The following is a 65,146-nucleotide window of genomic DNA, read 5'->3' on the forward strand; positions in this document are numbered from 1 at the left end:
CTTCCTACAAGTAAGACATTATATTGTGAAGAGCACCACCTTAATTGGTAACCCTGATATGTCTGTCATTGAGAGAATGCTTTTCTTTCCACAAAGGAAAATGTCTGTAAGTCTGTTTTATGATGCTTTAAGTTCCTTTCCTGCTGTCGATACACAGAGGGTGAAACAAGTGTGGGAGAAAGAATTGTCTGTGACTATTGACGAAGAGATGTGGGAGGACATTTGGAGATATGCAAAAACAATATCTATATGTAATCGTACTAGAGCAATCCAATTAAGAATAATACACCGATTGCATATACCCCCAAATCGCAGACATGCCTTTAGCCCCTCTTCCTCTTCTCCTCAGTGTCTTAAATGCAAAACTGATACAGGCACCCTAACACATTGTTTATGGTCATGTACCAAAATACAAAGATACTGGTCTGGTGTTCTGCAAGAAATTGAAAAGATCCTAGGGGTTGATCTAGAATTGGACCCAGTTTCTTTACTGTTGGGTCTCCCTAGTAGGCATGTTACTTCTGTGAGTAAGAGGAGGCTTTATAACATCCTTACCTTTGCTGCAAGGAAAAACATCCTTTTACGGTGGATTAGTGATAAGGTTCCTTCTATTAAAGATTGGCATAAGATACTTTTTGAATGGGTGCCTCTGGAATATCTGACATGTACATTGCATTCTAAAACAGATCAGTTCTACAAAGTGTGGGAACCCTATCTAAATTACCTAGAACCTGAGGTATCAGCTATTATGCTGCAAGGATTCTCTTAGAATGGTGGTGATCTATGTATTCAGAACTACACTGTATGTTCCATGTGTGGAACCTAACTTCTTAGTTTAAACCGAGCTTTTTTGTTTAATCTCTGTTTGTAAGTTTGTTTAAAATGTATGTATTGAGAGACGCAATGATGGGGATAGGGTGAGAGAAGCGGGGATAGGAAAGTGGTGTGCGTATGTGTGTATAGGTATATGTGTATATACAGTGATCCCTCGCCACTTCGCGGTTCACTTATCGCGGATTCGCTATTTCGCGGATTTTCATAATGCATTTTTTATTTTTTTTTGGTGCATTGTGCTCTGCATTCTGATTCGCTAAAAACTCACTCCCGCTTCTTGTATCAAAACATGCTACGAATTGTGCTATCATTTTGTCGTCTCGTGCAGTTATGTGTACGTACATAAAACAGCTTGGCAAATTTACATTAAGTTGGCCAGGAAGGAAGGAAGGACTAACGCTTGGTCGCTTAGCAACCATGGTGCGAATGGCCACTGAACTTAAGCGAGTAGCTGAGGAATGGGACCCTTTGATGAGCCGTTCATTACAGTTCTCCAACGTAATCGATGGTGGCATGTCGGTGTACAAGGATCTTTTTGCAAAGAAGAAAAAAGAGCGACAACAGCTGCCTATCACTATGCTCTTCTCCCGAACAAACACACCTGCACCGCGGGCTTCAGAAGAAGAGAACACTGCAGAGCGCAGTCAGGATGCAGCGGCCCAGTCTGAAGAGCAGTGAAACGGCCTACACGTGAGTCACTGTATTTGTATACATGTAATAGTTGCTAATTGTAAAAAAAAAAGAAGTTTTCTATTTCGCGGATTTCACTTATCGCGGGTCATTTTCGGAACGTAACCCCCGCGATAAACGAGGGATTACTGTATATATGTATGCGCAGATATGTGTAGGCGGGTGCCGTATTTTTTTTATTATTATTATTATTTTTTGCCTTGTCTCTGTTGTTGTATCTCTTTAATATGGGTGAAAATTGTGAAATTCCAATAAAAATACTGTAAAAAAAAAAAAATATCATTTTCTTTATGGGGACGTGTTTGTTAACAATACCACTGAAAAAATCTAAAAAGAAGTTCCAAGTGTCTTGGACAGAGGGGATCAAGCTGATTCTATACCATTTTACAGAGGCCAGTTCATGAAGGAAGGCTTGCTCATTAAAAAATTTTAGCAAGCGTCTATGACAAATCAGGACAGGTCATTTCATTGAGCAGCCATTACGAACACAGGCTGTAAAACAGTGATCACTGAGGTCATTACCGAAAACACCAGACTGATACCTATCAGGATTATTTGTGAGAATAACATCAAGAAGAGTAGCCTTTTCTGGGTGTTTGGAGTCATACCTTGTGGGATTGGTAATAATCTAGTCCCATTGCTTTAGAACTTGGTCAGGTGGTTTAAGCATGTCCCCATTTAGGTCACCTAGCAGGACCAATTTAGACTTGGTGGGAGGGGCCAGGAGAGAGCTTAGGACAGGTAGGGTACAGGCCGGTGGTGATGGAGAACGATAGCACCCAGCAACAGTCAACAAAGAGCTATTTGAAAGTTTAAAACCAGCAAATCAAATTGTTTGGGGACAGACTTGGTGGAGACAACCGAGCACTGAAAGTGATCATTGGTAAAGATTGCCACTCCCCCACCTTTGGAAGATCTGTCTTGTCTTAAAAAGGTTATAACCAGAAAGATTAACATCAGTATTCAAAACACTCTTCCTTTACCTCTTGACGCTAGGGGTCAGATTTAAAAAAAAAAATAACGTTCCCAAGGTAAACAGACTATTTCTCAGGTCCAGATCGTAGAATATGCATATAATTTACAGATCAGAATAGAAAACACTCCAAAGTTTCCAAAACTGTCAAAATATTGTCTGTGAGTATAACAAAACTGATTCTGCAGGCGAAAACCTGAGGAAATCTAACCCGGAAGTTTATTTTTAAATCTGTGTTTCCTTGCTCGTCTTTCTTCCATTTAAAGGGGTATCAACCAGATTATTTTTCCAATGGCTTCCTCAGGCTGTGACCAGGCTTTAGACATAGTTTCAGGCTTTTATTTTGAAAAATGAGCGAGATTTTTCAAAAGTAGTCAAGTGTCCTTTGATTAGTTCCTGCACGCGAGAGGGGTAGCTCTCCATTTTCTTTCTCTCTTTTATTGAATAGGTTATGGTCCGGTTGAAATATTATCGATTATGTTTGTTAAAAACATCCTGAGGATTGATTCTAAAAAAGATTTGACATGTTTCTACGAACATTACGGATACTTTTTGGAATTTTCATCGAACGGAACGAGGCTTTGGTTTTCTGAACAAAAAAACCCCCCAAATGGCGTTTTTTTTGTTATAAAAATAATATTTATAGAACAAAAATAACATTTATTGTGTAACTGGGAGTCTCGTAAGTGCAAACATCCGAAGATTATCAAAGGTAAGCGATTAATTGTATTGCTTTTCTGACTTTCGTGACCAAGCTAACCAAGCTAATATAAGGCTAACTGTTCTAGCATTGATTGATACACTCACAAAAGCTTGGATTGCTTTCGCTGCAAAGCATATTTTCAAAATCTGACACGATAGGTGGATTAACAACAAGCTAAGCTGTGTTTTGGTATATTTCACTTGTGATTGCATGATTATAAATATTTTTTGTAATATTTTTGAATCTGATATGTTTGGGAATTTTCTTCTGCCTTTCAGGACCGGAACGAGGCTGTAGTTTTCTGAACATAACGCGCAACCCAAATGGCATTTTTTTGTTATAAAAGTAATATTTATCGAACAAAAATAACATTTATTGTGTAACTGGGAGTCTCGTGAGTGCAAACATCCGAAGATTATCAAAGTGATTAATTTTATTGCTTTTCTGACTTTCGTGACCATGCTAATTTGGGGCTAACTGTTCTAGCATTGATTGATACATTTACATTTAAGTCATTTAGCAGACGCTCTTATCCAGAGCGACTTACAAATTGGTGCATTCACCTTATGACATCCAGTGGAACAGCCACTTTACAATAGTGCATCTAAATCTTTTAAGGGGGGGGGTGAGAAGGATTACTTTATCCTATCCTAGGTATTCCTTAAAGAGGTGGGGTTTCAGGTGTCTCCGGAAGGTGGTGATTGACTCCGCTGTCCTGGCGTCGTGAGGGAGTTTGTTCCACCATTGGGGGGCCAGAGCAGCGAACAGTTTTGACTGGGCTGAGCGGGAACTGTACTTCCTCAGTGGTAGGGAGGCGAGCAGGCCAGAGGTGGATGAACGCAGTGCCCTTGTTTGGGTGTAGGGCCTGATCAGAGCCTGGAGGTACTGAGGTGCCGTTCCCCTCACAGCTCCGTAGGCAAGCACCATGGTCTTGTAGCGGATGCGAGCTTCAACTGGAAGCCAGTGGAGAGAGCGGAGGAGCGGGGTGACGTGAGAGAACTTGGGAAGGTTGAACACCAGACGGGCTGCGGCGTTCTGGATGAGTTGTAGGGGTTTAATGGCACAGGCAGGGAGCCCAGCCAACAGCGAGTTGCAGTAATCCAGACGGGAGATGACAAGTGCCTGGATTAGGACCTGCGCCGCTTCCTGTGTGAGGCAGGGTCGTACTCTGCGGATGTTGTAGAGCATGAACCTACAGGAACGGGCCACCGCCTTGATGTTAGTTGAGAACGACAGGGTGTTGTCCAGGATCACGCCAAGGTTCTTAGCGCTCTGGGAGGAGGACACAATGGAGTTGTCAACCGTGATGGCGAGATCATGGAACGGGCAGTCCTTCCCCGGGAGGAAGAGCAGCTCCGTCTTGCCGAGGTTCAGCTTGAGGTGGTGATCCGTCATCCACACTGATATGTCTGCCAGACATGCAGAGATGCGATTCGCCACCTGGTCATCAGAAGGGGGAAAGGAGAAGATTAGTTGTGTGTCGTCTGCATAGCAATGATAGGAGAGACCATGTGAGGTTATGACAGAGCCAAGTGACTTGGTGTATAGCGAGAATAGGAGAGGGCCTAGAACAGAGCCCTGGGGGACACCAGTGGTGAGAGCACGTGGTGAGGAGACAGATTCTCGCCACGCCACCTGGTAGGAGCGACCTGTCAGGTAGGACGCAATCCAAGCGTGGGCCGCGCCGGAGATGCCCAACTCGGAGAGGGTGGAGAGGAGGATCTGATGGTTCACAGTATCGAAGGCAGCCGATAGGTCTAGAAGGATGAGAGCAGAGGAGAGAGAGTTAGCTTTAGCAGTGCGGAGCGCCTCCGTGATACAGAGAAGAGCAGTCTCAGTTGAATGACTAGTCTTGAAACCTGACTGATTTGGATCAAGAAGGTCATTCTGAGAGAGATAGCGGGAGAGCTGGCCAAGGACGGCACGTTCAAGAGATTTGGAGAGAAAAGAAAGAAGGGATACTGGTCTGTAGTTGTTGACATCGGAGGGATCGAGTGTAGGTTTTTTCAGAAGGGGTGCAACTCTCGCTCTCTTGAAGACGGAAGGGACGTAGCCAGCGGTCAGGGATGAGTTGATGAGCGAGGTGAGGTAAGGGAGAAGGTCTCCGGAAATGGTCTGGAGAAGAGAGGAGGGGATAGGGTCAAGCGGGCAGGTTGTTGGGCGGCCGGCCGTCACAAGACGCGAGATTTCATCTGGAGAGAGAGGGGAGAAAGAGGTCAGAGCACAGGGTAGGGCAGTGTGAGCAGAACCAGCGGTGTCGTTTGACTTAGCAAACGAGGATCGGATGTCGTCGACCTTCTTTTCAAAATGGTTGACGAAGTCATCTGCAGAGAGGGAGGAGGGGGGGGGGGGAGGAGGATTCAGGAGGGAGGAGAAGGTGGCAAAGAGCTTCCTAGGGTTAGAGGCAGATGCTTGGAATTTAGAGTGGTAGAAAGTGGCTTTAGCAGCAGAGACAGAAGAGGAAAATGTAGAGAGGAGGGAGTGAAAGGATGCCAGGTCCGCAGGGAGGCGAGTTTTCCTCCATTTCCGCTCGGCTGCCCGGAGCCCTGTTCTGTGAGCTCGCAATGAGTCGTCGAGCCACGGAGCGGGAGGGGAGGACCGAGCCGGCCTGGAGGATAGGGGACATAGAGAGTCAAAGGATGCAGAAAGGGAGGAGAGGAGGGTTGAGGAGGCAGAATCAGGAGATAGGTTGGAGAAGGTTTGAGCAGAGGGAAGAGATGATAGGATGGAAGAGGAGAGAGTAGCGGGGGAGAGAGAGCGAAGGTTGGGACGGCGCGATACCATCCGAGTAGGGGCAGTGTGGGAAGTGTTGGATGAGAGCGAGAGGGAAAAGGATACAAGGTAGTGGTCGGAGACTTGGAGGGGAGTTGCAATGAGGTTAGTGGAAGAACAGCATCTAGTAAAGATGAGGTCGAGCGTATTGCCTGCCTTGTGAGTAGGGGGGGAAGGTGAGAGGGTGAGGTCAAAAGAGGAGAGGAGTGGAAAGAAGGAGGCAGAGAGGAATGAGTCAAAGGTAGACGTGGGGAGGTTAAAGTCGCCCAGAACTGTGAGAGGTGAGCCGTCCTCAGGAAAGGAGCTTATCAAGGCATCAAGCTCATTGATGAACTCTCCGAGGGAACCTGGAGGGCGATAAATTATAAGGATGTTAAGCTTGAAAGGGCTGGTAACTGTGACAGCATGGAATTCAAAGGAGGCGATAGACAGATGGGTAAGGGGAGAAAGAGAGAATGACCACTTGGGCGAGATGAGGATCCCGGTGCCACCACCCCGCTGACCAGAAGCTCTCGGGGTGTGCGAGAACACGTGGGCGGACGAAGAGAGAGCAGTAGGAGTAGCAGTGTTATCTGTGGTGATCCATGTTTCCGTCAGTGCCAAGAAGTCGAGGGACTGGAGGGAGGCATAGGCTGAGATGAACTCTGCCTTGTTGGCCGCAGATCGGCAGTTCCAGAGGCTACCGGAGACCTGGAACTCCACGTGGGTCGTGCGCGCTGGGACCACCAGATTAGGGTGGCCGCGGCCACGCGGTGTGGAGCGTTTGTATGGTCTGTGCAGAGAGGAGAGAACAGGGATAGACAGACACATAGTTGACAGGCTACAGAAGCTTAACTTCAGAAAGTTAAGCTTACGTAGCAAGAATCTTATTGACTAAAATGATTAAGATGATACAGTACTGCTGAAATAGGCTAGCTGGCAGTGGCTGCGTTGTTGACTTTGTAGGCTAGCTGGCAGTGGCTGCGTTGTTGACACTACACTAATCAAGTCGTTCCGTTGAGTGTAATAGTTTCTACAGTGCTGCTATTCGGGGGCTAGCTGGCTAGCTAGCAGTGTTGATTACGTTACGTTGCGTTAAAAGAACGACAATAGCTGGCTAGCTAACCTAGAAAATCGCTCTAGACTACACAATTATCTTTGATACAAAGACGGCTATGTAGCTAGCTATGTAGCTAGCTACGATCAAACAAATCAAACCGTTGTACTGTAATGAAATGAAATGAAAATGTGATACTACCTGTGGAGCGAAGCGGAATGCGACCGGGTTGTTGAGTGCGGAAGTTCTATTCGGTAGACGTTGGCTAGCTGTTGGCTAGCTAGCAGTGTCTCCTACGTTAAGGACGACAAATAGCTGGCTAGCTACCCTCGGTAAATTAAGATAATCACTCTAAAACTACACACTCTAAACTACACAATTATCTTGGATACGAAGACAGCAAAGACAACTATGTAGCTAGCTAACACTACACTAATCAAGTCGTTCAGTTGAGTGTAATAGTTTCTACAGTGCTGCTATTCGGTAGACGGTGGAAGTTTGCTAGCTGGCTAGCTGCTGGGCAGATAGCAGTGTAGACTTCGTTAGGACGACGAAATACGATAATTACGCAATTATCTTTGATACAAAGACGGCTATGTAGCTAGCTAAGAAGAAATTGCTAAGATTAGACAAATCAAACCGTTGTACTATAATGAGATGTAATGAAATGTAATGAAAAGTTATACTACCTGCGGACCAAAGTGCGAATGCGACCGCTCGCTCCAACCCGGAAGTCACTGGGTACACTCACAAAAGCTTGGATTTCTTTCGCTGTAAAGCATATTTTCAAAATCTGACACGATAGGTGGATTAACAACAAGCTAAGCTGTGTTTTGGTATATTTCACTTGTGATTGCATGATTATAAATATTTTTTGTAATATTTTGCGCCATGCAATTCAGCGGTTGTTTAGGAAAATGATCCCGCTAAAGGGATCCGTAGCGCAGAGAAGTTAACCACATCTCAGTAACGACCAACACATCTGGATTGGAGCTCTGAAACCACATTTTCAATTGATCCATTTTAGGTAATAAGCTTCTAGTGTAACGTGCAGAAAACCCAGGCATTTACGGGAGCAGAAATCAGTGAGGAAGGTATCAGAGCACAAGTCAGAATTGGGGATAGCAACAGTAGATGGGCCAGGGTGTACGTGCACATTTCCAGATATCATCAACAGTAATACAATCAAGGCACGGCATAGGACAGGGAGAGCTCTGCAGTGCTGATTTATGACATCTGAATGTGCATCAGATGGCAACAAGATCATATTGTACAGCAATTTCCTCAGGTAACATGATCCGTGATCCACTCTGCTCTAGTGGATCCCGGATTCTGAAGTAACGAACACCACTGGCGCTTGTGCCCTCCCTAGCCACAGTACAGACAGAGCCCCAGCTGCATCCGTCTGCGTCTTTCCGCCGCGGGAAAGCATGTGACCCCTACCTCCATGGGTTCAGGCTCTGATCCCGAACACTCGCCGAAGGAGGGAGAGAAGCGATGTAGATGCCGACGCTCCTGGAGGAGGTTATCCGGCCATCGCAATGAGTGCGTCCAGGATGAGGTTGTCATCTCGGCAGGCCAGTTCCGTCTGGACCTCCTTGTGCAGACCTCTTCTAAATAATGTGCTGAGCGCCGGCTCATTCGATCCACTGGAAGCTGCTATTGTCCCGGAAGGTAAGAGCATACTCAGCAGCCGTCTGATTCCCCTGCTGGAGCTGAAGCAGACGTCGTATGCCGGAGGGGAGGACCAGGAGCAGACGTGACAGTTCACTACTTCAGGTTAGTTGTAATGGTGAACTCCTGAAGGAAGTTATTGGTTAAAGTGTCGTGAGTGTGTGTGTGTGCCTGTGTGAGTATGTGGATGATGTACAACTGAGAATATATCCAGTACCAGTCAAATGTTTTGACACACCTACTCATTCAAGGGTTTTTCTTTATTTTTACTGTTTTCTACATTGTAGAATAATAGTGAAGACATCAAAACTATGAAATAACACATTTGGAATAACGTAGTAACCAGATTTCCACCGGTCTTATGTCAATTGCTCGTGTTTCTTGGCCCAAGCAAGTCTCTTCTTCTTATTGGTGTCCTTTAATAGTGGTTTCTTTGAAGCAATTCAACCATGAAGGCCTGATTCAAGCAGTCTCCTCTGAACAGTTGATGTTGAGATGTGTTTATTACTTGAACTCTGTGAAGCATTTATTTGAGCTGCAATCTGAGGTGCAGTTAACTCTAATGATCTTATCCTCTGCAGCAGAGGTAACTCTGGCTCCTCATGAGAGCACTTGATGGTTTTTGCGACTGCACTACAAGAAACTTTCAAAGTTCTTGAAGTTTTCCGGATTGACTGACCTTCATGTACTAAAGTAATGATGGACTGTTGTTTCTCTTTGTTTATATGAGCTGTTCTTGCCATAATATGGACTTGGTCTTTTACCAAATAGGGCTGTCGTCTGTATACCCCCTACCTTGTCACAACACAACTGATTGGCTGAAACATATTAAGAAGGAACGAAATTCCACAAATGAACTTTTAACAAGGCACACCTGTTAATTGAAATGCATTCCAGGTGACTACCTCATGAAGCTGGTTGAGACAATGCCAAGAGTGTGCAAAGCTGTCATCAAGGCAAAGGGTGGCTACTTTGAAGAATCTCAAATATAAAATATATTCTGATTTGTTTATCCCTTTTTTGGTTACTACATGATTCCATATGTGTTATTTCATAGTTTTGATGTATTCACTATTATTCTACAATGTAGAAAATAGTTTAAGAAAATAAAAACCCTGGAATGAGTTGATGTGTCCAAACTTTTGACTGGTACTGTATGTGTCAAAATCTGGAAAGATTAATGGCACTGGAGAGATGTATTGCTTTTGAGTAACAACAAAAAGGACATTCCACACGCTCATATTCAAAAGCGCAGATGCTCACATGCATATCATCATTTGCCAGAGTATGAGGAAAACATGGAGTCAAAAGAAGAAATCCTACTAGCCTGAGTCAGGTTACTGTCTCCTTCACTATACCAAATAAATGTTCTCTTTTTTATTTCCTGCAATGGCAGGGCCCTGCCCATTACATTAGTGTTGTTTTGCTTCGCTGTGACGTGCTCCCATCTGGTTCCCAGTGAAAATGCATCACTCCATTAACATTGCCTGTGATCTAGGATGCTTTAATCTAAGACTATAAACTACACTTAATTACATCCTAATTAAGTGGAGCTATATTAGTATAATGTAATCAAATAGGGAATACATACATTCTGGCAAGTCAAACATGCTAAAGTTGCAGTTGAAAAGGGTTTACTTCTGTCTTACGATCAGATCTTAAAATCATATTTAATACCTATATTCAGACCTAAGCCTACTGTATACTGTATTGAATTAGCAAAGAAATAGATGCATTGTTAATTGTTATGAGATTCCCTTTCTGTTCAGTGAAAGAGCATAACAACTGAGACTTCAAACAAATCAACAGTCACTGCCATGGTCTCTGGTCTCTGTCGGTGTGGAAATCTGACATCTGACTTTACGTGAAACTGATGTCTGACCTTTCATACTTTCTACTCTATTGCTTCCAGTCATATCTGTAATCACAATATGCGTGAGTGACGCTTATTTCCAATATTTTGTTTGATTAAACATCAAAAGAAAAAAAAAAAGAAAAGTCTGGTTTTAATTTCAACACAGATGTTATTATGAAACGCAAGATGCAAAGCAATTACTTTTTTCATGGTGTCACAATAAAAGATTTGGCTCGCACAGAATGACACAATTTGCTATAGTGGTATTTGGTATTTTATTAGGGTTCCCCTTAGCTGTTGAGAAAGCAGCAGCTACTCTTCCTGGGGTCCACACAAAACCTGAAACATTACATAATACAGAACATTAATAGACAAGGACTGAACTCCATTCATTTTAAAAAGGCACACGTAGCCTACATATCAATACACACACAAACTATCTAGGTCAAATAGGGGAGAGGCGTTGGGCTGTGAGGTGTTGCTTTATCTGTTTTTTGAAACCAGTTTTGCTGTTCATTTGAGAAATATGAGATGAAAGGGAGTTCCATGCAATAATGGCTCTATATAATACTGTACGCTTTCTTGAATTTGTTCTGGATTTGGGAACTGTGAAAAGACCCTTGGTGGCATGTCTGGTGGGGTACGTGTGAGTGTCAGAGCTCTGTGTAAGTTAACTATGCAAACAGTTTGGAATTTTCAACACATTCATCTTTTTATAAAAATAAGAAGTGATGCAGTCAGTCTCTCCTCAGCTATTAGCCAAGCGAGACTGGCATGCATAGTATTTATATTAGTCCTCTGATTACAGTGAAGAGCAAGACCTGCCGCTCTGTTCTTTCCTTGCAGCACTCGGCCACACGACTAGACAATGATCAAGATAAGACAAAATTAGAGCCTGCGGGACTTGCTTTTTGGAGTGTGGTGTCATAAAAGCAGAGCATCTCTTAATTACGTACAGATCTCTCCCCATCTTTACAACCATTGAATCTATATGTTTTGACCCTGTTTACAATCTAAGGTAACACCAAGTAATTTAGTCTCCTCAACTTGTTCAACAGCCACACCATTCATTACCAGATTCAAATGAGGTCTAGAACTTACGGAATGATTTGTACCAAATACAATGTTCTTAGTTTTAGAGATGTAAAGAACTAGTTTATTATTGGCCACCCATTCCAAAACAGACTGCAACTCTATGGTAAGGGTGTCAATTACTTCATTAGTATATGGTTGAATCATCAGCATACATGGACATGCATGCTTTGTTTAATGCCAGTGGCAGGTCATTGGTAAAAATAGAAAAGAGTAGAGGGCCTACAGAGCTGCCCTGAGATACACCACACTTTACATGTTTGATATTAGAGAAGCTTCCATTAAAGAAAACCCTTCGATAGATAGTTCCAAATTCACGATATGACAGATGTTGAAGTCATAACACTTAAGTTCGCAACAACAGGTTATGGTCAATAATATCAAAGGCTGCACTGAAATCCAACAGTACAGCTCCCACAATCTTCTAATTATCATTTTATTTCAACCAATAATCAGACATTTGTGTCAGTGGAGTACATGTTGAGTGCCCTTCTCTATAAGCATGCTGAAAGTCTGTTGTTCATGTGTTTACAGATAAATAGCATTGTATTTGGTCAAACACAACTTTTTCCAACAGTTTACCACTCTTGGGTAGTAGAATGACTTTGACTTTCCTCTAGGCCTGAGGACAAAGACTTTCCTCTAGGCTCAGATTAATACTCAGATAGCTTTCTATCTGTTCATAATTTTACAGGTTTTTGTCATAGTTTGTGCAACTAATGGCTATGTCTCCCTTGAACCAGAATCTGGCCTTAAATTAGACTTTGATATGGGGAATCTCATTTGAGCCCAGGAAGCAGCCATTCAACTTGCCGTTCACCAGCGTTTCAAGCGTAATAATGTCAAAATATGTTCCTTACTCTCCAAATATGGAGTTTCGATTAGCATCTGTCGTCATTTACTGCCGTCACGGCTGGTATGTACTTACAAAAAAAGTCTAAATAAAAATGTACAAACTGAAAAAAAAAGCCTATTTGGCACTTTCAATCGCTCACGTTCCAATGATCCCGGATAGCACAGCACTAACCTTATTGCCATGCACAGGTCTTAATAGCTGAAAACATTGATAATGCCCGAAGAGGATTTTTTAAAAGTTGTATGTAACTATTTCATTTAGACCTTTTTTGGACCGTGACGGCAGGAAAGGACGATAGGTGCTAATCGAAACTCCATATTTTGTGAGTAACAAACTTATTTTGACATGATTAAACTTGACAAGCTGGTGAATACAAATGCTTAATGGGTTTAAAGGATATTCGCAATATCAAACGTCTCCTGTTAGGACGGATTCTGGTTCATGTCTCCCTGACATATCCAATGAGTCACTGTTCTTTGATCCTCAATACTTACAGAACATTTAAAAAAAAAGCTCAGGTTAGTTGTAGTATCTTACCGGAAATAATTCATTAGTAAACCTATCAAAAATATGTGCACATCTGTGGTTGAAGTGGGCTATTCAATTGGGGGAAAGGATCACTTGAAAACTTGTTGACATTTTTGTATCCACCTATCAATGAATTCCTGAATATGTTATTGACACCATGACAATATAGTAGCCCATTGACCCCCCCTTGCATCTAATTAAATCAAATCTAAATAAGCAAAATAATATGAGCTCTTTGATTTTACAATATTTATATGATGACGGTCCTGTTTTGTTCATTGCGTAACATCCGACATTCAGGGTGAAGACTTCCTGACTGCCAGCTCAACGATGGCGTCCTGCGCTGAGGTTGGTGTTTTGACGAATTATAACCTGAAATAATAAAAAGGGGGGGGGGGGTTCATTAGTTTTGACTAAGATATACAGTTACTGAAAATCAAACTGACATTTGAAATATATTAGTGTACCCAATGGAGAACCCATATCAGTACTTCTAATGTCTGTTTACAGTCTCATGGCTAGCGCTAACAGCCGTAGCTAGCTAACTTGCTAGCTTTTCAGACCTTTTCAGTCCCTTTATACCTCTTAGCTAGATGTTTTTCGATTTGCTTTTAACCACTGATGTGTTTGTGGTATGGATTAGCATGGAACTTAGCTAACGTTACCTTGCTGTGTCTTGCCATTGTACCGCGTGGATCCAACATTCGAGTTAGTACTTATGTTAGCTAGCTAATGTTTATGCGATTTATTAGGGATCTGCTTCGGTCAGTTATGAGCCGACCGAAAGTGCTGCATCTCAGAAGAGAGAGGAGAACCTCCGAAAATTCCGGGAACTGCATTTCAAAAGGGTGAGTTTGTTCAAAGGTTCTCCTATTTCAGACACCTTCTAGTAACGTCTTGGCCCATTTAATGGACTAAAGGAGCCTAACGTTTCTCCTTAATAGACCAATAATCTAGCCCAAAAGCCAGCAGATGGCTATATTGAGTTAATTAATCTTACTGTCCAAAGCAAAAGTCAAAGGGAATCTATGCAAATCAAATGTTATTGGTCACATACACGTGTTTAGCAGATGTTATTCCAGGTGTAGCGAAATACTTGTCTTTCTAGCTCCAACAGTGCAGTAATATCTAACAATTCCGCAACAATACACACACATCTAAAGTAAAGGAATGAATTAAGAATATATAAATGTTTGGTCAGCAGCATAGACTAAGATACAGTAGAATAGAAGATGATATATACATATTAGATAAGTCATACAAAATATGTAAACATTATTCAAGTGACTAGTGTTTTATTATTAGTGGCCAGTGATTTTAAAGTCTATGTATATAGGGCAGCAGCCTCTGATGTGCTAGTGATGGCTATTTAACAGTCTGATGGCCTTGAGATAGAAGCTGTTTTTCAGTCTCTCAGTCCCAGCTTTGATGTACCTGTACTGACCTCGCCTTCTGGATGATAGCGGGGTGAACAGGCAGTGGCTCGGGTGGTTGTTGACCTTGATGATCTTTTTGGTCTTCCTGTGACATTACATTTACATTTACATTTAAGTCATTTAGCTGACGCTCTTATCCAGAGCGACTTACAAATTGGAAAGTTCATACATATTCATCCTGGTCCCCCCGTGGGGAATGAACCCACAACCCTGGCGTTGCAAGCGCCATGCTCTACCAACTGAGCCACACGGGACCACAAGGAGACTGCGACATCTCAGTCCCAGCCACTGCCTATTTGCATAAAGTCCAGTGAAGTTCTTTGAGGGCCATCGTGGTATCAGCTTGAGGGTAGAGGTCGACCGATTTAATCGGCATGGCCAATTTTAATTCGGACGACTTTCAAGTTTTCATAACAATCAGTAATCGGCCTTTTTGGACGCCGATTATGGCTAATTACATTGCAATCCACAAGGAGACTGCGTGGCACCTGTTATGCGAGTGCAGCATCAAAAGGACCTTGTGGCTGCAAGGAGCCAAGGTAAGTTGCTAGCTAGCATTAAACTTATAAAAAAAACAATCAATCTTCACTAGTTAACTACACATAGTTGATGATATTACTAGGTTAACTAGCTTGTCCTGCGTTGCATATAATCAATGCGGTGCCTGTTAATTTATTGTTGAATCACAGCCTACTTCGCCAAACAGGTGATGATTTAACAAAAGCACATTCGCGAAAAAAGCACAATCGTTGCACAAATGTAGCTAACCATAAACATCAATGCCATTCTTAAAATCAATATGCAGAAGTATATTTTTTTCAACCTGCATATTTAGTTAAACGAAATTCATGTTAGCAGGCAATATTAACTAGGGAAATTGTCACTTCTTTTGCGTTCAGTGCAAGCAGAGTAGTTTCTGGATTTAAAAAAAATTATAGTTTCTGGATTTGACCATATTAATGACCAAAGCCTTGTATTTATGTGTGTTGATTATATTATCATTAAGTCTATGATTTGATAGAGCAGTCTGACTGAGCGGTGGTAGGCAGCAGCAGGCTCGTAAGCATTCATTCAAACAGCACTTTACTGCGTTTGCCAGCAGCTCTTAGCAATGCTTGAAGCACAGTGCTGTTTATGACTTCGAGCCTATCAACTCCCGAGATTAGGCTGGCAATACTAAAGTGCCTATAATAACATCCAATGGTCAAAGGTATATGAAATACAAATGGTATAGAGAGAAATAGTTGACGTGTCATAATGCCTATAATAACTTGCGGCTGAAGGGGTTCCTTCGTTATATTACTGTTCATGTCTTCCATAGGGAATGTCTTGATCTACTTCAAATAAGGTCTGTGTTTCGTGCAGGCTTAAACCGCCTCAGCGTTTTGATACTCGTGTAAATCTTGCTAGGGTAAGGTTTGTCAACATTTTCATAAATCCACTCTACAAAAAAAATATATCTTTGCTTATATTTAGCCGATATTGATCAGAGTTACCTTGTCCTATGGATATCTACACAGTTACCAAATTGGCAAGGTGGTGTAAGCCTACACGAAGTGAATCTAAAAATATCCTATGGAATTAATGATGGAACCACTTCTCAGATTTTACTGGAAGGTGTCATGGGAATTATGACTCACACTTTGGTAGTCAATTCTTATCGTGCCCGTTATTAAAATAGGATTTCCTGCATATAGAAATTCATTTTTTTTTTCAACATTCATCACAGGTAATCTTAAACTCTAGTTTTATTATTCAAACAGTTGAGAGTATTTGTGTCTCCTAAGCAGACTCGTCAGTATCATTATCACTTCAGAGAGCTGTCTGTGTGCAGTTACATTAACTTTACAGATGGCAGATTAAAGCAAAGCACCAGTGTGGGACTATTACATTGAATTGTCACCAGGGAAAGCAAGGTGTCTTATTTGTGATAAAGATGTAAGCATGGGGTCAGCAACGTCTAAATCAAAAAATATCACTAACCCGTGGAATCACCTTAAGAACACCCATCCAAAAGCCCATAAGGAAGCAATGATGAAAAAAGCAAACGCAAATTCTTCACAAGGAAAAAGTGATACAGACACGTCACAGACATCGCAGGCTGCATTCTTACAACTTGTTAATAAACAAAATGGCAGGACAAAGACCCAAGGGCCAAGAAGATGGATTAAGCAAATATTGAGATTGGCTGGTTGTCAGTGGCATTCACAGTGGTGTCAGATCTTTTTGACCATGTTGAAATACTGGGAAATCCACACAGAACGTGTAGTGCTTGTCCTCAGGGACAGTGGGGCCAACATGGTGAAAGTTATGAGACTGGCAGAGCTTCCAGACTTCATCTTCAGTGCACACACCCTACAGCTTATAATCAAGGATGGACTATCCAGTCAGAGAGCTGTGCTAGACATTATTGCCATGTTGAAGAGCTGTGCAACTCACTTAGCCTCTGTTTGGCCAGTACAGAGTGGTCAGAGGGCCATTCAGGAAGAGCTTGGCCTTCCCAAACACAGCATCATCCAAGCAGTTCAAACTCGCTGGAACTCAACACTACACATGTTGCAGAGGATGTTTGAACAGAGGTGTGCATGGAATGTGTATACAGGTGAATACGGACACATCAGCAGTTTGTCTGCTGCACAGTGGGACATTGTCTCTAACCTAATTGAGACTCTGGCACCTACAGTTGAAGTTGGAAGTTTACATGCACTTAGGTTGGAGTCATTAACTTGTTTTTCAACCACTTCACAAATTTATTGTTAACAAACTATAGTTTTGGCAAGTCGGTTAGGACATCTACTTTGTGCATGACACAAGTAATTTTTCCAACAATTGTTTACAGACAGATTATTTCACTTAATTCACTGTATCACAATTCCAGTGGGTCAGAAGATTACATACACTAAGTTGACTGTGCCTTTAAACAGCTTGGAATATTCCAGAAAATGATGTCATGGCTTTAGAAGCTTCTGATAGGCTAATTGACATCGTTTGAGTCAATTGGAGGTGTACCTGTGGATGTATTTCAAGGACTACCTTCAAACTCAGTGCCTCTTTGCTTGACAAAAGTATCTATATCCATAGTAAAATGAGTCCTATATCGACGTAACCTGAAAGGCCGCTCAGCAAGGAAGAAGCCACTGCTCTGAAACCGCCATTTAAAAAAAAGCCAGACTACGGTTTGCAACTGCACAAGTGGACAAAGATTGTACTTTTTGGAGAAATATCCTCTGGTCTGATGAAACAAAAATATAACTGTTTGGCCATAATGACCATCGTTATGTTTGGAGGAAAAAGGGGGATGCTTGCAAGCCGAAGAACACCATCCCAACCGTGAAGCACGGGGGTGGCAGCATCGTGTTGTGGGGGTGCTTTGCTGCAGGAGGGAATGGTGCACTTCACAAAATAGATGGCCTCATGAGGAAGGAAAATTATGTAGATATATTGAAACAACATCTCAAGACATCAGTCAGGAAGTTAAAGCTTGCTCGCAAATGGGTCTTCCAAATGGACAATGACCCCAAGCATACTTCCAATGTTGTGGCAAAATGGCTTAAGGACAACAAAGTCAAGGTATTGGAGTGGCAATCACAAAGCCCTGACCTCAATCCTGTAGAAAATGTGTGGGCTGAACTGAAAAAGCGTGTGCGAGCAAAGAGGCCTACAAACCTGACTCGGTTACACCAGCTCTGTCAGGAGGAATGGGCCAAAATTCACCCAACTTATTGTGGAAGGCTACCCGAAACATTTGACCCAAGTTAAACAATTTAAAGGCAATGCTACCAAATACTAATTGTGTATGTAAACTTCTGACCCACTGGGAATGTGATGAAAGAAATTAAAGCTGAAAGAAATAATTCTCTCTACTATTCTGACATTTCACACTCTTAAAATAATGTGGTGATCCTAACTGACCTAAGACAGGGAATTTTAACTAGGATTAAATGTCAGGAATTGTGAAAAACTGAGTTTAAATGTATTTGGCTAAGGTGTATGTAAACTTCTGACTTCAACTGTATGGAGGATGTGACACTGGAGATGAGCCACTCCAACTCTACAGCTGCATTGCATCATCCCCAGTGTGCTGATGCTGATACTGTAGCAAGAGGGTTCTTCTACTCAAGGCATCAACTTTACGGAAGACCATGTTGGATAGTCTGACAAGGCGGTTCTCCAAGGCAGAGGAGACAGTGCCTGGGGCTGGCAACTGTCCTGGATCCACGTTACAAGAGCTACGCCTTCACCTCAGGGACAGCACTAGAAAAAGTGCTGTCCCTGAGGAGGCTGAAGGAGGAGTCTGACCTACTAAGGAAACCAAATCCCAGAGCCACAGCAGTTGGGACGAGTGAAGAGGAGGACCCAGATCCAGGTGCAAAGATCGACAGCCTCTACGCTAGAATCCTTGGAAGCCAAGAGGGCAAGGCTGAAGTCCAGTGCAGTTTAGAAATTGAGCTGGAGCGTTACCTCACAGAGCCCGTCATTGACAGAAAGAGCGGCTTGCCTTTGGAGTTGTGGAAGCAGAATGAGGACGGACTTCAATCACTCGCTTCACTGGCAAAGAAGTTTCTCTGTCCTCCACCTTCTTCGGTCCCAGGTGAGAGAGTGTTCAGTGAGATGGGAATCATTTATGATAAGCGGAGGAGCAGACTGCTAGGGGAGCATGCAGACATTGTGAGGTATTGATTGTGAGGTATTCTAGGTCGGGTGAACAAAAGGACTTGAGTTTCTGTATGTTATCACAATCACACCATGAGTAGTTAATCATGAAACATACAACCCCGTCCTTCTTCCCGGAGAGACATTTATTCCTGTCTGCGCAATAAACTGAGAACCCAACTGGCTGTACGGACCCAAAGTATATCCCAAGAGAGCCATGCTTCCGTGAAACAGAGTATATTACAATCCCTGATGTCTCTGTGGAAGGAAATCCTCCCCCTGAGCTCGTCAACATTCCAAAACCATACCGCAAGCAATGAGTTTTAAGGTTCAGAATGAGCATCGGTGCTCATCACAATTTCCCCGGCCAGAACATACTATTGTCAATGGGTACTAAAGGTAGTTAGCGTTTTATGAATGGGTTAGTAACATCTTAGTAGCCTACCCTCATTTGAGCTCACAAGTAGCTTGAGTTTATATGGTATAGCTTGGATCTGTGTTCTTTGTATTCAAGTTCTGGAATTTATGTATTTTGTGGTATCTGTTGCAGAATGAAGCACGCAAGCTCAATCACAAGGAGGTTGTGGAGGAGGACAAGAGACTGAAGCTTCCAACTAACTGGGAGGCTAAGAAAGCCCGTCTGGAGTGGGAACTCATGACCGATGAAAAGAAAAAGGTCTTTATCAACGTACATAGTTAACTGCTATGCATGAAGGGAAATTTCACCGAGGGTGACTTTGGGTTTGTTTTGATCATGTCTGAGGCATTTCGAGGTCAGTGAGATGTTTCACACACAATTGGCCACAAAGAAGGCAGGTCGCCGAACGGTACACCAATGATTGATATGTAGTCCTGCTTTGTGGCATTTCGCGAAGCATCTGTTATACCGATCATACTATACGTTTGTCGGCATGTAGATATGGTTGTCCTTGTTCGATAGAGCCATTGGACGTCTTTCAGCGACGTTCTGATCGGCAGATTCATTGCTAGATATACAAGGTGACACATTTCTTTGCAGCTTTTAAAAGACTACAGCTCGAGGGGGGGTGGAGTGGGGTGGAGCTTACTGCTCTGGCACCATTGTGCATTCACTATGAATGCTGGACCTTCTGGTTCACAATGAGCAGACAAATACACGGGAAGTCGAAACTTGCTGATTCTAACGGTGAAATGAAGATGCGTGTTTTATCTTGCGGGGAGATTTTTGATGTTTATGACACAACGTAATATTGTTAATGTAGTAATGACTATATACAGTGGCAGAGCTAAGGTGAAATAATTATCACAGACACTGCTTGTTGGATGAACAGTAAAATGTTTTTTTGTTGGCTGGTCAAAAAGATGTCATAAGTCCTGCAAGTTATGTACCTTAGGATAATAGATTAGTCATGTTATAAGTTTATCTAGTAATTGTATGTATGTAGTATGTACTCTGTTGTTGTTTAGTGACTTGGTGTGTTTCTGTGTGATTTCAGGAGTGTGCGGCCAAAGGGGAGGACTATGACAGGGTGAAACTGCTAGAGATCAGTGCTGAGGATGCTGAGCGGTGGGAGAGAAAGAAGAAGAAGAAAAACCCTGACCCAGGATTCTCAGGTGAGAGATAGGACTCCTTTACTGAGCGAACAGGACTTCAATCCCTCAGCTGGTCACCTTTCCTGAACAAGAAAAACTCTGGTCCCTAGTTATAGGCTATTATTTATATATATACAGTGGGGAGAACAAGTATTTGATACACTGCCAATTTTGCAGGTTTTCCTACTTACAAAGCATGTAGAGGGCTGTAATTTTTATCATAGGTACACTTCAACTGTGAGAGACGGAATCTAAAACAAAAATCCAGAAAATCACATTGTATGATTTTTAAGTAATTAATTTGCATTTTATTGCATGACATAAGTATTTGATCACCTACCAACCAGTAAGAATTCCGGCTCTCACAGACCTCTTAGTTTTTCTTTAAGAAGCCCTCCTGTTCTCCACTCATTACCTGTATTAACTGCACCTGTTTGAACTCGTTACCTGTATAAAAGACACCTGTCCACACACTCAATCAAACAGACTCCAACCTCTCCACAATGGCCAAGACCAGAGAGCTGTGTAAGGACATCAGGGATAAAAATGTAGACCTGCACATGGCTGGGATGGGCTACAGGACAATAGGCAAGCAGCTTGGTGAGAAGGCAACAACTGTTGGCGCAATTATTAGAAAATGGAAGAAGTTCAAGATGACGGTCAATCATCCTCGGTCTGGGGCTCCATGCAAGATCTCACCTCGTGGGGCATCAATGATCATGAGGAAGGTGAGGGATCAGCCCAGAACTACACGGCAGGACCTGGTCAATGACCTGAAGAGAGCTGGGACCACAGTCTCAAAGAAAACCATTAGCAACACACTACGCCGTCATGGATTAAAATCCTGCAGCGCACGCAAGGTCCCCCTGCTCAAGCCAGCGCATGTCCAGGCCCGTCTGAAGTTTGCCAATGACCATCTGGATGATCCAGAGGAGGAATGGGAGAAGGTCATGTGGTCTGATGAGACAGAAATAGAGCTTTTTGGTCTAAACTGCACTCGCCGTGTTTGGAGGAAGAAGAAGGATGAGTACAACCCCAAGAACACCATCCCAACCGTGAAGCATGGAGGTGGAAACATCATTCTTTGGGGATGCTTTTCTGCAAAGGGGACAGGACGACTGCACCGTATTGAGGGGAGGATGGATGGGGCCATGTATCGCGAGATCTTGGCCAACAACCTCCTTCCCTTAGTAAGAGCATTGAAGATGGGTCGTGGCTGGGTCTTCCAGCATGACAACGACACAAAGCACACAGCCATGGCAACTAAGGAGTGGCTCCGTAAGAAGCATCTCAAGGTCCTGGAGTGGCCTAGCCAGTCTCCAGACCTGAACCCAATAGAAAATCTTTGGATGGAGCTGAAACTCCGTATTGCCCAGCGACAGCCCCGAAACCTGAAGGATCTGGAGAAGATCTGTAGGGAGGAGTGGGCCAAAATCCCTGCTGCAGTGTGTGCAAACCTAGTCAAGAACTACAGGAAACGTATGATCTCTGTAATTGCAAACAAAGGTTTCTGTACCAAATATTAAGTTCTGCTTTTCTGATGTATCAAATACTTATGTCATGCAATAAAATGCAAATTAATTACTTAAAAATCATACAATGTGATTTTCTGGATTTTTGTTTTAGATTCCGTCTCTCATAGTTGAAGTGTACCTATGATAAAAATTACAGACCTCTACATGCTTTGTAAGTAGGAAAACCTGCAAAATCGGCAGTGTATCAAATACTTGTTCTCCCCACTGTATATATATATATATATATATATATTATACTGAACAAAAATATAAACGCAACATGCAAAGTGTTGGTTTCATGAGCAAAAAAAAATTGCAGACATTTCCATACGCATAAAAAGCTTATTTCTCAAAAAAAGAATGGGCACATATTTGTTTACATCACTGTTAGTGAGTTTTTGTCCTTTGCCACGAAAATCCAACCACCTGACAGGTGTGGCATATCAAGATGCTGATTAAACAGCATGATCATTACACAGGTGCACCTTAAAAGGGGACAATAAAAGGCCGCTTTAAAATGTGCAGTTGTCACACAACACAATGACACAGATGTTTTGAGGGCCATTCAATCGTGGGCTTGGAGAACACCTATCAGTATGTCGTGCTGTACATCCTCAATCTTTTTTTATTTTTATCAAGCTATCGCCTAAAATAAGATTTACCTCTGGAGAAACAAGTGGGAAAGAGTGACTTTTTAATGTTGTTCTGTAGAGCCTGGTTGTTTGTAAAGACCTCAGCTCCACAAAGACCAGCCTTTAAGGCAGTACAGAAATTAGATTGCGGGATAGGGCTACTGGACGTGGTACAGTCACTCCACCGCAGTGCAGCCCTGTACAGAGCAATTCTGGGTGCGTGTAAAGACCCCTTGGGATAAATAATTTTTAACTGCCTCCAATTTAATTTGCCAAAAAGGATCGCTGCGTTCCCCAAATATGGCTGCCATCTGTTGCATCAAAACGTCTCTGAATTAAACCTCTGGGGAGAGAATTATCACCAGAGGGGCTTGAAAGGGCCTCATCTCCCTTAACCAGACGCAGGTTTTGTCGCAGGGCTTTGCGCCTGCTTGAAGTTAGTTCCGGTAATTATACCCCCTCTTGTTTGCTGCCATTGGCCCGCAGGTTACGCAGAGGCCCAGCTGCGACAGTACCAGCGCCTCACCAAGCAGATCAAACCAGACATGGATGGCTACGAGAGGCAGCGAGAGCAGTGGTGAGTTGGAGCCTCCTCATAAAACGCCTCTCTTCCTTTTCCATTACTGAGTGTTTCAGAGAAGACCGTATTTCCCCCATTAAAATGAGTAGCATGACATATTTTTTTTTCGTTGGCCTTAAGCTTTCAGTTATTTTAGATAATCGATGCTGCCATCCCAGTTTTCACAGATCAGCGTGCCCCTCTCCTGCTCCTGGGTTCGTTTTGACATAGCCACAGACTCAGTCATTTCATGTCTTGAAAGCGTCAATGTGAGGCAAACGCTCGAGAGGAACGGTATGGTTATAGTTATGGTGGGCTTTCTTGATCAGCCAAAGATGAGTTCAGTACCCACAGGTTTTTCCCCTTAATGGCTGCCACATGTGGAGCTGTGAAGGGTGAACTACACTACAGCATAATGTTCCCAGTCATAGAGATGACTGGTATTCAGTTTGGAGAGATGGATGGCGTAGAGGAGGATCATTATAATGCCTATTATGTTAACTGACTCTCCTGTTCTGTCTCACAGCGGTGAGGATTTCCACCCCACATCCAACAGTCTGATCCATGGGACCCACGTCCCTTCCAAGGAGGGCATCGACCGCATGGTGGAGGATGTGGAGAAACAGTAAGCGTAACACAGACTAAGATCCTATCCCCTTCTGACCTTGCATTCAACGCACTGGAGTCCAAAACAAGAATGAGAGCCCTTCGTGAATGGGGCAGGCAGACCTTTGCGTGCATGAAACCTGCGGCATATCTAATACCTACTGAATAAGCCCCAGTGTTAAGCCTGATGGGGCTGGCTGATAAGGCTGTTAAGGTATCTCCCGCTGGGAAGGTGCTGGAAAAGTCTTGTCTCTCTCACTTTCTATCTTCGTGGGGGACTGGGAGTGTCCTAGTTAATGAGCTCTCATCTCTGATTTTCAGTTGGCCGGATAGGCTGTCAGAAGAATGCATTTGCCCAATTCATTAATGCATGGCGTGCCTTTTGAAAGAATGGGCATGGAATAGACCAGTCAAGCTGCACACTGGACCTTCCATACCAGCTAAGGTCACAGGGGTTATAGTTCTCCATCAATGCGATGGATTTCTGTCATATGGGTCCTGGAGATATCATGGATTTGGAGATAGTTTGGAAATGACTAGTGCTGAGCGATTAACCAAAATGTTGGTTATTTTTTAAACAACTAATTGACCGATGTCGGTAAAATAATTTTGAATTCCATTTTGTTCGCGTTTTTTTCTGAGAGCTCAATGTGCAGTTTCTGTAGAGATGAATCAAGCCTGAACTGTGCAATGTAAGGGAAAGAGGGATACCTAGTCAGTTGTACAACTGATTGCAATCAACTGAAATGTAGTAGGGAGTTGTAGTTTCCAAAAGGCCAATATTCTACATAGTTTAGCGCAGTAAACGTGGTAGTTAACAACAATGACCATAATTCATTGCGCGCCCGCTTAAACTTGTCCGGGTCTGTGAGGCGTAGTCTGAGAGAATGAGAGAATACATGATCTAAGTGATTGATAGTTGGTATTCAGCAGTCATAAAAGTATGCCTTGTTTAATTTGAAGCACTACTAAAATAGTGATTTTTGTCAGACAGAATAGGCAGCAGCTCTATAGAGATGACTTGGAATGAAATAATAAAGCCATGTGAATAAATGATGGTTAATAAGTGACGAGCATTAATGGCCAGTCACTACCATCATGGGACTTTTATTGTTTTATCGAAAACTGTGATTCCTTTTTTTATTTTTTTTTATATCGAACCGACCTCAAAAAGCAATAACCGCTCGGCATTAGAAATGACCCAGCCTAATACAGAAGCATGTCTGTTCTACGAAATATGTCCTCTGAACTGACATGCGTGATTGTTGCAGACACTCCGATGTTCAGATGAAGGGAGTAGTCCCTAACAGTAGTCTATAAGACACAGAGCCCAACTCAAACGGCGGTGTCTAGCCTACTACTGATACTGCTGGCAAAGTCATGCAAAGCCTCTACTTTATCACTCAGGATGAAATCAAACAACCCCATAGTAGAATAGTTGACCTATTTACCTAGTCAGCTTGTTGCGTGTTCTATATGAGATAAATATTTATTTTGAGGCGCATTGAAGTTGCGAAGAGCCATCGGGAGGGAAATGTTTTCTGACAAGCAGTCAATGCACAACTATTCTTAATACAATTACAGGAAAACACTTTTGAAAGCAGTTTTGGCTTTTGTTAAAAAAGAGGGGGGTCCCAGTTTTATTTCTTTACTCTTTCGATAGACTGGTTGGTTGTTTAGCAACAAAACCGACGCGTGTGCAACTCTGGGGCAAAACAGATGGGGTTGGCTTGGATTGTTGACATGTTTATTGAAAACATAAATACATTTGCACAATGAGCACTTTTTGTCTCCCAACTACATTGTAACAATTGTTGTTTAGCTTGTGAATTTCAACCATATTAGCATAGACATGACATCAGTCAAAACACCTCAAAACAAGACATGGTATCAAGAACAATATAAAACTAGCTGAAACGAGTCACCTACGATTCCCCAGATGGCAGTGTCTTGTCATTGTTGCTAGCAATCTGGCCACACGGCCTTCTGCCCCATTTGAAGCTTGCGTTGTCATCTAATCCGTCTATTGCGCGAGAGGCATTGATTTACAAATGCAGTTACAACCGGAGTTTCAAGCATGGTTTAGGTGCAGCTGTGCAACAGAGCTCTTAAAGGGGCAATGGCATCTTATAAGGTCAATAAAATAATTATTCATAATAATAATAATCAGGATGTTATGTCCAATGTGGCAGCGGTGGGAAAATGTACACAATTGTCATACTTGAGTGACAGTATAGATACCTTAATAGAAAATGACTCGAGTGAAAGTCACCAAGTAAAATACTACTTGAGTAAAAGTATTTGGTTTGAAATATACTTAAGTATCAAAAGTAAATGTGATTGCTAAAATATACTAAAGTATTGAAAGTAAAAGTATAAATAATTTAAAATTCCCTATATTACGCACACTCCAACACTCAGACATAATTTGCAAACAAAGTTTGTTTAGTGAGTCTGCCAGATCCGAGGCAGTAGGGATGACCAGGGATGTTCTCTTGATAAGTGCAATAATTGGACCTCTTTCCTGTCCTGCTAAGCATTCAAAATGTACTTTTGGGTGTCAGAAAATGTATGATGTTAAAGTACATTTTCTTTTGGAATGTAGTGAAGTAAAAGTTGTCAAAAATATAAATAGTAAAGTACAGATACCCCCAAAAACTACTTATGTAGTACTTTAAAGTATTTTTACTTAAGTACTTTACACCACTGCACTGTGGTAACTGCAGATGGACAAACCCCATGCTTCAGCCTATGTACATTTTATAGCCACTATGCTGCATCAGTCAGGATACAGGTGATGATGCTTATTGGCTATATGCCTGTTCCAATATGTTAACATAATTTTTTTTACATGTTAACCAATATGTTATTGGGCTCTTTTCTGGGGGTGGAAATTGTATTTTAGATGGTGTCATTTTATTTCATTTTGGAGTAGAATTTCCTTTTAAAAAGTCACCAGAACTGAGCTTCTCAGTTCTCCTACATAAAAATGATATTGGGGAGGACCCCGGGCCACCTAAGCAAGGGGACTGGAACTGGTCGAAGTCATACTGTACAAAATGATCCTCTTTCCTTAAAAGCATGATGGTCATTACTTTCTGACATGAAATGGGGGGCTAACTTGGCCCCAGTCAATCTGAAATTGACGTAGGTTTCAGTCATTATTATATATTTTTTTGCTTTAACCCCTACACACCTGACCAGCATATTCCTTGCCCTAGTGTCCCTGGGTTACATTAGACCTCATTCTCTCCTCTCTCAGCACCCAGCTATATTTAGGGCGGCCTTGTGTTAGTGATGCTCCTGTGAGAGATGAGACTGGGCTGCCAGGGCATGACGCACATCTCTGCTTAGAAGACACTAACTAAAGGCTGTGAGTTAGCGAATTGACTCTGTGTGTGCCTGTGTGTTCGAGTAGAAGAGTAAGGTTGTTCATTGGTGCTTTGGCATATGAACGTGTACCGTCTTTGTTTAGGGATTGTTGCTTTTGTGTGATGGTGAGTCATTCTGGAGAGACTGGATTTTAAGTAACTGAATGAGGTTTTTCTACTATGATTGTTGTCCTTTTGGTTTGTAAGTTGTTTGTGTGTCCTTTTGGTTTCTTGACACTGATCCTTTGCTGTTCTTCACAGGATCGAGAAGCGGGCCAAATACAGCCGGCGTAGGGCCTACAACGATGACGCAGACATTGACTACATCAACGAGAGGAACGCCAAGTTCAACAAGAAGGCAGAGCGGTTCTATGGCAAATACACAGCTGAGATCAAGCAGAATCTGGAGAGAGGCACAGCAGTCTAACTGGACTGGTCATTGTAATGGACACTTCCATTTCCTCTGCTTTGTTGTAACTGAAGCCCATAATTATTCGCTGGTTACAGGACTGGTCATGTACGTAGAAACCCAAATTGTTGTCCCTATGCTTACGTCTCTAGGATCAAGTTTGTATTTTGACGCTGACATTTCTTTAGAGGCATTTTATATTTAAATATGTGTTTCTGTATTGTTACTATAATCCTTTTGCTCAGTGGGAATGGTTAAGTGCAACCTGAATGATCTTATAATGCTATTCCTGCCTTTCTGTCAGTGTTTGTATCGTATGTATGACCATGCATTTTCTTTAAATAAAACATCTTTGTTATCTAGCTATGTGTAAGTGTTGGCCTTGGTTTGTTGCGTGCGGTCTGGGCTGGATGGGGGGGCTTGTCATGAGCGTGAGAACAGAACACTTATTCTCTGTGTTTTATGCCAGCAGAAGAATGTGTTAGTAAGTGCACGAGGAGATAAATTAAATTGAATTGCTTAATTGTTTATCGACCACATCTCTGTTAAGCCGACTGCCCCCAAGCAGAATGATATGAGCTAGGAGAGACTTGTGACCTAAGATGAGATCAAAGACCGTAAACAGATTCCCATGCTATCCTCACCCATCCCCCCTGATTTAATTTTCTCTCATATTCTGAATCAATGTGTCCTCTATGGGTTAATAGAAAACACGATGTGGGGGTCCTACAAACACATTGAAAGGGATTTGATCCTCCTAATTTGAATCAGACATCTGAGTAATGTTTCTTCTGCATTAATGAATGTGTTCTGAATGAGCCTCATGGGGTATGTAAATAAGATGGGGAATGGGGGGTTTCAAAGGCTAGCATGCAAGAAAATAGTGACAAGTTGTTTATGATTTCCTGGTAGATGAGGACGGAGTGTGTGTGTGTGTGGGAGGGTATACAAATCACATCTTTGACATTTCTCTGCAGAGTTGTAGGGGTCTGGTTTGGTTCTAAGGTGAGGGTTGTTTCTATTGGATTGGCTGATCAGCCTGAGGATATTGGCTGAAGATGATGTAAAGGAAAGAAACACTACAAAACATTAACGATCAGCTTACAGTTTAGATTATATGACGATGATGGTGCTTTGACATTTTGCTTCATGGAGGGACAACTTTGGCAATTATCTTTAGTGTTCCTAAATTGGCAGCACCATTAATTTATAGATATTTCCTCTCCCTGTTCACTATTGGGCCTATCCACAATCATGTGCCTGATGGGTAGGCGTTGACCAACAGCGCTACGGTTTCATGTCTTTTCATCAGAGAGACCACATGAAATAACTTTTCCCTCAGTACAATGAGAAGAGAGTGACAGGTTAGCCAAACGGCTGTTGTTGGAAATTATTCTCTTTGGAGATTAATTAGATGAGAGCGTGTATAAATTGGAAACCTGTTACACAGTGATAGATAACTCAATTGTTAATGACAATCTAATTCATGTGATTCACCCAAATAGATGCTTGGTATCCCTGGTATTAGGATAAATTAAACATCAAATAAAGTTTGCCTGCGAGGGACGACTTGTAGCATTTTTCTCAGGCCAAACTGAAAAGGCATTCTGTGTTCCACACACAATGGAATCCTTTATGCCCTCTGTAAACACTAGGTTTTTTCTCTCCTAAAGATGTGTCAAGACTCTTTTGTGTTATTGCCAGAATGTTCCTGATTTAGAGACTGCAGCTCCCTTGTGGCCAGATCATACAAGCAGAGGAGAGAGGAAAATACTCTCATGTCATGTAAGAAGACAGGAGGGAAAAAATCTGTCCTGAGGTGTGACTGATTACATTACTCCTGTCTGAGCACTTGCTAGTGATGCAGAAATGAATGCTCATAAAAGTAATGATATAAGAAAATCATTGTGTGTGATGAAACTTCTAGACACACAAGGATGACAAAGCAGACCTGCCTTTCCTCCTCCCCATCTGTTTGCGACAATTCTCAATGCCATTGATATTGACATCAAAGGTGTGGTGAATGTGATCATACTTGCATTTCATAGAGACAGGAAGACTGTTGCTAAGGATGTACTCTATTCAAGTGTGGGATCTTTGATTGTGTGGCATGACATGGGAATATCAGATTTAAACCTCAAGCCATGTATTACTCCCCCATTGATTGATAAACATTGAAAATCACAGTTGATGGTAAATTAATGTTAATTTTACACATACACCAAGATCTTGTCATAATAATAGGCTTACTGAGTCTCAGGTAAGATGCATCTGAAGGAAAGTATCTGACTACGAGCCAGTTTCACAAGCCATAATGACACTTTGGGTTAGCTCAGGTAAGTTCTCTACTTGAACAAAGAGTTTTCAGCTCACTTGCCACTTGCCAAAACCACCTTCACAAACACTGCTCTATGAGTGTGGCTGTGACTTCTGGATGATGTAAGTTTTTTACACTATGAAATCTGAGCCTGAGTAAATCATTCATTAAAACCACTGAACACGAGGTGGCCATGTTGCTCAACTGCTGAGGGGATGCAGGTAGGTGATATGACAAGCTAAGCTATGCAGTTGTTTTTGTACAGGGGGTCTAATTCAGACCTCAAATCACTAACATAGCAATTGTCCCCCAATATCTTATTTAAACTAGCTTGGCTTTAAAGGGGCAATCAGCAGTTGCTATTTTTTTAATTTTTTTTTACTTATAAATTAATAATATGTACCCATTGATTATTGACAATAACATAACTTATAAATAACTTAGACATAACTTATAAATGCCTCATGAGCTTAGTTCAACTGTCATGCTCCATCAGAACCCAAAATATAAGCTTGTTTTACTCCAATGTTTGTAAACAAAGTAAATGTAAACAATTACTGTACAGCCTAAAAATATGGTTAAAACTATGATTTTGATGTCATGGATGGTCAAGTTCTTACAGCCACAGCTGTACGATGGCGGGGAAAACACTTCGTTATTGTTTCTACTGCTGATTGCAGCTTTAACCACCAAAAGCCATTCCATCGCTAAACTAGTTGTCAGTGTCACTCATCTTTAGAAAAACCATTCCATCACTAAACTAGTTGTCAGTGTCACTCATCTTTAGAAAAGCCATTCCATCACTAAACTAGTTGTCAGTGTCACTCATCTTTAGAAAAACCATTCCATCGCTAAACTAGTTGTCAGTGTCACTCATCTTTAGAAAAACCATTCCATCGCTAAACTAGCTTTGTCAGTGTCACTCATTTCTTAGTGTTAAGGATTCACAACAAGTTCTGCAGCACTCTTCAGTGGTGAAACTATGACACTATGTGGTCAACGTTTGCAGTACAGCTGACTAATATAACAGCAGGAGCACATCAAGACACTATTCATACTGGAGGAGAGCTTGATTCGATTCTGCTATACTTTAAAATGTCATATTGCAGTATGGACACAGCCAGTGCCGTTTCTAGGCATAAGGAAGTCAGACAGGGTCTCAACCAATGATTTATATAAACACCAAATGACTGACAGGGGGCACTGTTTTGAAGCCACAGCACCTCCTTGGCACTGCCCCACCATTGTAAAAACTATTTAGGAAGCTATAGAAAAGCATCTATTAAGGCCTACATTTCTTTTTGCCACGTTTATTCTATTAGACACCTTAATGCACGTGTCAAACTCATTCCACGGAGGGCCGAGTGTCTGCAGGTTTTCGCTCCTCCCTTGTACTTGATTAATTAAGGGCACTAATTAGTAAAACTCCCCTCACCTGGTTCTTAATTGAAAGGAAAAAACAAAAACCAGGCAGTCCATGGAATGACTTTGACCACCCTGCCTTAATGCATACTTTTAAATTATATTATGTTACCTAAACTTACAAATGAAAAGATATAAAAATCTATACAAGTAGAATTGATTTAATTTACTAATATTACCATCTCTACTACAACAAAAATACATGTACAGTAATTACATGAAACAATTAAATTAAATACTGTAGAATTTCATTCATTCCTGTGTGGAGGACTGCTTTTCTGAGTGCCAGTATGGCACACCGGTGGCTTCAAAGCCTCTCATTGGCCAATACATAGCATCAGCAATCCATGGTTTATATACATCATTGGTCTCACCTTACGGTTATAGTTAGGACAGTAGAATACACAACGTGCAATGTCAAATTTGGTAGTGCATCAGCAGTGTCCTCGCTATTTCAGTCACTGACACTCAATTACCCCATTCTATTGACTGCTAGGTTAGTCAAGCCAGCAATCTTAACCCTGCGGTAATCATGGCCGAATTACAGACTGGGCACGTGCCCAGGGGCCCTGATATCCAGGGTACCCCCCATTGTTTTTGTTATTCACTCAATACATGAACATAGCATGTGTAGAATTGCAGGAAATTCATTTTAAAGAGCAACTGAACACACCAAATCTATTTCCATGTTACTTGTTATGAAAAACAAGATTTCAGTCTTGAGGGTGTGGTTCGGTGGCAGTTACCGATGTTTTGTCCCCCATGATACACCATAGGAACAAAGCCAGTATCGCTTCCTTAAAAAGTCAGAATGAATCTAAGAACTCAAAATCTGTAATTAGTTGACATTTTGCTGAGGTTTTAGTCATGCAATTTTACTGGAAACTGTTCGCCATTACCATTGCAAAATGTGTACAGTCAAGGCCAAAAGTTGAGAATGACAAATATTAATTTCCACAAAGTTTGCTGCTTCAGTGTCTTTAGATATTTTTGTCAGATGTTACTATGGAATACTGAAGTATAATTACAAGCATTTCATAAGTGTCAAAGGCTTTTGACAATTACATGTAGTTGATGCAAAGAGTCAATATTTGCAGTGTTGACCCTTCTTTTTCAAGACCTCTGCAATCCGCCCTGGCATGCTGTCAATTAACTTCTGGGCCACATCCTGACTGATGGCAGCCCATTCTTGCATAATCAATGCTTGGAGTTTGTCAGAATTATAATTTTTTGTCCACCCGCCTCTTGAGGATTGACCACAAGTACTAAATGGGATTAAAGTCTGGTGAGTTTCCTGGCCATGGACCCAAAATATTTATGTTTTGTTCCCCGAGCCACTTAGTTATCACTTTTGCCTTATGGCAAGGTGCTCCATCATGCTGGAAAATGTATTGTTCGTCACCAAACTGTTCCTGGATGGTTGGGAGAAGTTGCTCTCGGAGGATGTGTTGGTACCATTCTTTACTCATGGCTGTGTTAGGAAAAATTGTGAGTGAGCCCACTCCCTTGTCCAAGAAGCAACCCCACACATGAACGGTCTCAGACTGCTTTACTGTTGGCATGACACAGGACTGATGGTAGTGCTCACCTTGTCTTCTCCGGACAAGCTTTTTTCCGGATGCCCCAAACAATCGGAAAGGGGATTCATCAGAGAAAATGACTTTACCCCAGGCCTCAGCAGTCCAATCCCTGTACCTTTGGCAGAACATCAGTCTGTCCCTGGTGTTTTTCCTGGAGAGAAGTGGCTTCTTTGCTGCCCTTCTGACAGCAGGCCATCCTCCAAGTCTTCACCTCACTGTGCGTGCAGATGCACTCACACCTGCCTGCTGCCATTCCTGAGCAAGCTCTGTACTGGTGGTGCCCCGATCCCGCAGCTGAATCAACTTTAGGAGACGGTTCTGGTGCTTGCTGGACTTTGGGCGCCCTGAAGTCTTCTTCACAACAATTGAACCGCTCTCCTTGAATTTCTTGATGATCCGATAAATGGTTGATTTAGGTGCAATCTTAATGGCTGCAATATCCTTGCCTGTGATGCCCTTTTTGTGCAAAGCAAAGATGACACATGTTTCCTTGCAGGTAACCATGGTTGACAGAGGAAGAACAATGAATCCAAGCACCACCCTCCTTTTGAAGGTTCCAGTCTGTTATTCAAACTCAATCAGCATGACAGAGTGATCTCCAGCCTTGTCCTCGTCAACACTCACACATGTGTTAACGAGAATCACTGACATGTCAGCTGGTCCTTCTGTAGCAGGGCTGAAATGCAGTGGAAATGTTTTTGGGGGATTCAGTTCATTTGCATGGCAAAGAGGGACTTTACAATTAATTGCAATTCATCTGATCACTCTTCATAACATTCTGGAATATATGCAAATTGCCATCATACAAACTGAGGCAGATTGTGAAAATGTATATTTGTGTCATTCAAAACTTTTGGCCACGACTGTAGAACTGCAGGGAAATATCTTTAAGAGTGCCAAGTTCTCCACCCCAGAGCAAAATTGGTTGAATCGCATGAAATGCATTTAAAAACTGCAAAATGCTCTCTACCCCATGGGAAAATGTGTAGAATTGCAGAAAATGTGCTTCAAAGCTGCAAATATCTCTCCACCGCCAAGAAGGGGACCACTACAATGTTTTGCCTGTGGGACCAATGTCAAACATTAAGTAATTCCCGTATTGGTAATGACTGAGAGGACACAGTAAAGTCAATGAACAAGGAATTTAATTTCAAGTGTCTTTATTGAATCACTAACCAGCATTAGACACCAAAAAAGTAACACCATCTGAAATATTCTGTTCTTCCCATTTAACTCAAATCTGAAATAAATCTACCATAAGATCAGATCGCCGAAACCTCCCCTGTAAAAATGATATACAGTATTTACATTGTCCATGTACTCTTAAAACATTAGCATGATGTGGCAAGTTAGTGTTTGCGCAAAGTGCGACAAAAGGAGGACTGGACCGTTTTTCTGACTGGGACCCAGTGACCAAAGGGGTTCCTGCTCGCTGTGTAGTTCTCCACTCTGTGTGCTACCTTTGATGTGGTGGAAGCAACAATGGCTGTGGGCTTGGCCACTGAATTCTGTGTGAACAAATGAAGGAGAAACACAGAATCCAAAAGAATTTAAGTGTGCCGCCCAAATACTTCAATGAAAATTCTAGGCATTGTCAAATACAGGTCTTCTGCTAAACTAAATACTAGAGGTCGACCGATTAATCTCAATGGCCGATTTCATAACAATGGGTATTTTTGGACATCTATTTGCCCTTTTTTAATTTTTATACACACCTTTATTTAACTAGGCAAATCAGTTAAGAACACATTCTTATTTTCAATGACAGCCTAGGAACAGTGGGTTAACTGCCTTGTTCAGGGGCAGAACGACAGATTTTTACCTCGTCAGCTCGGGGATTCGTTTCTGCAATCTTCCGGTTACTAGTCCAACGCTCTAACCACCTGCCTTACATTGCACTCCACGAGGAGCCTGCGTGGCAGGCTGACTACCTGTTACGCGAGGGCAGCAAGAAGCCAAGGTAAGTTGCTAGCTAGCATTAAACTTATCATATAAAAAACAATCAATCTTAACATAATCACTAGTTAACTACACATGGTTGATGATATTACTAGTTTATCTAGCGAGTCCTGCGTTGCATATAATCGATGCGCCTACTTCGACAAACAGTGATGATTTAACAAGCGCATTTGCGAAAAAAGCACTGTCGTTGCACCAATGTACCTAACCATAAACATCAATGCCTTTCTTTAAAAATCAATACACAAGTATATATTTTTTAAACCGGCATATTCAGTTAATAGTGCCTGCTAACATGAATTTCTTATAATTAGGGAAATTGTGTCACTTCTCTTGCATTCCGTGCAAGCAGTCAGGGTATATGCAGCAGTTTGGGCCGCCTGGCTCATTGCGAACTGTGTGAAGTCATTGCATATAATCGATTTATTCCTAACAAAGGCCGTAATTAATTTGCCAGAATTGTACATTATGACATAACATTGAAGGTTGTACAATGTAACAGCAATATTTAGACTTAGGGATGCCACCCGTTAGATAAAATACAGAACGGTTCCGTATTTCACTGAAAGAATAAACGTATTGTTTTCGAAATGATAGTTTACGGATTCGACCATTTTAATGACCAAAGGCTCGTATTTCTGTGTGTTACTATGTTATAATTAAGTCTATGATTTGATAGAGCAGTCTGACTGGGCGATGGTAGGCAGCAGCAGGCTCGTAAGCATTCATTCAAACAGCACTTTCGTGCGTTTGCCAGCAGCTATTGCGCTGTTTATGACTTCAAGCCTATCAACTCCCGAGATTAGGCTGGTGTAACCGATGTCAAATGGCTAGCGAGTTAGCGGGGTGCGCGCTAATAGCGTTTCAAACGTCACTCGCTCTGAGACTTGGAGTAGTTGTTCCCCTTGCTCTGCATGGGTAACGCTGCTTCGAGGGTGGCTGTTGTCGATGTGTTCCTGGTTCGAGCCCAGGTAGGATGGAGGAGAGGGACGGAAGCTATACTGTTACACTGGCAATACTAAAGTGCCTATAAGAACATCCAATAGTCAAAGGAATATGAAATGCAAATCTTAGAGAGAAATAGTCCAATAACTACAACCTAAAACTTCTTACCTGGGAATATTGAAGACTGATGTTAAAAGGAACCACAAGCTTTCATATGTTGTCATGTTCTGAGCAAGGAACTTAAAAGTTAGCTTTTTTTACATGGCACATACTGCACTTTTACTTTCTTCTCCAACACTTTGTTTTTGCATTATTTAAAACATGTTTCATTATTTATTTGAGGCTAAATTGATTTTATTGATATATTATATTAAGTTAAAATAAGTGTTCATTCAGTAGTTGTAATTGTCATTATTACAATTTTTTTTTTTTTTTTTTTATAAATCGGCATCCGCTTATTTTGGTCCTCCAAGAATCTGTATCTGCGTTGAAAATTCATAATCGGTCGACCTCTAATAAATACTTGCATCACTTACATGAATACTGAATGAGATCATCTTTTTCTTGGGAGACATATTAGGGCTTGGTGCATCCTCAGGCTCTATGTCACTGTTCTGCTGCAAAGAGAAAACAGTTGAGTAAAAATCAGATCAGCTGTTTTCAGGTCTCCCCATCAACACAAATACGTTCTCCTAGATGAGCAATAGCTCACTTGTCTATAGTTTCAACAAACTGCAGTTCCCATGCACCCTTGCTTCATTGATGTCAAAGCTAGGCATCTGTTCATTATGTGATTTTTACAAGGGTAGTTTTAAGAACAAACACTATAGAAAGAAAAATCCTTTGAGTGGCATGATGGTGCAGTTTTCCAAACCCCATCCAGGACACCACTTGTGTATTACCAACTTATCTTTGGCATACGGACGGAGGGAGTTGGCCATCTGTTTAAAGTTCTCGTCAGGAATAGTCACAATAACGCAGTCCAAACGCCTGCGCTTCTTCAGAGTGGGAGGGAGACTCTGCTAAATAACAATGTTCCCATTTCAACTGTAAGTAAACACACATATTCAGAGTTCTAAAAATGTATTTCTATCAATGTGGAGTATTGTCAGTATGTTTTAATTGTATCTATCCATCTGTGTGAGAAAGTAGCTAAGGTGATGAACTGGGACATTACAAACTGAATTGGTAAGCCATGAAGTCAGTGAGATAATTTAAGTGTACCATTGCTGGACAAAACAATCCATTCCTGCTACTGGACTTGCATTGGCATTGTGAGCATGACAAGATTAATCAGATAACCTTTTCACGCAAATGCAATGACATCACCCAAGTCACATGACTGCCCTCTTATTCTCCTAATCCGAGGGGTCGTGGAGAGTAGACCACTGTCATGTGATCTACAAAAACAGGAATAAATACAAACAGAGCAAGTGTGTTCTCTGACAGGTGCAAGGTTAACAGACAAGCAGTTTCACAGAAGACAGAATCAGAAGTCCTGAAGTTCAGACTACATGGTAGGGAAAGATCTCCAGACTGTGTTTTAAAATGGCCTAGGTAGTGCGGTTATGACGTCAACAGCTGAACTTTGAGCAATTTCAATTGCTAGGCTTCTTCTCTGTGTGTCATGTTCATAGACGGTATGTTCAAAATGATCAAATCTCCCTGAACACCCACCTGTGATAGACTCTTTTGAGGGAGTGGCTCTGGTCTCACCCATTCCTCTGGTTCTGGTGTGGCTAGTCTGGTTTTCAGTTGCTGCTCCTCCAGGATGGGCTTCACACTCTCAGGAAGGTCCAGTTGCTCCATCCCCAGTACCTGGGTGGTATTGGCTTTCGTAGTCCTGAGTTCCCCCTTTTCTGAGGAAAGAAAACAGGACATATTTACATCAACACAAAGAGGTCTAATGCTGATTATAAGTCTATTAACTTCTAGCAAAAATGAAAAGTATATATATATATATATATATATATATATATATATATATATATAAACATAAGCCTTACCCTCTATACTGAGGCTGACGACTGAGCGTCCTGAAGATGTGGGGCGGCTCGTGTAGGTCTTGTGGCTTCTGTTGGGTGATCCAGAAAACCTGCACTTGTACCTGCCCACAAACCCCCTATGAACCCTGCTCCAGCTGGCTGACCTGGAGCGGGAACTGTGGCGGTGTGGCCTGTCTGGGGAAGAAGAAGGGCTGTAGGAGCGTGAGTGGGCCCTGTAACAGCGTGATGGTGAGCGGTGGTGCCTATGTCCATGGGCCTGTCGATGTTGACGGCAGCAGCGTGAGCTGGAGGAGGCTCTGTGGCAGCGCGGGTGTGATCGGGACCTGGGACGGGTTCGAGGGCTGCTGTTGGATGAGTGGGATGATCTGGAGGACGAAGAACTGGTGGAGGACCTGTGACGTACCCTACGAGCATTATTTCGCTTAACTTGTCGTCTAGAGCCAGAGGACTGGCTACTGGTATGACTACTTCTAGATGGGTAACGAGAACAGGAAGAGCTGGATTGGGCATCCTGATCAAAGATCAAACTTATCCGTTCACTCTGAGGGGCCTGTGTCATTTGAACATGTGAATCCTTCCCGTCGGTCTTCATCTATAATAAAAGCATAAAATAAAAGTAAATGACTATCCAATGTATGTTATGGGAAGGAGTTAGCCTATTAAACAAAATTGTGTACAATTGTTAGATATCTAACGATAATTACCATAAACATGCGTCTTGTGTAACTTCTCATCAATGTTTTTAAATAGGGTCTGCCTGAAATTGCATAACAATGATTTGACACCTCTGACAAAATTGCGTAACTATACTGACAACTGTTGGGAGTAGGAATAACGTTAGCTAGTACAACTGTGGAAAATTCCATGTAGGAAGAACTAACGTTAGCTATAGCTACTGTAACTTACCTAGCTAACGTACAACTGTAGCTGTTGTCTTGCTAGTAGTTTGCTAGACGTTGTTGTAAACTTCATATTATGTCCATTTCTGAATGTGGTTGGGCAGGATATAACGTTTTATCAAATAATTACCTGTATGGTCTTTACAGTATTTCATAGTCTAATCGTAGCTTACCCGCATGCGACTTACCGTAATGCGAACTTACGTTGAATTCAGTCGACTCGGCCGCGGCACTAGGAATCCGATTCTGCTAGTAAACTAGATAATGTAATGAAATTCAATCAATTACGCGATACAATTTTAATGTTTCAATGTAATATTCGTAGAGAAACCTAGCAAATGATTAAATTCAGATGAAAACGTCGAGTTTTAAACTAGCTAGTTAAGTATCAACGGCTGAAATAAATCGGTCTGTTGCCTAACCAAACAACTAGCCACACAAAATGCCTACGTCATCGAGTGTCGCTGTGGAAAATTCCACCCTCCCCCTCATCTTCCCCCTCCCAGTTTAAAAAGTTCCGCTTGTTCACGAGGGTCAGTTTGCTACAGACACTGCGCATATTCTACGCTCTTTCCACAGGACGGCAGGTGATTTTGTAAACCTTCAATACACTGGAGTTGCAGTAAAACTAGAGGTCGTCCCTCACGACGCCAGGTCAGCGGAGTCAATCACCACCTTCCGGAGACACCTGAAACCCCACCTCTTTAAGGAATACCTAGGATAGGATAAAGTAATCCTTCTAACCCTCCCCCCCTTAAAAGAGTTAGATGCACTATTGTAAAGTGGTTGTTCCACTGGATATCATAAGGTGAATGCACCAATTTGTAAGTCGCTCTCGTTAAGAGCGTCTGCTAAATGACTTAAATGTAAATGTTAAATGTAAAACATTATTTTGGCTGTGTTTACTGGCAAGCAAACCATATAGCAGTATAGATCAGTAGACTGTATAAAACATATGGAACGTACTAAACAGGAGAAAATAATGTATCGCGAGAAAACAGCATACTATGTACCATTTTGATGTATTTATTTTTATTCAACCTTTATTTTGCCTCAGCATAAGCAGGGCGGCAGGTAGACTAGAGGCTTTGGGCCAGTAACCGAAAGGTTGCCAGATCAAGATGACAAGTTAAAAATCTGTTCTGCCCCTGAACAAGGAAGTTAACCCACTGTTCCTAGGCTGTCTTTGTAAATAAGAATTTGTTCTTAACTGACTTGCCTAGTTAAATAAAAGAAAAATGCGTTCACGTACTAGTCGGAACTGGGTCATTCGGAAATGTCAGACTTGCTAACCGGTTGTAGTTATACACGTGCCGCGTTAAACCAGTAAACAAGTCGGACAATTCTGAGTACTGTAGTTCCGACTAGCACTCAAACGCAGTTTACACACGGGGGTTAGTTGGGATTTTCCTGTATTCTTTTGTAATGGAAATTCTAGAGCTGGTGCCATCAAGCTTCAGATATGTCATATTTACATAATTTTATAGCTGGATCATGTTGAGTTATCTCAGTAATAAAGTTGGAGCTGCCAGAAAGAAATACGATGTGACGGTAAGTAAATAAAATAACTGTCAAATGGTGTGAAAATTGAATAACTGCACTGCAATGCCATATACAGTGGGGAGAACAAGTATTTGATACACTGCCGATTTTGCAGGTTTTCCTACTTACAAAGCGTGTAGACGTCTGTCATTTTTATCATAGGTACACTTCAACTGTGAGAGACGGAATCTAAAACAAAAATCCAGAAAATCACATTGTATGATTTTTAAGTAATTAATTAGCATTTTATTGCATGACATAAGTATTTGATACATCAGAAAAGCATAACTTAATATTTAGTACAGAAACCTTTGTTTGCAATTACAGAGATCATACGTTTCCTGTAGTTCTTGACCAGGTTTGCACACACTGCAGCAGGGATTTTGGCCCACTCCTCCATACAGACCTTCTCCAGATCCTTCAGGTTTCGGGGCTGTCGCTGGGCAATACGGACTTTCAGCTCCCTCCAAAGATTTTCTATTGGGTTCAGGTCTGGAGACTGGCTAGGCCACTCCGGGACCTTGAGATGCTTCTTACGGAGCCACTCCTTAGTTGCCCTGGCTGTGTGTTGCGGGTCGTTGTCATGCTGGAAGACCCAGCCACGACCCATCTTCAATGCTCTTACTGAGGGAAGGAGGTTGTTGGCCAAGATCTCGCGATACATGGCCCCATCCATCCTCCCCTCAATACGGTGCAGTCGTCCTGTCCCCTTTGCAGAAAAGCATCCCCAAAGAATGATGTTTCCACCTCCATGCTTCACGATTGGGATGGTGTTCTTGGGGCTGTACTCATCCTTCTTCTTCCTCCAAACACGGCGAGTGGAGTTTAGACCAAAAAGCTCTATTTTTGTCTCATCAGACCACATGACCTTCTCCCATTCCTCCTCTGGATCATCCAGATGGTCATTGGCAAACTTCAGACGGGCCTGGACATGCGCTGGCTTGAGCAGGGGGACCTTGCGTGCGCTGCAGTATTTTAATCCATGACGGCGTAATGTGTTACTAATGGTTTTCTTTGAGACTGTGGTCCCAGCTCTCTTCAGGTCATTGACCAGGTCCTGCCGTGTAGTTCTGGGCTGATCCCTCACCTTCCTCATGATCATTGATGCCCCACGAGGTGAGATCTTGCATGGAGCCCCAGACCGAGGGTGATTGACCGTCATCTTGAACTTCTTCCATTTTCTAATAATTGCGCCAACAGTTGTTGCCTTCTCACCAAGCTGCTTGCCTATTGTCCTGTAGCCCATCCCAGCCTTGTGCAGGTCTACAATTTTATCCCTGATGTCCTTACACAGCTTTCTGGTCTTGGCCATTGTGGAGAGGTTGGAGTCTGTTTGATTGAGTGTGTGGACAGGTGTCTTTTATACAGGTAATGAGTTCAAACATGTGCAGTTAATACAGGTAAAGAGTGGAGAACAGGAGGGCTTCTTAAAGTAAAACTAACAGGTCTGTGGGAGCCGGAATTCTTACTGGTTGGTAGGTGATCAAATACTTATGTCATGCAATAAAATGCAAATTAATTACTTAAAAATCATACAATGTGATTTTCTGGATTTTTGTTTTAGATTCCGCCTCTCACAGTTGAAGTGTACCTATGATGAAAATTACAGACCTCTACATGCTTTGTAAGTAGGAAAACCTGCAAAATCGGCAGTGTATCAAATACTTGTTCTCCCCACTGTACGTATATTTTAGCCCTGTAAACTGTCTGGAACATAGCCCAATGATCCGAGGCTCCCGAGTGATACAGTGGTCTCTCAGCGCTAGAGGTGTCACTACAGACCCTGGTTCGATTCCAGGCTGTATCACAACCGGCCGTGATTGGGAGTCCCATAGGGCAGCGCACAATTTGCCCAGCGTTGTTAGGATTTGGCAGGGGTAGGCCATCATTGTAAATAAGAATTTGTTCTTAACTGACTTGCCTAGTTAAATATATACATTTTTTTTTTTTACTAATTCCAATCCTGCTCTAATTGGGAGCTTCATGCAATGTCCGTCAGTCACATCTTGCCTTAGCCAGACATGAGTAGACTTGAATGGGGCAATGTGCTTGGGACTCAAGAAAAACGCATAGAAGTGAACTCGATAGTGCAGTATAAATACAGGACACCTGATGATGCATGTGGTATAGCTATATGTACATTTGTTTCCCCTTATGTCAAGTATTACACTGTACCCAAACCGGCTGCCATGGTGCGCAAATAGATTTTGTGCCCCCACAAACGTGATCAAGACACGCAGGTTTAAATATCAAAACTAACTCAGAACCAATTATATGAATTTGGGGACAGGCCAAAAAGCATTAAACATTTATGGAAATTTAGCTAGCTAGCTAACTTGTCCTATTTAGCTAGCTTGCTGTTGCTAGCTAATTTGTCCTGGGATATAAACATTGAGTTGTTATTTTTTGTAATTTTTTTTTATTATTATTATTATTATTTTTTTATCCCATTTTCTCCCCCCTTTTTGTGGTATCCAATCGCTAGTAATTACTATCTTGTCTCATCGCTACAACTCCCGTACGGGCTCGGGAGAGACGAAGGTCGAAAGCCATGCGTCCTCCGAAGCACAACCCAACCAAGCCGCACTGCTTCTTAACACAGCGCGCCTCCAACCCGGAAGCCAGCCGCACCAATGTGTCGGAGGAAACACCGTGTACCTGGCCCCCTTGGTTAGCGCGCAGCCCGGCCCGCCACAGGAGTCGCTGGAGCGCGATGAGACAAGGATATCCCTACCGGCCAAACCCTCCCTAACCCGGACGACGCTAGCCCAATTGTGCGTCGCCCCACGGACCTCCCGGTCGCGGCCGGCTGCGACAGAGCCTGGGCGCGTTGAGTTGTTATTTTACCTGAAATGCACAAGGTCCTCTACGCCGACAATTAATCCACACATAAAACGGTCAACTGAATCATTTCTAGTCATCTCTCCTCCGTCCAGTCTTTTTCTTCTTTGAACTTATATGGAGATTGGCATCTAAACTTTCATAGTATTACCACAACAACCGACAACACAGTTCGTCTTTCAATCACCCACGTGGGTATAACCAATGAGGAGATGGCACGTGGGTATCTGCTTCTATAAACCAATGAGGAGATGGGAGAGGCAGGACTTGCAGCGGGATCTGCGTCACAAATAGAACTGACTTCTATTTTAGCACTTGGCAACGCAGACGCTCGTTGACACGCGTGAGCAGTGTGCGTGCAATAATTGAATAATACAGATATCTACATTTATTTTGCAATGCTCGCGCACGCGATGCCAGCGGTATAGTCAGGGTATAACACTTCGAACACACCGCTTCGAACACACAGTGTCATTGCATTTTGATACACCAGAATTACATGAATTTCCATTGAAACGCTGCGTTTGCCTTGCAGCATTGCGTTGCAGAGGCAGTGCGTTCGGTGTGGTGCATAAGTTGGATTTATCAAACATATGCATTGTATGCCCAGACGGCTTGACAGAAATGGTAGCAGAAGGTGAATGTTGAACTTCTGTTGCATACATATCCAGATGACGCTTCATACTATTTTGCACAATTACGCTGTCGAAGCGTAACGATGATTATGCAGTTGTGGTACACAGATACTATACTATCCCTAATTTCTGGCACAAGAAGGAGCTCAGAGAAATATGGTACTTATCACTGTCTTTGTATCTCCTCCTGGGCAGTACCCTACCATGTACAGTGACAAGGAGCAGGTGTTCAACTGCATCCAGAGGGCCCACCAGAACACACTAGAGGTGTAACCTCAGTGGCTTGTGTTCCAGACCATTGCAGCTCTTGTCTATCCAGTACATATCCACATTAACCAACATTACCAGGTTACATCACTTATACTGTCACACACATTGGTTTCACATACACTTTCAGAAACCTGTCTCGCATTTTGCATGCTACTGCCTCACAGAGCATCTCTACCTAGTTGAATATAATTATTTTGTCAACTCATACACAGTGCACTTTTGACCTTATTCCTGTGTTAATACTGATAGATATTAACACTTCTAATGAAAGGTTTATCACTACAGTGTCATTTTTTGATAATAAGCAGGGGTGAAAGTAGATGTAATTTCTTCCCAGTACGGGACCTCCTAGGTATGCACGTGCTTAATCATCAAATTACATGTAGAATCCCTATTAATTCAATAGGATCTCTGTGGGCCTTGTCATAAAGATTTGGATTTTAATTTTAAAAATGTATTACCTTTTATTATGATGTATCACCCGGCTACCATCTAGAAGGCGGAGACAGTACAGGTGCATCAAAGCTGGGACGGAGAGACTGGAAAAACAGCTTCTATCTCAAGGCCATCAGACTGTTAAGTAGTCACCACTAGCCGGCCTCCGCCCAGTACCTTATCCTTTACTTAGATTTGTGTGTATTAGGTAGTTGTTGTGGAATTGTTAGATAACTTTTAGATATTGCTGCTCTGTTGGAACTAGAAGCACAAGCATTTCGCTACACTCGCAATAAAATCTGCTAACCATGTGTACTGTATGTGACCAATAACATTTTATTTTATTTGGTACCAGCTGGCTACCACCCGGTACTCTACCCTGCACCTTAGAGACTGCTGCCCTATCTACATAGTCATTGAACACTGGTCACTTTAATAAAATGTACATACTGTTTTACCCACTTCATATGTATATGCTGTCTTCTAGCCAAGACTCATTCTATATAACTACTGCTGTACACACCTTTTCCATTCATATAATGTCTATACACATAAGTAAGCAACGTGGCTGTGGGAGTGCCATGCCATGTTCTCTGGATGATAATTGACAGCCCTGTCTGTGTTGCATTGATCTGTCCTCTTTACACACCCAACAGCACATACCAATAAGGGCCACATCTCACTGGCGTTGCAACAAAATGATTCAGCATCTTCTCAGTTGTACAGTTTATTGACTATTGCTCTCTGTCCTACTTCCCTCACTCTGTTTCCCCTTTATTCTGTTAACCTGTCTAGCCCCGGGGTTCCGCTAGCGGAACTCCTCCCACATTCCACTGAAAAGGCAGAGCGCGAAATTCCAAAAATATTTTTGAGAAATATTTAACTTTCACACATTAACAAGTCCAATACAGCAAATGAAAGATAAACATCTTGTGAATCCAGTCAACATGTCCGATCATTAAAATGTTTTACAGCGAAAACACCGTATATTTATGTTAGCTCACCACCAAATACAAAAAAGCACAGACATTTCTTTCACAGCACAGGTAGCTTGCACAAAACCAACCAAACTAACCAAGAACCAACCAAACTAACCAAGAAACAACTTCATCAGATGACAGTCTTATAACATGTTATACAATAAATCTATGTTTTGTTCGAAAAATTTGCATATTTGAGGTATAAATCATAGTTTTACATTGCAGCTACCATCACAGCTACCATCACAAATAGCACCGACGCAGCCAGAGTAATTATAGAGACCAACGTGAAATACCTAAATACTCATCATAAAACATTTATGAAAAATACATGGTGTACAGCAAATGAAAGACAAACATCCTGTGAATCCAGACAATATTTCAGATTTTTTAAGTGTTTTACAGCGAAAACACAATATAGCATAATATTAGCTTACTACAATAGCCAACCACACAACAGCATTGATTCAAGGCAACAGTAGCGATAGTGACAAAACCAGCAAAAGATATTAATTATTTCACTAACCTTCATAAACTTATTCAGATGACAGTCCTATAACATCATATTACACAATACATATATGGTTTGTTCGAAAATTTGCATATTTAGAGCTGAAATCCGTGGTTATACATTGTGAAAACGTAGCAACTATTTTCCAGAATCTCCGGATATATTTCTGACACTCACCTATTCTGACCAAATAACTAATCATAAACTTTACAAAAAAATACATGTTGTACAGGAAATGATAGATACACTAGTTCTTAATGCAATCGCCGTGTTAGAATTATAAAAATAACTTTAGTACGACATACAGCTTGCGTTATAGCGAGAGAGCGCCCAAAATCTGGGCGGAAACTAATAGTAAACATTTTCGACAGAAATACGAAATAACATCATAAATGGGTCCTACTTTTGGTGAGCTTCCATCAGAATCTTGTACAAGGGGTCCTTTGTCCAGAATAATCGTTGTTTGGATTTAGAATGTCCTCTTCGTCTGTTGATTTAGCAACCAAAACTTGCCAAGTGGCGCGAAGCTGTCCATCGTCACCAAACGCAGAGAACGGAACACGCCAAAACTCCCGAAAAAAATTCAATAATCTGATAAAACTATATTGAAAAAACATACTTTACGATGATATTATCACATTTATCAAATAAAATCAAAGCCGGAGATATTAGCCGTCTATAAGGAAAGCTTTTCAGAAGCCAAAGCTGATGTCCTTCCCGCGTCTTCCTGAACAAAGGAAATTGGGGTCATGTCATTCCAAGACCTCTCTTTTGACCATAGATATAGCTAGACTCCCCATTTCACCTCTCACTGCCTATTGACATCTAGTGGAAGGCGTATGAAGTGCATGTATAGTCATAAATTTCAAGCAAATTGATAGGGAGGCCCTGGAACAGAGCCTCGATTTCAGATTTTTCACTTTCTGACAGGAAGTTTGTTGCAAAATGAGTTCTGTTTTACTCACAGATATAATTCAAACGGTTTTAGAAACTTGAGAGTGTTTTCTATCCAATAGTAATAATAATATGCATATTGTACGAGCAAGAATAGAGTACGAGGCCGTTTAAATTGGGCACGATTTTTCCCCAAAGTGAAAATAGCGCCCTCTATCCTCAACAGGTTTTAACCAATCACTCATCCCTCCACCTCTCAGACTTCTGCAGCTGTGCTGGGAGCAATCTAGGTCACCAGCAGGTTCTCCTATGCCTGGGGTTACTACACTGGAGGTAAGACAATCTTTTGCAATGAGATTGCACATCATGACACCAACACCTCCCTTTGTTTATTACTTTTGAGACAGTTTCTGAGTCACAGGGCATGAGTGAAAACGGTTGGACTCCCAAGGCACTCCTTCTAGAGTTGATATGCTTTTTAGCAACTTAAGTATTTCAGCAATATCTGAATTTTATTGTTATTGTAAACAATGGTATACCATTATGGAAAGTACTACAGCTGTATGTTATGAAAATGTCATGCAAAAAGTTATGATTATCAGGCATTTGTTTTAACCTTCCATTCCATGTACTGACAACATGATGTTAATAAAGATGAATGTAAACATTGTCAGAAACGTTATTTATATCATATATCATGCTATACATTCTGATGCTCTAGTCATGATATATTTTTCCAAAGTGTAGAAAAATAAAGAAAAGAAAGCAAGTAATTTGACACTTGTGACTGTCACATGGAAATGGAAAGTCATGAAACAATCCTCCAACCAATGGTTTCCCCTCTACTATGCCAGAGAGATGCAGACAGTGAGTGGTTACAGTAGCTTACACTGTATGCCCACTGGCCCATAGTGATTATCCTGACTTAACATAGCTCTATGAATTCTCTTTTCAAAATGTTTTACTATTATTATAAAATAGTGCAATTAAAACGTACGTTTTATTTAAGTATTGTATTTCATCTACTGAATTGATGAACATGGAACAATCTATGGTGAGTACAGTACTGTGCCGATCTACAAAAAATGCGCAACTGACGCTGGCATTGGCGCATCCAACATCAAAGAGGCGTGGAAAGTGAACTGAGCAGGCGCGTGTCTCAGCTCTCTCAGAATCAAAGTATAGGCTTATAAACGGCGTCTAGGGGTTCCATAACGAACCCCAAAAAGAAAAGGTAAATAACTCTGAATATTAGGTGACAGTATCATTTCTAATGTGTGTTTGTTATTGCCGTTGAGATGTTGTAGTTCGAGCTCCTGGGTCGTGCGTTGCCTCCCAACACAAAGGATCCTTCAAGGAAGGAAATGCTTTGAACAATGGACTGCGATCAAACCCACACATGGGAATGTCGCAGTATCGATTTATTTGAAACAATAATTATCTATCGATATATATACGTAAGTTATCATAATTAGTGTGATTCCTGAAAACGTTTGTTCGGGTGATTCTTCGTGTTTGAGAGCTTATGCGCTTGAGAGCGTCAACATTGCTCTTTGTTAAATCCGCTCGAAAAGACTTAACACAGGGATACGGTTAAAAAACATGTATCGCGTGTTAAATAGGTGAATCCTTAGCACTGAAAGATCGGGTATACTGAGCCGGGATCCTTGTGCGGTCCCTACCTAAACCCTAACCTCAGAGTTGGGACGGCCCAAGGATCGATAGCAGACCCTTGACAATTTAACAATAGTTTCCGCTGTCGCAGTTTTAAACTGTTGGAAATATAGCTAGACTACATGTCCCATGAAGTCCTTGTAGTCCTAAAATCCGGGAAACGAGTTCTCTGGTTCGTTCAGCCATCCCTATGGGGAAATTAATGGCGAAAGAATAGGGTTTTGGAATAAACGCCGAAAAAAAGGTCTGAGGTTAACACAGGTTTAGGAGATTTTATACGTTTTGTTATCTGGGATAACAACAGTAAATTAACATGCCCTTTATGAATGTCGTAGCCTTTATGTGATTTTATAAATTATTCAAAATGCACACAGTGACGTTAGCTGATGAATATTATCTCGTAGAACAAAACGTCTAAGATCTCCTAAACCTGTGTTTGCCGCAGACCTTATGTTTCGCGTTTATCAAATTTTCTCCATAGGCTTGGTGCAACGAACCATGGCAGTTGGTGCCTACAAAAATACGCCATTACTATGTCGCTCTATTAGAGGTCTTCACGGGTCTAACAGACCAGATATTCCGAGAAACGACCTGCAGGTCCAGGTCCTACATTTTGATTTTTGTCTCGGGTCTGATATAAATGTCACTTGTCTGGGTAAAAGTTATTTACTGACTGGACCCGATTTGGATCCTACCTATGTTAATTTAATCTGTGAGGTGATGCCAACTGCGCAAGCTTCGTACCTGTGTAAGCCAATTGCGACTCAATACAATTTATTAAGAGTATAGTGAAAAGAAGCCGAAAAGGGGAATGTCCTCCTTGGGGAAAAGTTTTTAAAGTTTTAATATTGTAGTGGACAAAGATGAGGATAACGTAATCGGGCCAAGTGTACTGTGTGCAACCCGCTATTCAGGTTTGATGCAATTTTTTACTTTTTTATTTATTTTAATTTTTTATTATTGTATGTCATTATTTTAGTCCTATTTACAAATCTAAACCAGTTATTTAAATATCAAAAAATAGTTATGTTTCATTTTGAGACATTTTCTAAATTAAGTTTATACTGTTTTTATTTTGTGCTCTGTATTTATTTTAAAATAGGTTAAAAGAAGACCTGTTGTGAAATTAATATCATTATCCTATTTCTGTCGTTTGTTGGGTAGGCCTACGGTAGGAACTTGCCGCCTTGGTAATTGCTGCAATTATAGGCCTAGCCTGTTGAAAACGTTTCTGAAGGTTTAACCAGTTCTTTAAATATGCAATAAGTGTGTTTCATTCTGTTGAGTATTTTCTTTGGCCAAATTAAGGTTCAACTGTAATGTTTTTGCTGCAATATAATATAATTACGGGTAGGCCTACTATAGGGTTACTTGCACTCAATGAAAAAGCAGAGGGCTAGATGCAAAACTTAATTTAATGCCGCAATATAATAACCTGTTTGCATTTTCCCTATAAACAATGACTTAACTTACTTTTGATATTACCCTAATAAAGTTAAGAAACTTTTGGTGTGGTATGGCTATTACTAGGCTTAGCTAGTACAGTATGAAGGCAGTGCACACTGGCGCTCCAACTGACTCTGACAGTTGAATTTGAGGGGAGGAAGAATGTTTTAGGCATAGCAGAGTTACTCCTTTTAATCTAACAATCAGGGTTGGGGAGTAACAGATTACATGTAATCTGTTTTTATTTATTTTACCGTTATTTTACCAGGTAAGTTGACTGAGAACACATTCTCATTTGCAGCAACGACCTGGGGAATAGTTACAGGGGAGAGGAGGGGGATGAATGAGCCAATTGTAAACTGGGGATTAATTAGGTGACCGTGATGGTTGAGGGCCAGATTGGGAATTTAGCCAGGACACCGGGGTTAACACCCCTACTCTTACGATAAGTGCCATGGGATCTTTAATGACCTCAGAGAGTCAGGACACCCGTTTTAACGTCCCATCCGAAAGACAGCACCCTACACAGAGCAGTGTCCCCAATCACTGCCCTGGGGCATTGGGATCTTTGTTTAGACCAGAGGAAAGAGTGCCTCCTACTGGCCCTCCAACACCACTTCCAGCAGCACCTGGTCTCCCATCCAGGGACTGACCAGGACCAACCCTGCTTAGCTTCAGAAGCAAGCCAGCAGTGGTATGCAGGGTGGTATGCTGCTGGCTTACATGTAAGGGATTACAAAAACGGTAACTAATCCGTTACGTTACCAGCAAAAATATTGTAATCAGATACTTTTGAAAAACTAGATGATTCATTTGAGGATTACTTTTAAATTCAGAAAGGATGTTTGACAGAATGCAAGTTGGTGTCAGGAACATGATGCTGGCATGTCTTTTATCATTCTCTTGGTTTCTCTAAGGCTAGGCCTAAGATATGGCTAGGCCTTTTTATATTTTATATATTAGTATCATACAGTGGATGCATAGGCTGATAGGTCTGTATGCATGCAATGACCGAATCTCTGACAGCTGAACCGTGAGGTAGACAATTATTATTTTAGGAAAGTAAAAACCAATAAAACAATAGGCTATAAAGTTTTGAATTTGTTACACATCGAAACGCAACAGTTTTTTGTAATGTGTTATTGGCAGTTAAGGACATGTCACTGTGGATAGTTTGGCCAATATTGCTCGTTGATTGATGGAGGTTTCTTTATACTCTCGGATATGAAAGGGTCTTCAGATCCGAACCTGCACTGGTCTGTTTTTCCACGGGCCTTTTCGGAACGGGTATGACTGTCCACAGGTCCATTGGGAACGGGTCTCCATTTTTTAAATGAATACATTTATTACTGTCGGGTGGGAAAGCCAAGGATAGATTTCGGAACGGGTCCAACTTGTGAATATTTTAGTTGATTATTGTTTTAGCACTTGGTAATAATCTGTATTAGTGAATTGTTTTAAACTTGAATTGAATCACCATTTTGTTTTTATTCTGCGCAACTGCATCAATTGTCAGATGCACCCGGTCTGTCTTGAGTCCTCTCTGAAACCTTTTATTTTATTGGGATTTTATTTGTTTTGAAGACCTTTACTCTGTATGCGTGGAGTGGTGCCTGGCATTTGTCATCTCACAAACTAGTGTCTGTGTCACGTTCGTCCTAGCGATGAGACCAAAGCGCAGCGTGATTTGAATACATCTTATTTAATGAAGAACACTGAACGAACTATACAAAAACAACAAAACGAACGTGAAGCTATATAATAATAGTGCTGACACAGGCAATTAAACATAGACAATCACCCACAAAATACTCAAGGAATATGGCTGCCTAAATATGGTTCCCAATCAGAGACAACGATAAACAGCTGCCTCTAATTGAGAACCAATCTAGGCAACCATAGACATACAAAACACCTAGACTAGTAACAACCCCATAAACATACAAAAACCCTAGACAGGACAAAAATATATCACCCTTGTCACACCCTGACCTAACCACAAATAATAAAGAAAACAAAGAATACTAAGGTCAGGGCGTGACACTGTGCAACATTTTACCAATCGCTTGATCAGAGTTTAGAATATTTTCTTGATGGGAAAAGTGAATTTATTCACTGTGCAGGAATTATACATGAACTGTAATTAGCTACCTAGCTGTAATAGTCAACTCCATCCCTGCATGTGTCTGTTACTCTTTAACCCAGGTCCTTTTCCCTTCACTTTTCAGCTCAGAACCATGTCAGGGTTTTTGGACAGCGTCCGGTGCGGAGACTGCGAGTGCAATGTGGACTGGGGAGAGAGGCGAAACACCATGGCATCTATAGCTGCTGGAGTCTTGGTAGGTTCTACTCTGCTATTACATTTGAAAACTTTAGATCACTGTAAAGAGGAAAAAGCGGTGGCATATTGCCTAAATCTTAATCCATATTCTTGCAGTTTTTCACTGGTTGGTGGATAATCATTGATGCAGCTGTGAAATATCCAGATGAGGCGGTCTTCCATCATGCCTATCACACCTGTGGAGTCATCGCTACTGTGGCTTTTCTCATGTAAGTCATGCTGTGTTGGGAATGTGTCAGACAGGTTTGGGGTCAGTCCCATTTTAATTCAGGAACTATCTGTTCAAATCTTCCTTAAATACATTTAACTCTTTCAACTTTTGTCTTTGGTACCTATCTAGGATCAATGCTGTCTCGAATGGCCAGGTGAGAGGGGACAGCTACAGTGAAGGTTGCATTGGGCAGACAGGTATGTGTATGAGAGAAAAGAAGTTAGGATTTGGCTCTAAATGCAGATTGATATAGATAAGTTCAGCTCTGAGCGGCATTGCTCGCTGTATATGTTTGTATTTTTTTTACCTCTGCATTAACATGATTTACCTAATTCTGGGGGCCCAGTTTTTGACTTCTTGCTATAAGAATACACACACAGATATATACACCCACCCACATACAGTTGAAATAAGATAGAGCTTCAGTCACGAATGAATCCCTCCCAACTCTTTGTATCACTGATTGCAGGAGCTCGTGTGTGGCTCTTCATTGGCTTCATGCTGGCGTTCGGCTCTCTCATCGCTTCCATGTGGATCCTGTTTGGAGGCTTCGTAGTGCCCAGTAAGTCCAGCATGCCCACTCAGCATGTGCTTGTTGTTATGTACCCCAAACAAACAGCTCATCGACATTGAACCGTCACTGTGCAAAACATTGTAAAGAATGATAAAGGTATTTTTTATGTTTACAGAGAAACCTGTTGTATATCCTGGTATTGCGGTTTTCTTCCAAAATGCATTCATTTTCTTTGGGTAAGTATTACGTTTTATTTATGTTTGACCATAGTATTATAGAACACAATGTCTACGATAGTTATTTTCTCTAAATAAACCCCCAATCTTTTCCTCCAGGGGCTTGGTGTTTAAGTTTGGACGCACTGAAGACTTGTGGCAGTAATGGTTTCTGGTTTCTGTCAACTGGCATACTATCTGTTCTCTTGTTGTATGAGACAGTAGTGTACGCTTTGGCCTGTCAAAACACTACCTTCCATCTTTCAAGTGTTAGTAAATATTCACTTTATATAATGACTTTATATTTTTGCTTTTTAGATTAACTTGTTTAATTTATAATTAGGTTGGTTGTTGCTGTACAAATGTACATTTTACTCAAGCATCATTTGCAGTTCATGTTTTAATTCAATGTTCTTTTCTTTTGAATTCTTGTAATGGGATCTCGGTGTCTTTTCACTCAATGTGTGGAGCCATTCTGTTACAATAATTTACTACCTTCCATTATTTATCTTGGAAACCGTGCAAAATAATAAATGAGCAGATTATTATTATACATTTTTTTTTCAATACACATTTGTGCACTAATAATGTTTAGAAATATTTTTCTTTCTGATGAGGGCATACATCAGAGGGGGGGAACATGACACATCTATGGGAGGGTTAGTCTTGTACATAGCCTATTTTCTTACTATACATTTACTGATAATAAGAATTTAACCTTGAATGTGGGCAATTTGTCTTCCCTATTGTTGAGATGTGGGGTCTGTAATTAAGCCATTCTACTGAACCATAATCTGATGGTTCATAACTCAAGGTGTAGTTTAAAGGAGGGATTTGATTCCGAGGTTTCGATGCTCTGACCACCATCTCTGTTCTTTGACTGCAATGCTTATACATTTACAGTAGTTGTATAGTAACCAAACTGAGATCACTGAACCTGATCAACTATGGCAGCATTAAATAGAAAATGTAAAACAAGTGTGAGATGAGTCTTTATGCACAGCTCTCACAGTTCAATTTGTCTGTTCTCTTTGCTAATATTTGAAGTTTGACTCACACAAAACAATCACAATGGTATATTACAGTGCAGTTTTCACATACTAAGAAATAACAAACAAAAAATATTTTAGAGATTCATGGGAATATTGTATGGTTGAAATTATACATTGCATCTCTGGAGACCTTTTAGTCTCCTTGTTATCTTCCAACATCTCAATTTGGCACCGCTAGGTTGGGAAACTGCAAAATAATGATTTAGGTTAGACAGCATAACTTCAAGAGGCACAAATGTATTGCTTGATATTAAACTGTATGGATTTTAAAAAACCTAATTAATTGTTTGATAAACAGAGCATTCACTCACCATTGATTACTTTGTTTATCAGTAACTTAATGCAGAGTTTTCCAAACTCCTCGGGAACCCAAGGGGTGCGTGGCTGACTCAAATATTCAACTAATCAAGTTTTGATCATTTGAATCAGCTGTGTAGTGTTAGGGCAAAAAACAAAACATACACCCTTTGGGGTTCAGAGGACCGAGTTTGGGAAATGTTGCCTTAATGTATCGGGATCCCAAGGTTGATATCAGTGCATACGCAAATCCAATTGTTATACTTACCCATTACAGAGAACGGTCTATTTTCTCATGCTGTTGCTTGGATCCCTGTCGGTACAGGACCCATGACATCAGTCCAAAGAAGGCCCTAAAGATGTGGAGTAGCATGATGGTATTCAAAAACCACACCTAAACAGACACCGGACCATCGGTGTAGAGTCTAAAAACACAAATTATCAGCTGTAGGCTTACCTTTAGGAATGTCTGAAGTAGCCAGCTATGGAGCACAATCCCTGAGACCTCCAGCAGGGCAATACAGAGGAGATGGACAGGATTGGTATTCCCAAGAACAGCACCTATAGCAATGAGGGAGGATGCTGTGCACATCTCTACAACAACCAAGCTGGCCCAAACACAGAAAAGGTCTGTTTCCAACATATAATGCATGAATATAGACGTTTTAACAAAAAATTAATTGGCAGGTAAAACAATCTGGGACCTTTTAGGTAAATGTTTTCAAATCTCAAAATGTATCTAATGTTCAGATGAGTCGTAATGTTCAGATGAGTCCATCTCCCACGAAATCTGTTTAGTTTAGATCCAACTACAGAATGCTGCAATGCCAGATGAATAAAAAGATAATGGAAAAAAAAGCTTATTTTAGATGGTGCCTATCTTTCCCATACACTTCAACTATGATTTATTTATTGACCTTATCATATTTATCCAGATCTTTCCTCTGTGATACAAAGACTCAACGCCGTACAGAATAATTACCCACTGGACAGCCATGGCTGCCACCAGGAGGGTAAATCCTGTGCCACTGAAGCTGTACTGCACCAGCAATGTGGCCAGAAAGTCAAAACCCAATAATACATCACCATAACGTTAACATCCTGGAATTCTTTGAGGAGAGAGGGGACACATGTCACAGAAAGGAAATAGTGTGTATCACTAGTCTTGTGAGCCTATAGCCTGCTCAATAAGCCCCTAATGCATTATGTTGATAAATAGAGCTGAATTGTCTTGTTACCCCACACAAAAAGTTTGTGTATTACTAACCACCGAAACTGTACAATGCAGCTAGCCATTATGTGGGAAGCCTTTGGGAGACTTTACCCGCCTTAACAAGTCCACCTGCAACCTCGCTGTCCAAGCCAGAGAAAGCACTTATCACTTCTAACCAGTGTTGGCAGTCTCTCTCTCTCTCAACTAGCAGTGGCTTGGATGGTTGATGTCCTTGATGATCTTTTTGGCCTTCCTGTGACATCGGGTGCTGTAGGTGTCATGGAGGGCAGGTAGTTTGCCACTGGTGATGCGTTGTGCAGACCGCACCACCCACTGGAGAGCCTTGCGGTTGAAGGCGGTGCAGTTGCTGTACCAGGCTGTGATACAGCCCGACAGGATGCTCTCGATTGCGCATCTGTAAAAGTTTGTCAGGGTTTTGGGTGACAAGCCAAATTTCTTCAGCCTCCTGAGTTTGAAGAGGCGCTGTTGCGCCTTCTTCACCACACTGTCTGTGATGTGTACGCAGAGGAACTTAAAACTTTCCACCTTCTCCACTGCTGTCCCTTCAATGTCGATAGGGGGGTGCTCCCTCTGCTGTTTCCTGAAGTCCACGATCATCTCCTTTGTTTTGTTGACGTTGAGTGAGAGGTTGTTTTCCTGAAACCACACTCCGAGTGCCCTCACTTCCTCCCTGTAGGCTGTCTCATCGTTGTTGGTAATCAAGCCCACTACTGTTGTGTCGTCTGCAAACTTGATGATTGAGTTGGAGGCGTGCATGGCCACGCAGTCGTGGGTGAACAGGGAGTACAGGAGGGGGCTGAGCACGCACCCTTGTGGGGCCCCAGTGTTGAGGGTCAGCGAAGTGGAGATGTTGTTTCCTACCTTCACCACCTGTGTGCGGCCCGTCAGAGTCCAGGACCTAATTGCACAGGGTGGGGTTGAGACCCAGGGCCTCCAGCTTGATGATGAGCTTGGAGGGTACTATGGTGTTAAATGCTGAGCTGTAGTCAATGAACAGCATTCTTACATAGGTATTCCTTTTGGCCAGATGGGATAGGGTAGTGTGATGGCGATTATGTCGTCTGCGGACCTGTTCGGGCGGTATGCAAACTGAAGTGGGTCTAGGGTGGCCGGTAAGGTGGAGGTGATATGATCCTTGACTAGTCTCTTAAAGCACTTCATGATGACAGAAGTGAGTGCTACGGGGTGGTAGTCATTTAGTTCAGTTATCTTTACCTTCTTTGGTACAGGAACAATGGTAACAATCTTGAAGCATGTGGGGAGAACAGATTGGGATAGGGAGCGATTGAATATGTCCGTCTGGGCCCAGTGGGATGAGCTTTCAACTGTCTTACCCATCAGAACCTAAAATATAAGCTTGTTAATAATCCATTGTTTGTAAACAATGTAATTGTAAACACTATAGCCTCAAAACATGGTTCAAACTATCATTTTGATTTCATGGATGTTCAGTGCTTGCATCTATATCGCTGTCTATGAATTGGAGAGTGGTTACATTTCTCTAGCCTCATCCCTCAGCTGTTTACCAAAACAGTATTGGGAGACCGTTGTTGATGTTTGAAATGCATATTGCCCCTTAAAAACAAAGATATCCCCAAAGCATGTTTTAGTAAGACATTTATTGGTTTCATCAAAATTAATATTTCTCTCGAATTCCAGTTGCACATTCCAGTTGTAGAAAGCTCTGAGAGACTAACCCAGAAAGAATCACAGCTGTAATCGCTGACAAAGGCGCTTCTACAAAGTATTGACTCAGGAGTGAGGCAACTACATTTGGAATACGTTATGGGGTATGAATACTTTCTGAAGGCACTGTGTGTATTAAAGTAGTCAAACGTTTAGTATTTGGTCCCATATTCCTAGCAAAGGGTCAATTTAGCTAGCTACTGCAGGACACCAACACAAGCGAAACAGACACATTTTTCTGCAAAATTATGTTTTGCTTAGGAAGTGATTCGATTGGTGTCAAGTCAAATCCAAAAACTGTCCGCCTTTGTGGGGCGTTTTACTGCACCAGGACAACCCACAGTTGAGCTCTGCCCAATGCTGTTTGGCTAATGCTATACTCTTTTGGTCCAGACAGCATCAGATTTTTCAGGGTTACATATACTGAGACAGAGGGGTACTGTTCGGAAAATTATGAAAACACAGAGAGACGAAAGAGTAATTATTTAATAATAAATACAAAAAATTTGTAAAATAATTGGGGAAGCCTGGCTGCCCTTGACATCCATTAATACACAACACTGCATCTGAATGGCAAACATGCACGATCCATGTCTCAATCCTTCTTCAACATGTCTCCTCCCCTTCATCGACACTGATTGCAATTAATTCACCTGGTCAGTCTGTCATGGAAAAAGCTCATAATGTTTTGTACACTTAGTGTACATCCTGCCTAGTGGCAAGCTCTGTTGATTTATGGCGCATGAGAAAAGTTTTTTGACTATTCAGCTAACCATCCTAAAATCTCATTAGAAATGGGGTGTTTTTGGTGTAACGTTATAGGCCTACTATGCTACGGTATTATACTCAGTTCTGTTATATAAAATGCTAATGAATCATTATGTGATCTTGCGAGACATTGATTCAGCTTTGATCGAACTTTACTAAACAAGCACCATTATGAGAAGTGATAATTGTCTACAATGAACAAAAATATAAAACACATGTAAAGTCCCATAAATATTTCATATACATAAAAATCTTATTTCTCTCAAATATTGTGCACAAATTTGTTAACATCCCTGTTAGTGAGCATTTCTCGTTTGCCAAGATAATCCATCCACCTGACAGGTGTGGCATATCAAGAACCTGATTAAACAGCATGATCATTACACAAGTGCACCTTGTGCTGATGACAATAAAAGGCCACTCTAAAATGTGCTCTTTTGTCACACAACACAATGCCACAGATGTCAAGTTGAGGAAGTGTGTAATTGGCATGCTGACTGCAGAAATGTCAACCAGAGCTATTGCCAGAGAATTGAACGTTAATTTCGCTACCATAAAGCACCTCCAACGTCGTTTTAGACCAAGCAGACCACGTGTATGGCGTTGTGTGGGAAAGCGGTTTGCTGATGTAAACTCTATGAACAGAGTTCCCCTTGGTGGAGTTATGGTATCGGCAGGCATAAGCTACGGACAACGAACACAATTGCATTTTGTTCGACGACAATTTGAATACACAAAGATACAGTGCATTCGGAAAGTATTCAGACCCCTTGACTTTTTCCACAGCTTAATTTTTTCTAGCCTTATTCTAAAATGTATTCAATAATTTTTTCCCCTCATCAATCTACACACAATACCCCATAATGGCAAAGCGGAAACAGATTTTTAGAGCCATGAGGTCAAAGGAATTGTCCTTAGAGCTTTGAGACAGGATTGTGTCAAGTCACAGATCTGGAGAAGGGTAACAAAAGAACACAGTGGCCTCCATCATTCTTAAATGGAAGAAGTTTGGAACCACCAAGACCTAGAGATGGCTGCCTGGCCAAACTGAGCATTCGGGGGAGAAGGGCCTTGGTAACCCAATGGTCATTCTGACAGAGCTCCAGAGTTCCTCTGTGGAGACGGGAGAACTTCCAGGACATCCCTCTCTGCAGCACTACCCCAATCAGGCCTTTATGGTAGAGTGGCCAGACGGAAGCCACTCATCAGTAAAAGGCACATGGAGTTTGCCAAAAGCCACCTAAAGGAATCTCAGACCATGAGAAACAAGATTTTCTGGTCTGATGAAACCAAGATTGAACTCTTTGGCCTGAATGCCAAGCGTCGCGTTCGGAGGAAACCTGGCACCATCCCTGCGGTGAAGCATGGCGGTGGCAGCATTATGCTGTGGGAATTTTTTCAGAGGTAGGGACTGGGAGACTAGTCAGGATCGAGGGAAAGATGAACGGAGCTAAGTACAGAGAGATCCTTGATGAAAACCTGCTCCAGAATACTCAGGACCTCAGACTGGGGTGAAGGGTCACCTTCCAACAGGACAACGACCTAATTTTTATACATTTTCTAACATTTCTAAAAACCAGTTTTTGCTTTGTCGTTATGGGGTATTGTGTGTAGATTGATGACGGAAAAAACTATTTTATCAATTTTAGAATAAGGCTGTAAAGTAACAAAATGTGGAAAAAGTCAAGGGGTCTGAATACTTTACGAATGCACTGTACATATAGCTTAATATCATTGCACTGTTTGTGAGGAGAGATTTATTGTGATTAGGCATTTTATTGTATTGTGTAACGTACACGCTGTATCATAAATAAACTTTGATTTGATTATCTTGAACACATGGCTACAGTATACCCTATTACAGAATAAAAGAAAACAGAGGTGAACTATCAATTCATTGAATTTATTTGAATAGATGCTATCAAATCAATTGACCAAGTAGTGATCATAAATAGTTTCTATTGCAGGAAATTAAAAAGTAAATCTTTTCAAAAATATAAATAGTAAAGTACAGATACCCCCCAAAAATTGACTTAAGTAGTACTTTAAATTATTTTTACTTAAGTACTTTACACCACTGCCTAAATGCATTATTATCGCCAACTTGGCCCAATTCACATGTCCAAATGCCAACCTGACATACCAAGCTAGAACGGGCCCTGCGTCTCAACTCAACCAATGTAGGCTAAATATCCCAAGCAGGGCTACAGCAACATCCAAAGAGGCTCAGGTTCCTTGGGCTTTGCGGTGGCCACTCTGGTTTGGGTGTCCTAGGTAGAATGGTGTCTCCGTAACCGAGTGGACACATATCGTTCTGGCTTCGTTCACTTCCAAGAGGGGGTCCGTGGAGTTTTATGAACATCAAGGCAGACACACTGTGAATTTAGATTTTTTTCAACGTTCTGATTGGCCAAAGTGGTCAAGCCTCCAACGGGCGTCCGCACAGCACACACATGTAGCTTATAGATGGTTTGGTTGTTTAGCAACAAAACAGATGTGCCCGCAACTATGGCGCAAAACAGATGGTGTTTGCTTAGATTGTTGACAAAATGTAAACTATATTTCGTCTCCAATCTTTACTGAAAACATAAATACATTTGCACAATGAGCACCTGTCTGTCAAATACATTGTTACAGTTGTTGGTTTGCTAGCATGAAATCTGTCAAAACACCTCAAAACAAGACATGGTATCAAGAACAAGATTAAACTAGCTGAAACGAGTCACTTACGATTCCCCAGATGGCAGTGTCTTGTCATTGTAGATGGCTATCTGGCCATCCAGAATCACAACAACACCTGGACTGCTGCCTCATTGAAGCGCGCGCATCGTTTTTGCCCCAGAGATGACATGGAAGAAACCACAATTTACCTACCTCTTGGTTGCAATACATATTTATTTGGTTTGTCATTCTATATTTTTTTATGGAATTTTAGTGGTAATTAGATATACTTTATTTAGAATTTATCGTAATACATTTGCCAGAAATAGTTTTAACAGCTCAGTGTATTCTCAAATTTAAAAAGATGAGGGAGCTAAGGCAGCACTACACCCCTGAGGTCTACACAAATCATGGCCAACAAGATTACCTGTGTCTCTCGTTCAGCGTCACGGTACGGAGTGTTCATTGGTTCCACGGTAGGAAGTAAACCCGCCCCAGGGCTAACCGATAGGTCAATCAGAAATGCCTGTTTGTCCACAAATAATATAATTGGTCGAATGGCGAGACTCACGCTCGAGGTGCTGTCTGCCGTACATCTCTGGTGGACACGAGCAATATAAATGGCTCATCTTTGCATCAATCAAAAAATGAAAGGTTTTGGCAAATAAAGTGATTGGATTAAGCGACTGTCTCACAACCTGACAGACGTAAATTATAGCGCTAGCATGCGCTTTGAGAAAAGAGGAGGTTCTTGAATAGTATTTTATTTATTTCTTTGTTTCCAGTAGAAAAAATAATAACAGTGTTATATTTCACAGGGACTTCATTTATTATCATTGTCCGCTCACGCAAGAAAACTGGATAAGATTACAGTAGGAATTCAAAAGCCAACGCGAAGGGGAGGAGGATGAAGCGGCGCAATGCGGACTGCAGCAAACTCCGGCGGCCGTTAAAACGGAACCGAATCACCGAGGGTATATACGGCAGGTATATGAAGGCTACTAGTGATGGGTTCTCACTGCTTTAAGGGTACTTGCTTCTAAGACTCCTTAATTGCAGGGTTGGGTTGTCAACTAGTATCTAGCTAGCTAACGATAGCTACTGTGTCTCTCCTAATGTAAAATGTCACACTGACACTCACATTCAAGTAAATCCGCTAGGTAACAAGTTGCTAACTAGCTAGCTAGTGGATAGAATAGCATAACTGCATAGCTAGCTAGCTAAATGGAATGGTATAAATTCTCTTTGGTGTAACGTCGTTAGGTTATTAGCCAGGGATAGGCCCCAAGCCATAACATGGGGCTGGCTTTGACACCTGCTTCAATTAGGCATCTCAAATAACGATATTTATCCCATATTGCGGTCTGAAGTAGTCAGTTCGCTAGGTAACTTTAACTTAACTACATCTGGAGGCAGCAGCGTTTTTTAGCCTCCTAGCTTGGCTGGGTACTTATGGAACAGTTAGCAGCAGTTAACCACCCCTTTTGTAGATTATTTGCCAACTCAGTTGGTCAAACAAACCTTGCCTGCATTCTGATAACACTCACTGTAATTCAGACAGCAAAAATGTCGATGTGCATTAAAGGGATAATTCACCCAAATTACAAAAGTATGCTTTCTTTTGTTTGTGACCACATTTGTATTTATTTTGTATTTTTTTCGCATGTGGGTTACAGGTATAATATACACATTTATATAATCACTTCATATTCACCAGTGGTTTGCCACTCACAAATAAAAAACATCCTTATGATTATATTAGAGTAAAAAATATATACACTGACTGTACAAAACATTATGAACAGATATAGACTGACCAGGTGAAAGCTATGATCCTTTGAGGTCACTTGTTAAGTCCACTTCAATCAGTTTAGATGAAGGGGTAGAGGCAGGGTAAATAATGATTTTTTTAAGCCTTGAGATCATTGAGACATGGATTGTGTATGTGTGCCAATCAGATGGGCAAGACAAAATATTGAAGTGCCTTTGAACAGAGTATGGTAGTAGGTGCCAGGCGCACTGGTTTGAATGTGTCAAGAACTGCAACGCTGCTGGGTTTTTCACACTCTACAGTTTCCCGTGTGTATCAAGAGTGGTCCACCACTCAAAGGACATCCAGCCAACTTGACGTAACTGTGGGAAGCATTGAAGTCAATATGGGCCAGTATCCCTGTGGAATGCTGTCGACACCTTGTCGAGACCATGCACCAAAGAATTAAGGCTGTTCTGAGGGCAAAAGGGGGTGCAACTCAATATTAGGAAGTTATTCCTAATGTTTTGTACAATCTTTGTGTGTGTGTGATATATATATATCACACACAAATGGTGTCTTCAGAAAGTATTCATACCCCTAGACTTATTCCACATTTTGTTGTTACAGCCTGAATTAAAATTGATTCAATTTTTTTTCTCATCCTTCTACACACAATACACAGAAGTGTAAACTTGTTTGTAGAAATGTTAGCAAATTTATTGAAAATTAAATGCAAAAAATATTTAATTTTAGAATTCACACCCCTGAGTCTATACTTTGTAGAAGCACCTTTGGCAGTGATTACAGCTGTGAGTCTTTCTGGGTAAGTCTCAGAGCTTTACACACCTGGATTGTGCAACATTTGCGAATTTATTATTTTAAACATTTTTCAAGCTCTGTCAAATTGGCTGTTGATCATTGCTAGACAACCATTTTCAGGTCTTGCCATAGATCTTCAGGTAGATTTAGGTCAAAACTGTAACTCGGCCACTCAGGAACATTCACTGTCTTCTTGGTAAGCAACTACAGTGTAGATTTGGCCTTAGGTTATTGTCCTGCTGAATAGTGAATGCATCGGTGTCTGGTGGTTTTCTAAGATGAACCAGGTTTTCTGAAAATATGGAGAGTGGTAGTCAGTAATGTATTGTATTGGATTTGCCACAAACCTAGCACTTTGTATTCAGGACAAAAAGTTAGGGGCTTTACCACATTTTTTGCAATATTACTTTAGTGCCTTGATGCATGTTTTGGAGTATTTTTATTCTGTAAAAGCTTCCTTCTTTTCAGTCTGTCAATTAGGTTAGTATTCTGGATAGGGATGCACATTTCGGTGCATTTTGCTGCCTGCAAAATGACCCTCATTAACTGTTAAAAAAAAATACTATCAGAGATCTGTATATAATGACGAGATGCTTATGTTTCTGCCCCGCAATGGGAGTCATCCCAAGGTGGGAAGGCAGGCGATAAGCTTAGGCCCAAAATAAGCCGCTAAAAATGCAATGTGCTTTTTTTGGCGAGTGAAACCTCTCGCTTTGCCTCTTCCTCTCTGATACTATGCATGCATACAAGGACTGGACATTTTTCATTAAGAGCTTAATGGAAACATGCAACAATAGCAAGCCTATTGTCTTACAGTCAAAAGGCTATAGCCTATTATTGAGCGTTCAACTTCTGTAATTTAGTAGTTAATAAAACGTTATTTTCAAAAATGTGCCAAAATGCAGTTAGCAGAAAACACCTTTCTGAACAGCGCACCGAATGCAAGTGGTTCCATATGTGATAGAGATTAAAATCTCAGTTAGAAACTTAGAGGGGAATCTAATAGCGAAAACTATGATGGGTTGGTAATATGATTAGGATTGTGCCTTTGGTATCTGGACAGTGAAAGAAAGTTGATATGAAAACCAATAGAGGAGGAGAGAAATGCTGCTTAATGGCATGAGGAAGTCTTCATAAAATAATTGCCTCCAAGTTTCTATGGCTGGATTTTCACAAGGCTACTTTGAAGCAAGGTAAGACATGCCTCATTATTTAAAGTGAAGGAAAACATTCAGGTTTCAAACCATTTATATTGCCTCAAGCTCACATTGCAAAGTGGTGGGTGATGTGCTGAAAGTCAACGGTCGGCAGGCTAAAGCCTATGCACCGGAATGCTCTGTGTGCTGTGCGCTCATAATAAATAAGATGCATGACGACTAACGAAAATACGCGTATGCCAATTTAATTCCACAAAATTATACAAATTAACCCATAGACCGATAAGCATGACCGGTCAAATGTTAACATCCTTAAT

The 65,146-nt window shown here is 41.5% G+C and overlaps 4 protein-coding genes and 1 long non-coding RNA gene across 14 annotated transcripts in view; 3 read left to right on the forward strand and 2 right to left on the reverse strand.

Moving 5' to 3' along the window:
- Positions 1-13,276: 13,276 nt before the first annotated feature.
- LOC139530717 (pre-mRNA-splicing factor syf2-like) lies at positions 13,277-28,127 on the forward strand. Its single transcript, XM_071327360.1, has 7 exons — positions 13,277-13,361; positions 13,766-13,861; positions 19,653-19,778; positions 20,578-20,695; positions 23,307-23,397; positions 23,906-24,004; positions 27,618-28,127. Exons 1-7 carry the CDS (start codon positions 13,344-13,346, stop codon positions 27,781-27,783), a joined length of 714 nt encoding a protein of 237 aa, XP_071183461.1. The 5' UTR covers positions 13,277-13,343; the 3' UTR covers positions 27,784-28,127.
- Positions 28,128-34,227: 6,100 nt separating this feature from the next.
- Positions 34,228-39,380, reverse strand: rsrp1 (arginine/serine-rich protein 1). 9 transcript variants are annotated; one of them, XR_011666107.1, is made up of 9 exons: positions 39,082-39,286; positions 38,901-38,979; positions 38,699-38,751; positions 37,995-38,586; positions 37,666-37,847; positions 37,291-37,388; positions 36,525-37,010; positions 34,907-35,015; positions 34,228-34,592 (listed from the first exon to the last, which is right to left on the reverse strand). XR_011666107.1 is itself a non-coding variant. In XM_071327366.1 (8 exons), exons 3-7 carry the CDS (start codon positions 38,726-38,728, stop codon positions 34,947-34,949), a joined length of 954 nt encoding a protein of 317 aa, XP_071183467.1. In that variant the 5' UTR covers positions 38,729-38,751; positions 38,901-38,979; positions 39,082-39,286; the 3' UTR covers positions 34,454-34,592; positions 34,907-34,946. The 9 variants fall into 9 exon arrangements, 8 of the variants coding, with proteins under 8 accessions (XP_071183462.1, XP_071183468.1, XP_071183465.1 ...); XM_071327366.1 differs by lacking the exon at positions 37,291-37,388 and having other exon boundaries at positions 34,454-34,592; positions 36,525-36,605; XM_071327361.1 differs by lacking the exons at positions 34,907-35,015; positions 37,291-37,388 and having other exon boundaries at positions 36,525-36,605.
- A 7,915-nt stretch (positions 39,381-47,295) lies between these two features.
- tmem50a (transmembrane protein 50A) lies at positions 47,296-54,377 on the forward strand. Of its 2 annotated transcripts, none has more exons than XM_071327370.1 (7): positions 47,296-47,334; positions 52,350-52,460; positions 52,559-52,671; positions 52,803-52,870; positions 53,143-53,235; positions 53,363-53,423; positions 53,523-54,377. In XM_071327370.1, the coding sequence occupies exons 1-7, from the start codon at positions 47,311-47,313 to the stop codon at positions 53,566-53,568; spliced, it is 516 nt and encodes a 171-aa protein (XP_071183471.1). In that variant the 5' UTR covers positions 47,296-47,310; the 3' UTR covers positions 53,569-54,377. The 2 variants fall into 2 exon arrangements, with proteins under 2 accessions (XP_071183471.1, XP_071183472.1); XM_071327371.1 differs by lacking the exon at positions 47,296-47,334 and adding an exon at positions 48,082-48,235.
- A 4-nt stretch (positions 54,378-54,381) lies between these two features.
- Positions 54,382-55,359, reverse strand: LOC139530720 (uncharacterized). The gene is made up of 3 exons (XR_011666108.1): positions 55,209-55,359; positions 55,020-55,104; positions 54,382-54,641 (listed from the first exon to the last, which is right to left on the reverse strand). It is a non-coding gene; the product is annotated as an uncharacterized lncRNA (long non-coding RNA).
- Positions 55,360-61,793: 6,434 nt separating this feature from the next.
- The window catches only part of LOC139530721 (macoilin-2-like), a 25,403-nt gene continuing 22,050 nt past the window's right edge, over positions 61,794-65,146 (forward strand). The window contains exon 1 of the mRNA XM_071327372.1: positions 61,794-62,087. Coding sequence (XP_071183473.1) covers positions 62,008-62,087 — 80 coding nt within the window. The 5' untranslated portion in view covers positions 61,794-62,007. The remainder of the gene's footprint in view (positions 62,088-65,146) is intronic.

The sequence above is a fragment of the Salvelinus alpinus genome, chromosome 9, assembly GCF_045679555.1.
Source record: "Salvelinus alpinus chromosome 9, SLU_Salpinus.1, whole genome shotgun sequence".
NCBI classification, from domain to species: Eukaryota; Metazoa; Chordata; class Actinopteri; order Salmoniformes; family Salmonidae; genus Salvelinus; species Salvelinus alpinus.

Coding starts and splice junctions, on each gene's coding strand:
- LOC139530717 (XM_071327360.1), top strand. Junction 13,862..19,652: donor GGGAACTGCATTTCAAAAGG/GTGAGTTTGTTC, acceptor TATCTGTTGCAG/AATGAAGCACGCAAGCTCAA. Junction 24,005..27,617: donor GTGGAGGATGTGGAGAAACA/GTAAGCGTAACA, acceptor TGTTCTTCACAG/GATCGAGAAGCGGGCCAAAT.
- rsrp1 (XM_071327361.1), bottom strand. CDS start 38,728: ATGAGAAGTTACACAAGACGCATGTTTATG. Junction 37,848..37,994: donor CGTCAGCCTCAGTATAGAGG/GTAAGGCTTATG, acceptor TTCTTTCCTCAG/AAAAGGGGGAACTCAGGACT. Junction 34,593..36,524: donor TGATCTCATTCAGTATTCAT/GTAAGTGATGCA, acceptor TTGTTCACACAG/AATTCAGTGGCCAAGCCCAC.
- tmem50a (XM_071327370.1), top strand. CDS start 47,311: ATGCCTGGGGTTACTACACTGGAG. Junction 52,672..52,802: donor GCTACTGTGGCTTTTCTCAT/GTAAGTCATGCT, acceptor GTACCTATCTAG/GATCAATGCTGTCTCGAATG. Junction 52,871..53,142: donor AGGTTGCATTGGGCAGACAG/GTATGTGTATGA, acceptor CACTGATTGCAG/GAGCTCGTGTGTGGCTCTTC.